This window comes from Lepidochelys kempii, chromosome 3, assembly GCF_965140265.1.
Source record: "Lepidochelys kempii isolate rLepKem1 chromosome 3, rLepKem1.hap2, whole genome shotgun sequence".
NCBI classification, from domain to species: domain Eukaryota; kingdom Metazoa; phylum Chordata; order Testudines; family Cheloniidae; genus Lepidochelys; species Lepidochelys kempii.
The window spans coordinates 204,106,863-204,177,801 of NC_133258.1; the positions used below are offsets into that span (position 1 = coordinate 204,106,863).

General features: G+C 46.6%; 2 protein-coding genes across 7 annotated transcripts; one reads left to right on the forward strand and one right to left on the reverse strand.

The window, feature by feature from the left end:
• Positions 1-6,249: 6,249 nt before the first annotated feature.
• On the reverse strand, positions 6,250-44,206 carry SNX5 (sorting nexin 5). Of its 3 annotated transcripts, XM_073339728.1 has the most exons (14): positions 23,092-23,159; positions 22,891-22,995; positions 20,944-21,035; positions 20,146-20,256; positions 19,352-19,473; positions 18,689-18,812; positions 17,032-17,127; positions 14,566-14,671; positions 14,402-14,477; positions 12,434-12,473; positions 12,267-12,353; positions 9,970-10,129; positions 7,937-8,022; positions 6,837-7,637 (listed from the first exon to the last, which is right to left on the reverse strand). In XM_073339728.1, exons 3-14 carry the CDS (start codon positions 21,016-21,018, stop codon positions 7,557-7,559), a joined length of 1,164 nt encoding a protein of 387 aa, XP_073195829.1. In that variant the 5' UTR covers positions 21,019-21,035; positions 22,891-22,995; positions 23,092-23,159; the 3' UTR covers positions 6,837-7,556. The 3 variants fall into 3 exon arrangements, with proteins under 3 accessions (XP_073195828.1, XP_073195829.1, XP_073195827.1); XM_073339727.1 differs by lacking the exons at positions 6,837-7,637; positions 20,944-21,035; positions 23,092-23,159 and adding exons at positions 6,250-6,830; positions 44,049-44,204; XM_073339726.1 differs by lacking the exons at positions 20,944-21,035; positions 23,092-23,159 and adding an exon at positions 44,049-44,206.
• A 309-nt stretch (positions 44,207-44,515) lies between these two features.
• On the forward strand, positions 44,516-55,560 carry MGME1 (mitochondrial genome maintenance exonuclease 1). 4 transcript variants are annotated; one of them, XM_073339729.1, is made up of 5 exons: positions 44,516-45,701; positions 47,812-48,943; positions 50,380-50,602; positions 51,225-51,357; positions 52,705-55,560. In XM_073339729.1, exons 2-5 carry the CDS (start codon positions 48,403-48,405, stop codon positions 52,846-52,848), a joined length of 1,041 nt encoding a protein of 346 aa, XP_073195830.1. In that variant the 5' UTR covers positions 44,516-45,701; positions 47,812-48,402; the 3' UTR covers positions 52,849-55,560. The 4 variants fall into 4 exon arrangements, with proteins under 4 accessions (XP_073195830.1, XP_073195832.1, XP_073195831.1 ...); XM_073339731.1 differs by having other exon boundaries at positions 48,336-48,943; XM_073339730.1 differs by having other exon boundaries at positions 44,516-44,623.
• The last annotated feature ends 15,379 nt before the right edge of the window (positions 55,561-70,939 follow it).

The following is a 70,939-nucleotide window of genomic DNA, read 5'->3' on the forward strand; positions in this document are numbered from 1 at the left end:
GCCTGAGGAGCTGGGGCAAGCTCGACCCACAGATCCAGGAACGTGGCCTTACATATCAAAAAGTTGTACAGCTGATCCTTCCACAATCTGACCCCCCCCCCTTTCTCCCCCACACCCTGATGCTCATTTCACAGGCCCAAAACTGCCACGTTGGGGCATGCAGCTGATGAGTGAATGCCTACAGCATTATCCCCTCCTTAGTGGGATCATTTTCACTGCTGCACACGCATCAGCCCTAGTGACAGGTGTAGTTCCCCAAACACAAAAGAACCATCCACCTCGTCTCAAAAACCAGACCAGAGAGCTCGGCTGATCTGGTCAGCGTCTCTGCCAGCAAGATAGTGGAGAGGTTGAAAGCCAGCACGAGGAAGAGTGAGTTACAGGGCAGCACTGTTGGAATTTTTTAAAAGGATGCAAAAAAAAAACAAAAACAACAATTCTGGGCTGGAACAGAGGGAATTATGGGAACTTGACCCCAAACTCCCACAATTTCCTGAGGAGCACTGGCTCCTGCCCCCCAGTGCACTGCAAAAACAATTCGCAGGAGGCAGCACACTAGACAGTGTCATGGGAGAAACTGGGACATTTCCCCACAGTGCCAGACATCTTTTGCAAATTCAACCAGTCACTGAGGCTGTGCAGCACCGGCAAAGGCAGCCAAATACGGATGTGCTCTAGTGACACAGCAGGGTGAGCAGCTGTAGGCCGGCAGAAATTACACCAGTGCAACTTCCTGGCATAGATGTGGCATTAGATTCTGCAGATAAGCCCCACTGAACAGCGTAGAACTGGATGAGTCAGGATAGCAAACACGCCCCCTAAGTTAGTTTTCCTCCTCCAGGACAACTGCCCATATTCCTACACCGAGCTCAAAAGGAGGAGAGAGAAGTGACTGGAGCTACAAGCCACGCACCGCAGCAAAAGTCTCTACTGCATGTGATCTCAGGCCCCGATCTGCTAACACCAATGCAAAGGCTCAGCTCTATGCACATGTGTAAAGGCAAGCTAGTGGATAAGCACAACCAGAACAGAAACTCCTGAGCAGGATCATACCTGAAAGCTGGTTCTGCTGTTGCTTCTCCGTGTGACCCCCATGAGTCATGGAGGTGGTTTTTAAAACCCTCTTTATTTTAACATACATCACCTCCTCCTGTCCTACCTTATCACCTCTATTTTGGTCCATTTGTTCTGCCAAAGGCTTAGGCAAGGTCCAGCTCCAAGGAAAATCAAATCAAAGCAAACATTAGCCAATTAGAAAACATTGCCTCACTGTCTTGTGTCATCTTATCATGACTGCCCACAAGATTTATGGATGGCTGGGTTGTGTGGGCAGCAGCTTGTTGTTTGGTGCCAACACATTTCTCTAACCTACTGCATGAACGCAGAAATGGCAGCTTAACAGATGTGCCATTTAAACAGCTGGATTGTACAGCAACTCACTGATACTTATAGTCATGCTGTAAATCCATGCCACATATTGTTAGGTACCAGCTGTAGAAGGCTGTCCAAGCCTGCCACCCACAGGATTGAAAGGAGGCCGGAGGGGGAGAGAACTAGGATGACCAGATTGCAAATATAAAAACTGGGACAGGAGATGGGGGCGGGGGGGCCTACAAAAGTAAAAGCCCCAAAATCAGGACTGTCCCTATAAAAGCAGGACATCTGGTCACCCTAGGGGGAACCCACAACCAGTTGTATTCCCACAGTCCATCAGGAAATCCATTATACCTAGGGCCCTTTCAGAGGTCAAAGCCCGATTGTGATCAAGTTAAAGCAGGACCACCTCCCCAGTGACATTGATGTGCGTTTTATACGGATGTAGCTATTACTGTGCAGGCAGAGGAGTAACTATACCAGCATAATGTACCTTTTATACGGCTAGAACCACACCCACCAGAGGGTTACCACCAGTATTATTTCCATTAAACACCCCCACCACACACACACACCCCAACCTCTTTAACTGAAACAGCTACATCAGCACAATGTAAGTGCAGATCAGCCATTTAAATTACAGCATCACAATGACTGATCAATGAGGTTTTAAGTGGGAATCGGTCATTAAAGTCGCATGCGTAAGCTGGGTTTGAAGCATGTGTAACCTTTCCAATGCTAGCTTTAGAGAGAAAATTCAAACCCCAGGAAATGCAGAGTTATGGTCACATTTCTCACACAAGGCACTTACACGCTGTTAACTTTAACACTGCCCCAGTTTGGAACAATGCAGCATTCCCTGAAAAAAGATCAAGCAAATACACCAGAGAGGATGTCCCTCAGGGTGCTTCCAAAAGAAAACTCACAAAGTTGTGTTATGCTGGATTGCCAACCGCCAGCGTTCAAAAGTGACAAGACTGGCTTAAAACCTCCCCAAGAGATTTAAAAAAAAAAAAAAAAGTGTATATTTTAGGTTTTGGTTTAATTCGCTTTCTGTATTTTTAGCCTTTTCAATGCACTTGGACAAAAGTTTGAAGATGTGACCCAACCAGGAGAGAGCTAGAAACTTCCATTAAAAAAAAATGGGGTGGGGGGAGAGGAAGAAGAGGGGAAGGATAAGATTTTTCTCCCCCACTCACCTGATTCCAGAAGCTGGGGCTTTACGAAACACCAAATATTGCAAGAGACAACAACGCTGCTTAGGCAAGGTCCTTTCCCAAAATGTTAAGACACTAGATCTCCGCTAGGGGAATCAATTGTATGTTGGAAAGTGACAAGGAAAAGAACAGAATTAAGGAACTGCATTCACCCACCATATATTTCAAGTGGCCCAGATAATAAAGCCTTAACGTGAATCACAGTAGTTGTCAGGGTGACAGTCTCCCAGGGTTACAGAACCAACCCACTAAAATTCATGGTAATATGATTATTTTAACTTTAGGAATAGACAGAAGTCAGGTTTATAGTGGACACTCAGTTACAATCTTAACTATGGTGGAGCAGCTGCCCCTCCGTAGCGTCACTATGGCCATCAGGTCAGTAGCCACCAGGCTCAGCCAGGAGCATCCAATGGGTATTTGCTGGAGAACTAGTGTCCTTCACTGGCTTGAAAGCTGGTCAGCTCCCTCCCTATAGGTACATACAGTATATGGAGTGAGGTTCTGGGAGCACAGAGCATCTGCCGGCTACCGCACACGCACCTCTCAAGATGCAGCTGCTCTCAGGAAAAAAAAAAAAAAAAATACAATAGCATCCTCTGCTGGCTGCTATTACTCTCTGCAGAGTCACTGAATATACTGTACTCACTTCTTCCAGCCAAACTGCTGGCCACCAGACCTCTGAAGGTGGACAGAGGCAGCTCAGGGTAGACCAACAGCCTGATCTGCAACAGACCACTTCCCTTGAGGACTGTGGGGCAGTAGGCAAGTCATCTGGCAGCCCAGCACCCATTCAGACCAGGAAGGGCCCCACTCAAGTCCAGGAACTATTGCTTGCAGGTTTTGAGAAGGGAGGGATATTATTTCAGAAAATAAGGTGGTTACAGAAAGACAACATGGCCAGCCAATAGCCACTTTTCCTGGTAATTCTGTTTTTCCACTGGCCCCACAATTCAGCTGGTGACAGAAGTGTTTCAAGGCACCTTTGTCAGGCTCGTATTTCACTGGCTCTAGGCTGTCAGCTGGTGGGACACATGGGTTTTCAAACAGATCACTGATAGCCACTAGCACAAGGGAGAAAGCAGTATAGACTGCTACAAAATTCTGCCACCCAAAGCCCCATTGTCAATTCTGACAGTCATGCCCCCCTGTTGCAAGAGGTGGCCCAGATGAACTACTTGTGGGCTGGGAGCTTGGAAAGCTGTTGCAAACCATATAAATCTTCAAAGCAAGGGGTCCCTGCTTTAGACGATGTGCGGCCAAGACAGGCCATGACCTTTAGGCTTTGTCCAAGGCCAGGTGTACACTTACAAGCTTACAGCTGCACCACTGTAAGATTGCTCATATAGCTTCATTATGCCGACGGAAGAGCTCTCCCGGACAATAAAACCAGCTCAACGAACAGCAGCAGTCATGTCAGTGGGAGAGTCTCTCCTGCCAATGTAGCACTGTGCACAGGAGCACTTATGCCGGCAAAATTTATTTTGCCCTGGGGGGGGGGGGGTGTTTCTTTCACACCCCTGAGCGACAAGAGTTTTGCCTACGTAAATGCTACTGTAGACATAGGCCTAAGTCACAATGGAGCATGAAATAGACCCAAACTTGAGACAGGAAACCCCATCCCAAATCTAACTGATGGGAAAGAGCATTGGACAGCTGTAGCTTTTACCATAGGAAGAAGCTGAGGACAGAGACCCTATATGGTTTAGGCTGATCAGTGATCTGGGCAGAAGAAACAGACAGGATCCTGTAACCAAACTGTACTCACGCCAGAGCCTGAGAGAAATGCTCATCACCATGGTGATGCAACTGCAACGGTGTTTACTATTTTGACATGAACCAACTGGGTAAAACCCACCAGATCTAGACAATTACTGACACCACTGATTCACTTAGACCTACAGTTTTAAGTATTAGTTCTTGCTAAAGATTATCCCACCTCTTTCCTGGGTAAGCAAAGAGGCCAGTGTAGTGTTTTCTTAAACCCACAGCAGGAACCCACGCAGGAGAGGGCTGGAGAAAGGTTTAGACCAAACCACTACTGTAAAGCAGAGATACACTGGGGGTAGTGCTATTGGCCCTCTTCCCAGGAAACCTCTTGGACAAGGTCAGAAGCAAGCAACTTCAGCTCTTACCAGAGCCAGACACTAGCCAATTAAACAGGTGGCAAAACATCTGCAGCTAGATGAACTGTGGCTACAGGAAGTGTAGTGGATACGCCTTAGTGTTTTACTGATGACAGGTGTGTAATGAAACCCTGAGTTTATAAGAAGTGTAAAGCAGGCTTTGAGAGACTACTCAGCCTCTACATTCATAAGCCAGCACCAACCAGGCAAGTCTATTTTCCTTCTTTAAAAAGAAGGTGTACACAGATGTATACTTTGCCCATTTTAGGACTTGGCTTATCCTTTCCTATACCCCGCTCCCAGCAGTGCTACACCTACTTAACCCATCCTGTCAGGCTGCAAACTCTTCAGGGCAGAACCCTGTCTTAAGGCAGCACCTGGAAGAAGGCCACAGTCCTGCTATAGGACAAGCAACAGAGCAGATCCATTGGACTGCCTGTTGGGTTAGATTCCACCCATCTTGGAAAGGTGAAAGGACTAATGCTGGACGGAGGCAGGGACACAAGAACAGGATGTAGCAACTGAGCAGGGGGAGGAGGAGTGTGGCTAGTTATATGGTTACCAAACTGCTTTTTAGACAGGGCCACACTTTTACTGCCCAGCTAAAATGATCCTGCTTAGGTCATTGGTGACTGATTAATTTAAAGCTACTGGATTAGAACTCTTGAGACCTGGGTTCTCTTGCCCACTGTCCTCCAACAGGCAAGTGGCAGAGATGGGAAGGCGTATCATAGCTCCATGCCTTAGTTTCCCCATCTGTAAAATGGGGACAGTGATATTGCTCTTTTGTAAAGAGCACTTTGAGCACTCTGATGAAAAGCACTACACAAGCACAAAGTATACGGTGAAATAATGAAATTCAGCTGTTTACAGAAGGCTGTCCCACGAGAGATCAGCTCACCTATGCTTGCATTAACAATACCCAGTCCACCTGCCATCCTGAGCATACCAAGATGTTAAGGAATACTTGTGGCACCTTAGAGGCTAACAAATTTGAGCATAAGCGTAGCTCACAAAAGCTTATGCTCAAATAAATTTGTTAGTCTCTACGGTGCCACAAGTACTCCTTTTCTTTTTGCGGATACAGACTAACATGGCTGCTACTCTGAAACCTACCAAGATGTTGTATTTCTTTATGACAGCCAACCTGAGCTCAGCTACCTGTTAGAGGAAAGGAAAGTGCCAGGATGCAAAGTATAGCAAGAAAGCAGATCTTCAAGGCAGGAGGTCAAGTCTACCAGCCATTTTTAGTTCAAGAGTCTCAAAAAAACCCCTCAGGTTTCCTATTGGATTGCATTGTGCAACCTTTTTTAAAAATCTTAGTTTGTAAGAAGGTAATCAGACCATAAGCAGCTGTACCAATTTCAGTCTTGTTGTTGCCTTCTAATTGCAACAATCTCAGGTTAGAATGATATTCAGTGTATAACAGCTTTTCATGATATGAAAACAATTTTCCCCTAAACTACTTGGGGGTTTAAATCCCATATACAAATGGTCTATTATACAAGGCCATTTAGTTTATAGAAACACACTTCACAATATTAGACATCTTTATTTTTGTTGAGTGTACAAATACTGAATGTAGTTATAGAAATCCAAAATACACTGTAGTAGAAATCTATGAAGTGGAATGTATTTTACCTTATAAAATTGCTTAAGAATGTACATAAGACCCTCCCAAATATGAACTTCGACATGGTTTAGGCTAGAGACAGATTGCAATACCACCTTGATTTCATTCACGTGTCACTCTTGGAAAGAATTGCCCCTTTTTATCATTAGAAAACTGGTCAACATTCTGGAATCTAGTACTTGTACTTTTTGCTTACCTTGAGATATTAACTCTCAACAAGAAATTAGCTACATCCAAGTAATTCATATGCAATTCAGATTTCATTTCTACCCTGGAAGCCAATACATTGGCATCAACATGGTTAAGTATTAGTCAAACAAAATGTTTGAAACAGTGTATTTATATATTTTAACCTAATGAAGTCAAGCTAAATATAAATTTTCCCATGGCTGTTGAGTGCAACTGATGCTGTTTTCACATTAAGGCGCTTTAGTTGTTCTTGAACAAGTCAATGCAGCTTTGCAGGAGAGACACACTGTTCTGGAAGGGAAGACAGTTAATTCTGAGTGAGAAGCATGGGATCAAAAACAGGCACCAAATCAATTCTCACTCCAGAAACAAGTGAACTTAGCAGTTTTGATGTTCTCAGAAATGGAAAAGCTGAATTTTCTGTACTCTGTCTGAAAGCTACATTTAGTATCATCACTACAAAGACCACTAGAAGGATGCTAAAGTTGCACAGACAAGCAATCAAGTTAGGAAGTACCAAAAGTAAGGTTGCTTGTGCAATGTTAATTCTGCCCCTTGAAGTGTGCATATATAGTCCTTAATTATGAGATCACATACTATCCTCCTCCACCCACAGGGCCCATCTCATTCAGTGCTCACTATAAAACAAGTATTTCCAAGATCTTCTGTGCAACTTGTGAGAGGAGGTACCATCCCCATTTTACAGCTGGGGAATGGAGGGGCAGGGAGATTCAAGGCCAGGATTTGCAAGTGTCCACTAACTGTGGGTGCCTGAATGATTAATGCCCTACATGAGATACCCGCAGTCTGATTATTCAGAGGTACTGAGCATTTGCAGCTCCCATGGACTATTTGGAGGTCTGAGTGCTGAGGTGTCTCAAGTTGGGCTCTCAGAAGACGAGGAACACAGTGGCCACCTCTGAATTTAAGTGATTGTGCAGCAGCACAGAGTCTGTGGAAGAGACCCAGGAGAACCGGGTCCTATCTTCTTCCTGTAGCATTCTCTACACCTTTCAATTACTCCAGCAAATGAGGCAGGGGTCCTTCAAGCAGCCTCATTATCCGCACTGGGTATTCAATACCTGAGCATCCTCCATCCTGCACACAGAATAAGGCAGAGGCCTGTTGCATACTAACTTTTTCAATCATGTAATTAAAGACTAACATACACACAGGGGCCAAACCAATCTGGCTTTTCCTAGTTTTAGGACTTGACTCAAACTGAATTTTTCAAAAGGTTTAAAAATGTAATTTTAGCTTTTCAAAGGAAAGAACAATCCTCTAATGTGCAACCAGAGTAAAAAAATTTCATCAGGGAAAAGGTTTGGCAGTTTACGTGGCCCCAGACGTGGCATTACAGCCATGCACTTTCTACATTAGGGAAAGAGCGCGCTTACCTTTGCATGCTTGATTTCCAGCTCAGCCATTTCAATTAGATTTTTACGAAAGGCTGCTATTCTCTTCCGCTTGAAGCTGATCAGTTCTACAAACACAGGAGGGTGGGAATATATGCAAATTAAATTCTGGAGAAGCAGGGAACATAAGGACCTGCCCTGTACTCCCCACCCTCACTGCACACGGTATCAGTCTGCCAAACTCAGGGTTTTTATTGGCCAAGTTTACTTTCTTATGGTTGCAAGTCAAGCCATCCTAGTGTGATTCAGACTACAAGCAGCATTCAGCACTCAGAACAAGTTTGATACCCCTGCCTAGCTCCTCCTCTGAAGGATAGTGTGCCCAGGGAATTGAAGTTCTGGAGAGTAGACCCAAGGAATAGCCCTACAGCCTCGTTTCCTCCTAGAAGGAGAGTATAAAAGCAATAGAGTGGCACCTGTACAACAGCCCAGGGAGACTGACTCTAGGATTGTACCACAGGAAAAAGGGAACTACCCCCATTTAAACCCTGCTTAACGTGGGGCTGACTCCACATGTAAGGAATCAGCAGAGGGAAAGTGTCGCTTACTTGATCTAGGAAGGTACTTGGAATGGCTGGCAGACAATGGGTCACACCTCCTCTCTGCATGGAGGTAGGTCAGGCAAGAGGGACTACCCATTGCTGGACTGCTAGACATTCTAAAAGCACAAGAGAACCCACCACAAAGCATGGGCCCCCCCCCAAACACAGCACCCACTAGACAGCGCTTCGTTCACCTCATCTGCTTACGTATTTGCATCCCTTCCCTCATCCCTTGCGTGCTTAGCCCTAGATTAAGCTGTCTGGAGTAGGAACCTAACATCTTTGCAGAATCCCTAGCATACACAAAAGATTGGGGAAATAAATGAAAGGATTAAGTTAGAGAGACATTGACTAGATACTCTAGATAGTCCAGCAGAAAGGGGAGTCAACTGGTTTCTGCTTTAAGAAAAGCACACTACTCTAGACTTATGTACATACTCCTAAATAGCAGTGGTTGAATGCAATGTGCAGTAGGTTATTAGAGTAGCCAGAGTTTTAGTCATTCATGCTGCAGTACTACAGGAACTTTTATGCAAAGTTAGTACTTTGCAAAGTGCTTAGAGATCCTTAACTGATTTTTATGAAAGTCAAGGCTTTTTTCTGTCAGACTCTTCAGAAGAGTTACTCCAGATGTGACATTTCAGTCCTGTACTCCTGAGGTGGCATGTGCAGTTCTCTGACTGTATTATTTGGCCACAAGAGAAGCTGCAGTCATGTACATTTACATTCTGGCCAACAGCATGTGCATTCCCAGATCACTCCTGCCCTTGTGCAAAAGGTATACCGATGGTCCTGTGAGGGTATAGCTGACCTGTAAGCTCTGCCCTAGAATGCCCCTCCTAGCCAGAAGAGCAGCCTTGGGAGCAGGGATTGTTGGGACCAAGACCACTTTCCTCTTGCATGTTTTACTAGCGTGCTTGGACTCGGATCAGAAAAGTTTCACCTTGTTTTCCATTAGATACCTCTCACACCAGACGGCTATGACTCAAATAATGCTCTAAATGGACCACTGATCTACACCCATTCGGGCATCTTGACTTCACATAGCTGAAGGGATTTAGTTCCAAAGTTACCCTTGGGGGAGGGAGATAGCAAGAACAAAAAGCTTCAACCCAAAAGGAAAACAGGACCATAAAAGCAGCATAAGAATAGGCCCGTTCTTTCTTCAGTATTACAATGATCTGCTGAGTTTGAAGAACACCAGATGACTGAACATTTAATTGAGGTCACCAATTATTAAAAAGGAATATTTCGGGATGCTGAGACTTGTCCATGTGATGTAAAACTAGTTCACTTGACTATCTTACTCAGAAAGCCTGCTAGTCTAGAGAGAAGAGTTAGGAGAAATGGGACTTCTGAGTGAGCTGTGGACCACAGTGCTCTGTGGAGTTACTATGGAGAAATTCCCTCTAAGAGGCCTTGGAAGGATGCAGAGGATCAATGGAATTTAGTGCGTGGTAATGATGTTTGCACCTTCCTTTGCAGACTCTGAAAGCTTCTCAAACTTCTGACAGCAGTCTTGCTGATGTGCTTCTGCCAGTCTGACATCTTTACTTTTCAATCTAGCTTTGTCCAGGGCTTTGTTTGAATTTTCATAGTCTGCAAGACTCCGGGTACGTCTGTATAGGAGATCCTTTTAAAATAAATAAATAAATAAATAAAGAGTAGTCAGATGTTACTCTTATTTATATATCAACAGCATCTAGAGAAATTGGTTCTGGATTCTGTGCTTTGGTTACAGAGTAAGACAAGCAATAAGCCTCACACAAACTGTACTTATAAGCCAGCAGAGCACTTATCCTACCTCTTTTTCTTCAAAGCACATAAAAGACTGAAAGTAGCTTTGCAGTTCAAGAGCAGCTATTTATGGATGCCTACAATAGATGCTCCAGGAGAGTCACTTTACACTTATTTTAAAATGTTAAGCTACTGTCCCTCTCTCCTTCATCCTAACCAATTTTATCCACATCTTAAGAACCTTGGGGTTGCCTTTCCTTCCTTACAAGCATCCATATCTTGGATAGAATTCTGCTCAAGGAGGATTAGGCAGGACTTTCTGAAGCCATTAATGTCACTCCTTAAGCACCTAGAGATACACTAGCACTGTATTTAAACTAATCTAGAAATACTTTACAGAACAGAACACTATTTTGTACAACAGAATTGTTATAAGGCAACAACAATGCCCTGTAAAATTACAAAGGATACTGAGGCCACTGAGTGGCTAGAGTGTTTGAATTGCACTTCTCTGAATGAGCCAATGGAGTAACATTCATTATACTCCACACACACCATGGTACAAGCCTGACGCAAACCACCAGCTATACTAGGGTTTCTATCTTCTCCAGCCCAGTGTGGCACCCTCTTTCATAAAATCACCTGTATGATCAGAATGGAACACTGACCAGCAATAAAGTTTGCTCTCGAAGGTACATGGAAGGTCCCACCATAAACCTGATCTAATGGAATCTGGACTCTACACCAAATCCATGACAAAGCAATGAGAAGTGGTAGGAGGCAGGTGCCATTTTTAATCTTAAACATGAAGGGTGTGGTTTTTGAAAGAACTCAGTGCTGAGTTAGTCTCTCCCCATTGAACTCTGTGGGTTTACCATTACTTGAATGGGAGCAGGATTAGGACTACACTTAAGCACTTCTGAAAGTCCCACTCTAGAGCTTTATGGAAGTGGTGACAGCTCATGGTAGGTCTACACAGCAAAGAAACCCATGGCTGGCACAGGCCAGCCAATTCAGGCTCACAGGGCTCTTTTATTGCTGTGTAGGTTTCCAGCCCAAGTCTGGAAGTCAAGTTCTAGGACCCTCCCATCACAAAGGGTCCTAAAGCTTGGGCTCCAGCCCAAGCCTGGAAATCTACACAGCAATGAAAGAGCCCTGCAGCCTGAGCCCTGCATGCCTGAGTCAGCTAGCACAGGCCAGACAGAGGTTTTTCTTTGCTGTGTAGACATACCCTCAGGGGACTTAGAGCATAAAAACAGTCATACTGAGTCAGACTAATGGTCCGTCGAGCCCAGTATCCTGTCTTCTGACAGTGGCCAATGCCAAATGCTTCCAAGGGAATGGATGGCAATTGAATGATCCATCCTGTCATCCAGTCCCACCATGTGTCAGTCAAAAGCTTAGGGGAAGATTGTAACAGCCTTTTGTCATGAAAGCACACTGAATATCCAACCTGAGATTGTTGCAATTAAAGGCAAAAAACAAGACTCAAGTTGGTACAGCTGCTTATGGTCTGATCATCTTACAAACTAAGATTTAAAAAAAAATGTTGCAAAACACAATCCAAAAGGAAACCTGAAGGATTTTTTTTTTGGAGACAAACTAAAATGGCTGGTAGACTTGACCTCCTACCTTGAAGATCTGTTCTCTTACATTAAGTGGTTAAAAAAAAGGGAGAGTTTTGACTTCTTGAGAGTCTCCCCATCTGACTGCAATTGCTAAATTATGTAAGCGGTCAGCTAGCAGCCCCTTGGTTTTGGAGGGAGGAGTGGCGGCTTGTCAAGGGTCCCCTCACTTTGCTCTGAACTTCCCTACTCCATTCCTCTGGATTAAAGCCCAGAAAACATGCACAGCATGTCTATTTTTCCAGGCACAAGGGTGGGGACATGGGAGAGAGACTCAGGCTGTATTCCTTGTTGTGGGGTTTTTTTGGAAAAATGTATGCACAAGCTCATGTGCTAAATAGCAAGTTAATAATTAAGTTACTAAGCTCAGTGAATAATACAGGACAAGCTTTAGCAGAAGTGGCTCACCTTTGCTGCTTCTATGTTGAGCATATAGTATCTTAACAGTTCAGACAGCTTTAAGTCTTCGTCTGATGACACACGACTCTCTACCTTCTACAGAAGAAAGGAGTAGATAGGAATGATGTAACAAGAGACAACAAAACCTAGATTTACAGCTCTTCAAAGAAGCTTACCCTCAGTTTTTCAAAGAGCTCAGCAACTTTCAACAAGTACCTAAACAGAAAAGAAAAAAGCACAAAGGACAAAATCATTTTATTTATACTTCATGGAAATCTGTAATGTAGCACTTAAGAACACAAGATTAGTTACCATTAGAGCAGAAACCTACACAAGTTTGTATACTGGTATAGGTGCAGGTTTAGACAAGTCCTTATTTGAAAGAGGAAATTCAAGTACAGGTAAGAAAATGCATCAGGACTGAAAATGAAGACAGTGTGATAATATGGCAAGGAGCTTTTAGCTTTAACCTACTTATGAGAATCTACCCAACTTGTAAGCTTTGTTCCAATGGGCTTGTCTTTATGCTCTAGAGCCACAAAGAAGAGTTTAACAATGCTTACAGGACACCACTTTGACGTGGATATTTTGCATTGCGCCACACTTACTTACGCAAGTCCTTCAGGCCTCGTAAACATAACTGTTCTCTCCCAGTAAAAGCTGGCCTGATAAATTAACAAATCGCTGACTTGCATTGAGAAAACAGCCTCGGTATAGACATTATAAGTCAGTCAGTGTTTGTCCAAACCCACAAACGCCCAATGAATGGTATCTGTGTATTCTGGGAAGATACTGATAGCTATCCCAGGCACCTTAACAGCATATAGGAAGTCTCACATTGTGGCTGCTCCTCTAGATGTCTTAAGGGCAATGTACTCTAGTGCAATGTACTCAGGAGCTAGGAAGAAGGAAGACTGGCCAACCTGTTTACATGTAGTCGGGGTCCCTTCTACACTAAAAATTCTGACATCACCAGAAGACAGTCATGTGTCAGACTACAGGCTCCAGGCAAAGGACATACATAGTGAGTTGCCACCATGAGTATTGGCCATGTGTGGACACATGCCACATTTACAGGCAAGCTTGTCAGGCACAGGGTACAAACTTAGTTATGTTAGACAGGGCTTCTATAACATTTTGTATAATACATACAAAAGGGGAAATGACTGCGTAGGAAGGAGTACTGCAGAAAGGGATCTGGGGGTCATAGTGGATCACAAGGTATGAGTCAACACTGTTGAAAAGAAAAAACCCACCACACACACAAACATCATTCTGGCATGTATTAGCAGGAGTACTGTAAGCAAGACAAGTAATTCTTCCGCTCTACTCTGCTGATTAGGCTGCAACTGGAGTATTGTGTCCAGTTCTGGGCACTGCATTTCAGGAAAGATGTAGACAAATTGGAGAAAGTCCAGAAAAGAGGAACAAAAACGATTAAAGGTCTAGAAAACATGACCGATGAGGGAAGACTGAAAAAACTGGATTTGTTTAATCTGGAGAAGAGAAGACAGGGGACAGTTTTCGAGTACATAAAAAGTTGTTACAAGGAGGAGGGAGAAAAATTGTTCTTAACATCCAAGGATAGGACAAGAAGCAATGGGCTTAAATTGCAGCAAGGGTGGTGTAGGTTGGACATTAGGAAAAAAAACTTCTTGTCAGAGTAGTTAAGCACTGGAATAGATTGCCTAGGGAGGTGGTAGAATCGCCATCATTGGGGATTTTTAAGAGCAGGTTGGACAAACACCTATCGGGGATGGTCTAGATAATACTTAGTCCTGCCTTGAGTGCAGGGGACTGGCCTAGATGACCTCTCGAAGTCCCTTCCAGTTCTATGATTCTAGAAGACTAAAACTTGGTAAGACATCCTATGCACCAAGAGTCCAAATCTGCTGGATTCAACTAGGATTCTATTTAAAAACATTAAGTGGAACTGGATATGCAGCTAAAAAAAAAAAAAAGTTAAGTGTGCCATATTGATAGCACCATTAAAAAAACAGAAATAAAAACACTAGAGATATTAATTACCAAGGAGGGGACCTCAGACAAAGCCAGGATTCAGTTTATTGTGTAACAATTACAATTAGAGTGCTGCACGCAGAAGTCCAAGATCAGGTATTCACGGAATTAGTGGGTTTGCTTACTTTTTAGTGACTGTGGGCTCTTCTAAAGCCAGGCTGTTCAAGCAAGCTGAAGTGTGGATATAGTCATCTGCAACATCTGCAGGAACAAGGACAATGCTTTCAGTTTTGTCTCTAGTGACATACACGGAGATTACCTAGAAAAGGTTTGTATAAATAAAGTTCACTTTTATGGGATCTTGTCATCTTATCTGCTTTTGTGCATGCATCCTTGATTCTGTTGTAGTAGTTTACAAGAAAAATCTTCTCTTGCTCAAAGAAGTCATCCACCTCCTGAAAAGAGAATATGATCTGTTAGACCAATGGCACGGCTAGAGCAGGAGCATCTCCTTCATTTACCAATGAGTTTGGTAAGAGACTTTAAACCTTAGCCCCTATGTAGTGAATCTTGTCATTAAGTGTGGCTACACATTTCTAGCCTCCCCTTCATAGTATACACAATGAAACAGCCAAAGCTACTTAAAAAAAGAAGTTTCCTTTTTATGCAGAAGTGATGAGGGACCCCCCTCTCCATTGTTTGCTCTCCCCCACCCTCACTCACTGGGCTGGGGTTCATGAGGGGGTGCAGGCTCTGGGCTGGGGGGTTTGCAGTGTGGGAGGGGGCTCTGGGCTGGGCGTGTTGGTGCAGGAGGGGGTGCAGGCTCTGGGAGGGGGCACAGGGCTGGGGTGCTACTCCCCCTGGGTGGCACTTTGGGTCGCTCCCTGCCTACCTCACGCTGCTCCTGGAAGGGGCTAAAGGCCCCTGGCCCTGCCACTTTCTGCAGACACCTCCCCCAGAGCTCCCATTGGCTGGGAATGGGAAAAGTTTGCCAATGGGAGCTGCAGGAGCGGCACTTGCAGGCAGGAGCAGCATGTGGAGACCCCTGCTTCCCTACCTCACCCACCAGGGCCTGTGCTGGCTGCTTCTAGGAGCAGCATGGGGCCACGGCAGGCAGGGAGTCTGCCTTAGCAGCAGCCCCACTGCACTGCCATGGCCAGAGCTCATGATCAACTGGGAGAGTCCCCAGGATTGACCAGTTGATTGCAATCAATGGATTGGTGACCACTGTTCTAATGGAATGCAGCTATCATGAGAGGTTGTGTTGTGGCGTGGCAGGGCAAGGCTGTCCTTCAGGTACCAGCCATCATCCCCATGTAGAGTTTTGCAAACAAAGACTGGAAACTAATTTACCCATGGAAGACCAGGTCAACTTTGTTTAGTCAGAAGCAGTGAGTCCAGGAGAACAGATTTCAGATCATCTTAATCAGAAAGAGCAGAGCAGATCCCTTCAGTGGAGCTTATTACAGTGAGCAAGAGGGGAGCACTTCCAAAGAACTTGCTAAACAGCACCATGGTGTCCTTCCCAGGACACATCTTCAGCTGGCAGTTCTTTATGCTGGTTCAAATCTCAGCCAAATCCCTGGATAGCTGGGAGGTGCTACGTGTTTGTGATATAAAGAGGATCCAACTGGTGCCCTCCATCTTGCTGCCATTGTAGGCCACTATTTATTATCTGTGTGTGTGTGTGTGTGTGTGTGTGTGTGATGCAACTGCTCAGAGTCAGCACTTGGAGAGGAGCAGGTGACCACCACAAGTCTGGCTGCACACACAGGAGAATCAGTGAAGCTATCCCAATATCCCACTAACCCTTGCTGTGTTTGAGGTGGGATATTATGATTCCATGGCAGTCTATATTTAATGTTGTGGAGAAGTCCAGCAATTTGAGTGCTGCCGAATGGCCTTTGGACAAGGCCAAAAGGAGGAGGAAAACCAGTGCCACCAACATCATTTGTTCCTGGTCTGAGACCAGACTGGTGATGAGATTATCTGGTATACTGGTAGTAGTTTATGGCAAATTGAAGGCAGCCCTTGGAAAATTCTTTACTAGCTTTCTCTGGAGTTTAGATACTGGGCTGTAACTAGAGAGACTGAGTTGAGTTACAGTGTAATACTTGCTGGTGTTCCTAAATCTGGGGAAAGAGGAGATTACCCTTCTCAAAGTACTAGCACTTCCTACAGCATGAATGGGTTGAATCAGAGAGGAAAGGAGTTCATAACAGTGCACAGTCCCTGGTACCACAACAGGCTGTCTTGTATGTTTTGCTGAAACGATTTCCAACAGCCCTTCAGTGGGGTGTACTGGTTTCTGGAGCTGATTGGAGGTATTCCAGTACTATTAGATATGCAGAAGTTTCAGCAGACCACCACCACATTTCTGCCCAAGAGTTAACTACTCACAGAGCAGTTTCTTTAGCAGGGTATTACTAGGTGACTCTTCACTGTGTACTGAAAACTTTAGATATTTTGAGGGGGAAAAACAAAAACAAAAACCCTGACTCCTTAGATGCCCAGTTGCAGTATTTATATCCTTGGAGCCCAGGGATTTGTTGCTTTCATCCCCACCTTGCCAGTCACGTACTTCCTCTATGCAGGCAGGTTTTACCTATTCAGACACAATCAAGGGCTCTCAACTCTGCAACGGATTGGCTTAACTGATCCTTCAGACTGGATAGCAAATACGAGGTAGGTAAGTTATTGAGTATACTCTTGACAAAGTAGGTTTCTCCTAGCACCAGGAATAAAGCAATCCTACATAGTAGAAAGCAAGAGTGAAAAGGTATCAGATGGTTGTTGGAAGGGGAGCAAATCTTACCTTCACACCAGAGAAGAGGACTTCATCAGCACTCTTCACCATACTTTTTAAAAAGCCACCAAACATTTCTTTTGTATTTTTTCTCCGAACGCTTAGCTAAAACACAAAACACGATAAGAGATTGTTTTAGGGGAGTAATAAGTAGTTCATTGACAAGCTTCAAGTTCAATATTGTATTGCTGTGGTCACTGCACCATACGAAGTGATGTTTGTACTGCACTAAGTTCTAAGTATATTTTAAAGTGATTGAATTGCAAGTTTCCTCTAGAATTTCTGTTTTCAAGTTGTAGCACCAGAGAGGTCTTCTTGTAATGGAGACTATTGCTAGAAACATGGGAGTTAAATTGGTCTTTGTGCTGAATTCGTTTATGAACAAGGTGTTATAACAGTCTTTTCCATAGCTGCAGGTGCATTCAAAATGCACCTTACTTCAATAGCTTGTATTTAAATTCCTCCAAATAAAGAGGGAATATACAAAGCAGAGATGCTGTGTAATGGGCATGTTACACAGGAGCCCCTACAGCTGGAGAAAGACATAGGGTTTGAGGTGCACAGGCTTTTCTGAAGCTGAATTTTATCAGGGTAGATAAAAATATTTTTTTAAATTTAAAGTGCATTTTTCTTTAAAAATAATCCTATTTAAAATTAGTTCTGAATTATGATAACCTATGTTAAGACCTGTAATTACTGTAATGCTTAAAACCAAGAATATTTGAGAAGTATGTTTGCTGCTGAAGTCTCAAAGGAAGTCACTGGCTAAGCACCTGGAATCAAAGTTTGTTAAAGGGCTAAACCAGCTTAACAGTAGCCTCTCCTACAGGTGCAAGAGATTATTTTCTTCATTTTTGTGTATTCAACCAGTTTGATTCAATTACTAGTTTATTCAAAGTGTAGAATACAAGTGGGGGTTGAAAGCTTGTTCCTCCACCTCCCAATCTATAAAAAAACCACACCTGAGTATGGGAACAAGATCTACAAGTTCTAAAATCTTTAAGGACATGACAACCAGAAAGTCAAGTCAATTCCTTAACTACAGGGAATGCTTGCTTGAATAAGTTTATCAAAATGTTCTTAAATTTAAGACTTGCTTACTTCTTACCTATTCAGAACATTTAAGGCTTTTATTTAAAGCTTTAAATGCTGTTTATGCATTTTAAATCAAATTCCAAATTTCCATCTAAATGTAGTTTGACACAAATCATGATCTAGTGCATCCTCCCAACTAGCAAAAAGTAGTACCAAATTATACCACCCATAAGAATCAGCCTCTTTTGGAAGATAACTGAAAGATACACACGCAAAACAAGATTTAAATCAATGTTTCCCATTTGCTGATTTAAGTCCTGATTTAAAGTCAGTGTTTAAGTCAATCAAGCCTGGTTTGTATGTCACAGCTTATATTTTGAGGCAATGAGATTTCTGTAATGAATACTGACAAAAAAAGCTTTGAGTGAAATGGATTTTGGCCCTATGCTATTCTTGAGAAGTTGGTTGAGCAATCCTACATGGATAACAGTATAAACACTATGTAGGATTGTGTGTTTAAATGATCACTTGTGTTACAACTACAGCAAATTCTAAATGAGTTCATAGGAACTGACTGCATTCTTAACATCCTGTCCCAGAAGTGCAGAGGAAATGGAGGAAGATTCCTTACATCCTGGTCATACTCTAGGAAAACTTGGAAGTTGCGATCTTTGTTGAGCACAGGATGAGAAGAAAGTCGCTGAAGGAAAACTTCATGTGATGACACGGTCTTCTTAAAGACAGCAAGGTATTCACTGGAAGACCAAGGAGGGGAATCAAATCTCAAAGTTAAGCACCGAAGACAATGTGTAGTCTTTACTGTCTACTTCACTGCATAAAGTGTTGCTCTGACAAAAATAATTTTATTTAATGCTTCATGTTTTGGCCTAGTGCTTCTGAACAAGCATTCCTGTCTCCACCTGGCCGTTTCCAGTATATTTTAGAATTCACACAGTGATGGCCAAAAGACATTTTATGAAGGTTAGACATACAAGCTGGGTGGTATAATCTTTTTATTGGACCATTTTCTGTTAGTGAGAGACAAGCTTTCGAGTTACACAGAGCTCTTCTTCAGGGCTGGGAAAGGTACTAAGGTTGTTATGCATTTATATGGTTTATCTAACCAAGTCCAAGACTTTCTAGAAACACAGAGACATGGATTAAAGGCGTTACGGTGAAATTGCACCAACCCTATTTAAAATAAGGTTCTGGCTTGAGGTGTTACTATGAAAGTAGATCCTCCATCAAGATGCAGAACTGACTTTGGTTTATATACACAACTACACATACTTACGCTTCTAGTTCTTGCTTCATTTTTGCAAATTCCTCTTTTGTCATAGAGACTTCTCCTTCCCCAAGTTTCTGCATCTTCTCTCTGGGACCATCAAAGTCAGGCTTTGAAGGTGCTGGAGGTATCTAGTCAATATAAAATAGACTGTATTAGTTGCAAGTGCCTATCACTCTTGAGTGAAAGTTCCTGGAGTCTCCATAGCTACCTTGTAAACTAATGTACTGCTGCTCTTTTTACCCAGGTTGTGTGTAGTGCAGTTTGTGGATGCAATGGGGCTCATCCAGAGTGCTCACAAATCCTGTGTCACAGGATGGGGAGACATGGGCCTGTATTTCTGTATTGCCTCTTGGCCCGTTTACCCCATCATCTGCAGGACTCCTGGAGAAGCTGTACTAATGGAGGTTCTCCACCAGCTGCTACCCTCGGACTCTACACTGCGGTGTCACGTTCTCAAAAGTCCTCGAAGCAGGGCAACCAATGGCTCTCTAGAAGGGTTTCTACAGGGTAAGGAATGATACCAACATGGGACAAATACACTCTGCAGTACCTGCAGGATTCCCATATTGTGAGCTTACAAGAGTGGAGGGCAGGGTATGGCCCCATGTTTTCAGACAGTTCAGGGAAGATAAAAGCAAAGCTATGTTACAACCACATTGAATCTGCATAGTTAAGATCCAAGACAGAAAATGCTAGCGGTATTTACTTTAGCAGGGTTAGCAGCCTTACTAATTTCCTTTTAGGTGCACCACATTAGATTTTCCCATTATAAAATTCAATCCTAAACAAAAACCACTTACAATAAATCCTGCATACTCTTCAGTTTCAGCAAGTGTATCATGTAGCCACACAAAGTCTTCATGCTGCCTCGTAACTGAAAACTCTGGGCTTTGAAAAGTTGGCAGTGTAGTCTGGAAGACAAGAGATTCAGAAGTCCTAGTGTTTCAAAAGCTAGTGCTTTTAGAAGCAGTTTTATTCATTAGTTTCCATAGCAAGCCCTTTTGACTAGTAAACGCCACACCTAATTGCCTTTTCTAGTGTTGGCTAGCACTCAGTTAAGGTGAGCCTTCTTTGTATCTCCCCCTTAGCAGTGACAGGATCATTGTAGGAACAGGATATTCGAGTGTCCCATACCACTTTAGAGGACCAGAATTAATGATACCTAGTTCTTACATAGTGCTTTCAGCAGAGATTGAAAACTTTACAAAAATGAGGCAGCTATTATCCCCATTTTACAGATAAAAAACAGAGGCATGGGGAGGTTAATTTCCATCCACTACTGCTTAGCAAAGCTAAGAGTGGCAGTATTGATCTGTCTGAAGACAGAAGACCACAACCACCACCACCCTGCATCAGTTACTTGGTTTCCATTTCGACAGTTCTCTTCCCCTTCCTAAGGTGTAAAAAGTATAAATAGGCAGGACAAAAGAGAATTTGAAGAGCAATTAGCAAAAGAGGCACATTAAAAAAACCCAGCAAAAAAATTTAAGTACATCAGAAGCAGGAAGCCTGCCAAACAATCAGTGGGCCCACTGGACAATCGAGGCGCTAAAGGAAAATAAGGCCACTGTAAAGAAGTTAAGTGAATTTTGACTCACTTGTCTCTGCAGAGGATGTGAGGGAGATTCCCACACCTGAGCCATTCTTTTTACATGACAAATGTGAGGAACCATCTAAGATTCAGGTGTCACTAGAGATGGTTTTGGATAAATTAAACAGTAATAAGTCACCAGGACCAGATGGGATTCACCCAAAAGTTCTGAAGAAACTCAAATATGAAATTATAGAACTAACAACTGTGGTATATAACCTATTGATTAAATAAGCTTCTGTAACAGATGACTGGAGGATAGTCACACACTTTTTTTTTTTAAAATATAAAGGCTCCAGAGGCAATCCTGGCAGTTACAGCCAGTAAGCATAAATTTCAGTACCAGGCAAACTGGTTGAATAGTAAAGAAGAATCAGACACACATGAACACAACTTGAGAGAGTCAACATGGCTTTTGTAAAGGGAAATGCCCCACCAATCTACTAGAATTCCAGGGGGGGGGGGGAGAAGGAGAGGAGAGGAGAGTAACCAAACATGTGGACAAGGGGGATCCAGTAGATGCAATGTACTTGGACTTTCAGAAAGCCTTTGACAAGGTTCCAAACCAAAGACTCTTAAGCAAAGTAAGCAGTTATGGAATAAGAGGGGAAGGTCTTCTCATGGATCAGTAACAGGTTGAAAGATAGGAAACAATGGGTAGGAATAAATGGTCAGATTTCAGTACAGAGATGGGTAAATAGCTGGATCCCCATGGATCTGTACTGGGACCAATGTTATTTACAGTATTCATAAATGATCTGAAAACAGTAGGAAACAATGCAATGGCAAAAATTTACAGATGACAACTACTCAAGATAGTTAAGTCCACAGCAGACTGCAAAGAGTTAAAGGAATCTCAAACCTGTAACTAGGCAACAAAATTGAAGAAATTCAATGTTAATAAATGCAAAGTAATGCACATTGGAGAACATAATCCCAACTATACATACACAATGATGGGGTCTAAATTATCTGTTTCCACTCAGAAAAGGACCTTGGAGTCATTGTAGATAGTTCTCTACAAACATCTGCTCAGCGTGCGGCAGCAGTCAAAAGAACTAACAGAATGATAGGAACCATAAGGAAAGGGACAGATAATGATCAGAAAAATTATAATGCCACTGTATAAACCCATGGCATGCCCAAATACTGCATGCAGTTCTGGTTGCCCGATTTCCAAAGAGATGTATTAGAATTGGAAGAGGTACAGAGAAGGGCAATAAAAATGATTAAGGATATAGAAAAGCCTCCATACAAGGAAAGAGTAATAAAACTGGGACTTTTCAGTTCGGAAAAGAGATGACTAAGGGGAGACAGGATAGAGGTCTACAAAATCATGACTGGTGTGGAGAAAGTAAATAAGTGTTATTTACCCCTTCACGTAAGAGGTCACCTAATGAAATTAATAGGCAGCACATTTAAAAAACAAACAAAAGGAAGTGCTCCTTCACATAATGCACAGTCAACCTGGAGAACTAGTTTCCAGGGGATGTTGTGAAGGCCAAAAGTATAACCAGGTCCAAAAAAGACTTAGATAAGTTCATAAAGGATAGGTCCATCAATGGCTATTCACCAAGATGGTCAGGGATGCAGCCCCATGCTCTGACTGCCCCTAAGTCTCTGACTGCCAGAAGCTGGGAGTGGACAACAGGGCATGGATCACGCAATTGCCTTGTTCTGTTTGTTCACTCTGAAGCACCTGGCACTGGCCACCACTGAAAGATAGTCCATCCAGCACAGTATCCTATTTGGTCTGATCCAGTATGGCTGTTATGTTTAAGCCCTGCAGTTTGGGGTTTTTTTTGTTTTTTTTTTAAACGAAAGCCTAAGATCTAGGAGTTAATGGTGTAGACCCATTTGACAACAGTATAAGGGTCCTACTTGCCTCATTCAAGTGGATTTTAAGACTGCATGTGTGTACATTAACCACTTTCCCCTTTCACCATGAACTTACCTTAGTATGTACAGTGAACTTTACTTTGTCTTTTTCACTCAGGGCATCTGGGATGTCAATTTGGAGGGAAGGATCAATATTTAGATCCACAGACACAGCCCTCACCTGAAACACAAGTCAAAGTCAGAAGTCAAGATTAATCTTGTCTTGCCAGTAATCTAAAATTGATAAAGACAGTGCACAACCAGAAATTCTTAATACCTTGAAAATGTCTCAAGATTTGAATCTGATGTGTCATGGTCATATTTAACTGTATGCTTTAGCTGAAGGGATGCAAAAGAACCACAAGTCTTCCCCCACTCTAAACACATAGGAAGAAGCTTTTGAACTTGGAGTTAAGTTTAAACAGACATAATCAGTAGCCTTTTGAAGAGTCCTTTAAGGTACCTGTAAAGGGTTTTCAGAAGCCTGGTTTCTGCCTTGTATCTATAAAATAAAAAGCTGTTTTCAAGTTTTCCCGGCTTGTTTATCAGGAACAAAGTCTGTTCTTCCTAGATTTTGTTGGGGGTCTTGGGGCAGGGACAGAGGCACACACCAGCACCATAGATGTTTGTTAAGGTCTTGCACTTTTAAAGTCAGGGGAGTTGAAGCTTAGAGACATTGTTTCTTTCAATATTCAACCACCAGTAAGTTTTTGTAACTACATCTTTAAAAGATCAAGTAATTAGAAGCACCTTCCACCATTGCTCGGTTTCTAGTCTTAGGATGTCAATTTACTAGTTTTCTGGTCACTGTAGAGTCTGCAAACACAGACAAGACTTTAAATCAAAAACAAGCTGAAAAAACTGAACATCAAGGGTCTTTGCAAGTTATCAGCATGTAAATTAAGGCACAACCCCAGTTGTACTTTTAGAGCTCACTTTTTAAAAAAATGGGGTAGTTTAATTATTAAATTGGACTTTGGAAGACTGGGAGATCCAAAGTTAAGGTTCTATTTAAAATGCAGATGTTTGGGGGTATAGAAGTCAGATAACTAACTCTGCCCCATACTAGGACACTTCCCCATCTTTCCAACCTGCAGTCCTTTTGGTCATGACTTTTCCTTAAAATTTCAGTTTAGAGTCTTCAGCTCATTTGTGAGCATCCTTCATTTGGATAACACAAACTACCTGTACCATTTACCATAAAGTACAATAAGTATGGAGTACAGAAGTCAGTTTCTTCTTCCTGCCACCCTTCTCATACCACAAAAGCACCCCCTTCAGCTGCTCAGCTTCACACTTCCCATCCATTGAGCCATTTCCCCCACTGCTTACTCAAACAAGTCCTTCTCCAACCCCAGCTCCAAATAAAAAAAATAAAAAAAATTAAGAGATTTAAGTCTGGTAACTAACCCGATATGTGCTTCCCACCATTCTGCTTGTATCTTTTCGCCTGCCCTTTTCAGAGGTTTTTTTTGCCTTTCTGAGGCTATGTCTACACTGGCAATTGAACAACAAGCTTGTCTCTCAGATGTCCCGTCCCCCCCCCCGAAAGACAAAAGTTTTGCCACAACAAGCACCAGTGTGAACAGCGTGTTGTCAGCAGAAGCACTCTCCTGCCAACAACGCAAATGCCGCTCGCTGGGGGGCAGTGGAAGTTTGTCAGCACAAGAGTCAAACAAACAGCCGCTATGCAGCATGACTTCGTGGCACAGCTGTAGCAACACAGCCATGTCTACACGACACAGCTAAATTGTAAAGCAGGGAATACACCTTCAGTGTGGTCACAGCATTGAGCACACTGCCCATCCCACCATTCAAATCCTAATTAGCACTTAACTGCACCACTGCAAAATATGGTTCCAGTCTCTACATGAAAAGTAGAGTTCATATGTAATTCTACAGCCACCACCTTTCAAGTCAGAGGCAGTGGGCTCTGCTCTAGGATGAGATTGAAGTTTATAGGCCAAGCTGTATGGAAATATGGAGAGCCAATTATACAAGTCTTTCCAAAAAGACTTTGACCCCCCACTTCCATAAATATTGTACATGAGGACTGGGATGCAACTGATTTCAGGTAGTTTTGTTTTGGCAACAACTTCCCTTAGTTCTGCAGAGATTAGTGTCTCCATGAAGATGAGAGTTTTAAGTCTTAAAACAAGATTCATACACAAATTTAAAGGTGCATCAATTTGATCATTAGAGCCAGGAACAGGTGGCCAGCCAAGAGATGCAGGAAGTATTATAGCACCTCAATTTAAGCTTGCTTTCAGAACACCCTGCACAGAGCTCCCAGATTCAGCTAGTTCCATCATGTTTTAGATAGCAGGCTGATGAAATGTGCTTTGGGTGCTAAAGGTAACAGAGAGGAACGGGCTGTTTGGGCCCCTCTGCTTCTTCACAACTTAAGAAAACCTTCATATTATTTGAATTGCCCTCCCCCTCACTGTTACAAATTCAGACCTTGCTGTCTTCCAGGGTAGACAATTGCTAACTGGAAGTCTGGCAGGTTTCTATCACCGCAAGTACCATTGGAGTGGAAACAAGGGGTGAGGATGTGATTTTATAGTCCTAGAACTGGTTACATCTATTTAACTGACCATTTGGAGGAATGATCTATTAGATTCAACCACCCCCAAATCCTTTAATTAAGGGCTAAGAGTGCTCCAAAAATATTTGGAGTCAGAGCATCAACAGAACAGGAGAGGACAAACTTCACCCTCCAGATGTTTTACAAAAAAGCCACAAATTGTAGTTAAGTCAAGACTCAGGCCTGTACCATACACCCTGCAGCAGCAAAGGAAGAAGTAAAGCTAGTTTTTCCTCCTCCTTTCCAGGACACTTTCCCATTTCCATGTAACGTTTCAGCACCAAGCACCATTTTAGTTGTGGCATGTGCCAATTTGCTAAGCCGCTGAATCGCCAACTCAGCTGGTAAAGCAGTGGGCTGTACATCCTGGATTCCTATGGTCCTAATCTCAGACATTCTTTGAAAGGACAAAGCCCAAGCTTTCCCACTCAAAAAACAGATTAATCTTCAGAACTTCTCCCCACACTGCACACCAAGAAGCAACAGAAAGAGGCCAGATTAGTTTGCAGAGACTGGAACAACTCAGTATTCTTCCCTCCCTGTCCAGAGAGCTCCCCCTCCCCCCCACACACACTTTAAGGCTTCCTCAGGCGTGAGGTTCTGTGTTTCTATTTTTTTAAAGAGACACATACAAAAGCAAGTTTCCTTCTGCTTAGCCTAGGTTGTTGGGTTTTTTTTTTGGGTCAACTTAGGCTCAGCAAGCAGATCGTGGAAATACTCTATGCCAGGACAAACAGGAATAGCACATTCCTGCAGTAGCTTTTTGCTGGGATCAGAGGTTACAGATGCCTATACATTGAGGCGAAAGTTCCTGCAGGCAAGTCAGACAAATGTTATTAGCCAGCTGTAGTAATCATTTGTAGTTCAGTAACATCTCAGGGCCTCAGCCTAACCAAATTTGGGCCCCTGCTGTGGTACAGACTATCACTGAGAGTCCCTGGCCTCAGAGTTTACAATCTAATTAGATATAACAGAAGTATTCCCACTTGTAGACCTTGGAAAACTGTCCCAGAGAGGTTAAGTGACTTACCCAAGGTCACACCACAGGAAGTTTGTGGCAGAGCTGGAACTTTAACCCAGCTACTTAGCCACAAGATTATCCTTTAAAAAGTAGGATTCTGAATAGATCATCCCCAGGAAAGAACGCAACACTCAAACACTGTAGCAGTTTTGTAGCAGATGCTCTTCCAGATGTTCTTGACTTTTACCCACAATGCACTAGAGAGTTGAAGAGGGGACTTGACAGTGTCCTGTCAGATCTACTGACCGAACACCCAAAATCCAGATGCTGTGAGCAGGGGAGACCACAGGTCATCACTTACTCCAGCCCCTACTCAGCCAGAGTCTCCTCCTACCTTCATTGGGCAGCTGCAGCTCCAGCTCCCAGCCCCATCTCTGTAGGGAAGTCCCTCCTGACCTGTGTGGGGAGGAGGGGAGAGAAAGCAGCAAACCACAGTGGGGAGGGGTGTAAGAGGAGTGGATGGGGCCTCAGGGAGAGAAGCAGGGCAGGGGAGGTTCCAGCACTCCTGCTGGAACATCTGGGTTTTTAAATATTACCAAATTGGTAAACCCTAGCACTTTCCCTGCCTCTCATTTTGTAGAATAGCAAGGAAGGAGTATTAGTCACCGTGCCTTACCATGTCCTTTTAGAAATGGAAGGATAAAAAGGTTATCAGCCATTATGCAGCAAAACACCCAAGGGCTCAGTGCCCCATAAAGCCAACCCATATGGAAGCCAGACCATTTCACTTCTGCAATAGGTCAGAAGACAGTTTATTTTAAAGCCAGACAAATAAATTTGTTTTTCCCTGAACGCATTTGCTGCCTGTAGGACACGAAGGAGTTGTAGGAGATGTTTTAAGGTCCCCATTCTTATTTTTTCAGGCTAATCTGTTGAGTGCCTGGCTCCAAGCCATTTATAGGTACAGTCTACATAAGATGTAGTACTCTAAGAATGGTTTGGTTCCCCCTAGTAGCACCCTGCTACTGTCAAGTGCTCCAACACATGATCTAGATCAGTGGTTCTCAAACTTTTGTACTGGTGACCCTTTTCACATAGCACGCCTCCGGATGCAACCCCCCACCCTTATAAATTAAAAGCACTTTATATATTTAACACCACTATAAATGCTGGAGGCAAAGTGGAGTTTGGGGTGGAGGCTGACAGCTCGTGGCCCCCCATGTAATAACCTCGTGACCCCCTGAGGGGTCCCGACCCCCAGTTTGAGAACCCCGGTCTAGATACTGTTTGGCTTAAATTTGCCTTCGCCAACTGAGTACCAGGAGTCTGAACTGTTGTATTGTCAACATAGGATGACTACTTGCCCTAATGTCCCAGAGTGCACTAGTGGTCTTCTCAAATCTTCCAAAATTGACAGTTTCTAAGAGCTGCTTTGAACCAGAGGAAACTGCAACTGAAATAGTTTGAGAGCACCACTGTTGACATAGGGGTAAGTCGATGGTTCAGAACACAAATCTGCATATCAAGTGTGGACACAAAAAACTGTTCTGGTTCAAACTGGAGCAGCCGAAGCCTCTAACAATGAGAGGTTTTGACAAAGATCTGCCTAAGTAGTTCCTGTCAGGCATGGTCAGTTTAACGAAGTCGGACCACAGCACAGCTGTCAATCTTGTTAACTGAACCAGGGCTCAGTGCAGTTCTTCTGCATATGGAGAGAAGGACAAGCTGTTCTACATTAGCTAAACAATGCGAGTTAAACAGGATTAACAGTTTCATTTCAGGTTTCAGAGTAACAGCTGTGTTAGTCTGTATTCGCAAAAGAAAAGGAGTACTTGTGCACCTTAAATCAGAACATTAAATGCTCAGATAAATTGGTTAGTCTCTAAAGTGCCACAAGTACTCCTTTTCTAGTTTCATTTCAGTTACTAGCAAGGTATTTTAGGAGCGGACTTCATGGTGCATACTGCGATTTTTAAGAGCTTACTCTTTTTGACATTCCTTATCTCCGCTGTCCAAACAGGATTGACAGGCAAAACAATACAAACTGCTGAGTCTGTGAAGAGTGTGATAAGCCAAAGGAAGCAACTTCCTTTCAGCTAGTTTTCAAGGAAAGTGTTGCACAACCTAGCCAGTCCTACAGTTGTGAGCTGTCATTTTAGATTTTGTAGGGAAAAAAGTTGCAGTGCCAAGAGGAGATCACAAATAGCCTTTGCATTAGTTGGTGACTAGAGAACATTTGCAACATATGACTCACTGTTGCACTTCTCTTCTTGGTTGCTGTAGTGCAGGGGTCCAAAAGAGGCTGTGGAAAAAGGGTAATGAATCCAAGTGATCGGTCACTTTAGCATCTTGACTAAAGCCTATGTTTCAAACTTTTGCTGATGGTTCATTCCAAATAAAAAGCTAGTTTAGTGTCACTAGGATAAGTGATTTTAACTTAACAAGTTTCTCTATAGTATAGAGACTGAAGTAAGCTTTACAGAAAGAAAAGTTTAGCAGATGTTATCTACAGCTGGCTCATTCCACTGGGCAGGGACACATTCCAGGTGCATGCAATCCTGTGCTAATGAGCCACATGCAGTGATGAGCTGCCAAAATCTTAACCAGTTCCCTCCTCACCCCACAAGGGGGTCATTGCCCACCCCGGGCCCCTGGGACTCCTGCCCCATCCAACCCCCCTGTGTTTCTTGACACACACCCCCAGGACCCCTGCCCCATTCCCCCACCTCCCCTCTCCCCAGAACCGGGCAGGAGGGTCTCATGGGCCACTGTAGTGGATACCCACCCACCCTTAAGAGCCAGAGGGACCTGCTGGGGGGTGAGGTGGGGAGTCCCGGCAGTGCTTACCTGGGGCAGCTCCCAGGAAGCACCCAGCAGGTCCCTCTGGCTCCTAGGGGCGGGGGAAGCATAGCTGCAGTGGGGGGAGCGGCCGCTCCCCCCACTGATCACATTGAAAGTGGCGCCTTAGGTGCAGACTCCGTGTGTGCTCAGGGGCTGGAGCACCCATGGGGAAAATTTGGTGGGCGCACAGCACCCACAGGCAGCTCCCCGCCCGGCCCCAGCCTACCTCCACTCCGGCCTCCGCCCCTGAATGCGCTGCCCTGCTCTGCTTCTCCACACCCCCACCCTGGCTTCCCGCGATTCAGCCGTTTGGTGAGAAGTCTGGGAGGGCTAAGAAGCAGGCAGCGGCTTCCACCCTTGGCCTGAGCTGGTGGAGGTGAGCTGGGGTGGGGAGTGGTTCCCCTGTGTGCCCCCCACCCCGAGTTACCTGCTGCAGCATGGGCAGCCCTCCTTCCCCCCGCCCCCCAAGCTCACCTCCACGTGCCTGAGTTTGAAGCCACTGCCTGCTTCTCAGCCCACCCCGGCTTCCCATGCAAACAGCTGATTTGCAGCGGGGGGGGGGGCGCAGAGAAGCAGAACGGGGCAGTGAGTTTGGGGAGGGGCTGGAGGCAGAGCAGAAGTGAGCTGGGGCCAGGCATGGGGCGGGGAGCTGCCAATGGGTGCTCTGCACCCACCAGATTTTCCCCTTGGATGCTCCAGGGCCAGAGCACCCACAGAGTTGGCGCCTAAGGCGCCACTTTTGGCCGGTTAAATTTAGAAGCCCTTTTAGAACCAGTTGTCCCTTGTGGAACAACCGGTTCTAAAAGGGCTTCTAAATTTAACAACTGGTTCTAGCGAACCGGTGTGAACCAGCTCTGGCTCACCACTGGCCACATGCCTTGATCTCTGAACCAGATATGCTCACAGTGCTACTGGCAACTTAAAGAGTCTGCACTAGACTTTTGTAGGTTTCCCTCCCACCCCTGTGTTGGCACAGCTAGCTGCAGCAGCACTAATGCAGACTGGAGCTTACTAGGATGTCTGAAATACAGTTGCTACTGCTGGTCACACCCTTGTAGCGCCCAGGCACAGAAAGGCTTACACGCATTTTCCTAGCATAGACAGGGCTATGGAGGGGAGGTGACTGGACAAGGATCTGCATGTGAAAATACAGGCAGACTTTATTTCAGCGAGCAACAGGAGGCTGAGATTCAGCCTGGGGGCAAGGAATAGTATGAAGGTTGTTTTACTCTGGGGTTCTAGAGACAGCTAGTTATTTTCTCCTTCAAAAAAAAAAAAAAAAGGGATGTGAAGACACCCATGCACGTTTTGAAGTCAGCCTGGGGTTGCACGCTCGACCTCTGTACCGTAATCAAATCCCATGGAGTTCCTTCCTGTAGTTGTGCAACTGGCTGCTCCTAGCCTGTCAGCCCTTTACGTAGCTTATGTCTGAAGAAAAGCTACCACCCCACCCAGGTTGGTGGAACAGATTTTTCCTTCCGAAGTAAAAAGAATTCAAATACATGTGATTTGAGCTGGAGTCTAATTAAGCTGGCCCTCTTTGCCCTTAAAGCCCCAGTTAACAATGCAGAATGGGGAGCCTTTAACTTTGTATTAGTCTTAACGGAGGAGGAAGTTGCTATTCAATTGCTGAGACCAAGTCTGAACTTCCATTCAAAGCCTTCTTCTCTTCCTTCCTGCCCCAACTTGTGACTGGAGTAATCAATGCATTTGTAAAAATGGGTATTGTGATTCCCCCATAAATCTGATCAAACTTTTGGGTTTGTTTGTTTTTTTTTGTTAAAAAGCAACTAGTATCTTCCCCACCGCCACAAGAGCAGACCTCTCAAGCAGCCAAGGCCCACATGTGGATCATGATGTGTGAAACACTCATAATAGGGACAAAAATAAATACAGCAAATTTTAAATCTTGTGTTTGTTCAGGCCTAGTACAGCTGGGCCTTGGTCTATCACTGGGTGCTCTTCCTGGCCTCTACTGCAATACTAATAAAATGCTGTGGGATTCCTTCCTTTAGTACAATGGCTCTTATAGAATTATGGAATTGAGGTTATTTCTGACAGTCAGCTTAAGAGTAGGAGATAGCACATGTAGGTAGGTAACTTTGGAACTAAACTGAGGGACACTCATCTTGGACATCCCACTGTCTTTCAGCCCACAACCTCCCAGCTGTGGGGGGCTTTGTGGACACAATGTCGGTCAGCACAGCCAACTTCCTAGAAACCAGAAACTTCATCCTTATGGACTGGAGCACAGAGAAGAGGAAGGGATCATACTAGATCAGTGGCTCTCAACCTTTCCAAACTACTGTACCCCTTTCAGGAGTCTCCTTTGTCTTGTTTACCCCCAAATTTCACCTCACTTAACTACTTGTTTACAAAATCAGACATAAAAATACAAGTGTCAGCCACTATTACTGAAATATTGCTTTCTCTCATTTATACCATATTATAAAATAAATCAACTGGGATATAAATATTGTACTTACATTTCAGGATTTAGTACACAGAGCAGTATAAACAAGTCACTGTGTGAAATTTTAGTTTGTACGGACTTTGCCAGTGCTGTTTCTATAGCCTCTTGTAAAACTGGGCAAATATCTAGAGAAGTTGATGTACCCCTTCAAAAAACCCTGCATATCCTCAGGGGTACGGTGGAGAACCACTGGATAAACCAGTTTCATTATCCTGGGAAGGGTCCATTGGAAATCAGAGAAGGGGGGAGCAAGGGTTGAGACTATGCAGTCTGTTTTATATACCTCCCCCCATTACTACAGTATCTAAGCACATCACAATCTTTAAAGCATTGCTCCTCACAACACTGCTGAGTTAAGAAGCGCTATTATCCCCATTTCACATGTGGGGAACTGAGGCACAGGCACATGAAGGGCTAGATTGACAAAGAAATGGAGGCTTGGTGATGCTCAGCATCACCACACTTCACTTTTAGATGCTTAGAAAAATCATTGAGACTCACAAAGCCTGAGTTTGGCACCTAGGATCCCTTCACAAGGGATGGGGAGAGACAGGCACTTCAGAATGGGGTTCACAAAAGCCAGCATGCTAGGTGACTTGCTGCCTAAACTAGCCAATAGGACTCACCCCTTTCCCTGGGATATCCGAAGCCCCCCAGCCATCCTCCCCCTCACAGCGTTCAGCACCTAAATCCAGGCTGCAGAGAGAGACACCTCCCACTGCTTGGACTTCTCAGCTGCCAATCCTCTCCTTGTGTTAAATAGCTATACCATTTTTTCGAGAAGTTCTCTTTTTTGGGGGGGGCGGGGGGGTGGAGGGAGAAGGAAGACCTCCCTCATCAACTTCTAGCCCAGTGATTGGGGTACTCAGCTGGAGCAGAGACACCACCAGTTCTGGTCTCCCCCTCTTGCGGGGGGAGACAGAATTTTAAAAAGGGCTTTGCCACCTCTCAGGTGAGTGCTCTAAGCAGTAGGCTAGGAGATATTCTGATGTGGGGATCCCTCAGTCTCTCCTGTTGAAGCTATTCTTGTCGATAAATAATGAATCATTGGGCCAGAGAGAAAAAGACACCCAAGCAGGAGAATAACTCTGTACCTAGTGGTTAGAGCCCATTCCTGAAAGGTGGGAGCCCTAGGATCCAGTCCCTCTGCTCCATTGGCTACTTTTAATCACTTTCTCCGCTTGAAGCTGTTCTACTGCGGAGCTTCCCGAGTCACCCACAGCCAAACATCCCAAACCAAGTGACTCAGGCACTCATCTGAGTAGTGGCAGATCCCTGTTCAAATTTCTTCTCGCCCTCAGGTGGGTGACTTGAATCAGTGGTCTCCACATACCAGGTAAAGACCCTGACCACTGGGCTAAAAGTTATCAGGTCCTAATCCTCCTCCTGCACCTGCTTTGTGTAAGCTCACCTATAGTGGCCCAATTCAGTAAGCCACCTCTAAGCCAATGGCCCAGATCAGGCCCTGCAGGCAAGTTAAGTGGAGAACACCTAGGTTTCCCCAGTTCGTGCATTATGGTGGGGCTTAGGCATCAGCGTGCACCCAGAGACAGAAACAGGCAGACTGGGAACCTTTATGCAAAAATTTAAGCACAGAAGGAGTTCAGGCACCTACATGGCTCAGCAACAGCTCAGTGGGAGTTTTGTGAATCCCAGTGGGGCTGGATTCTAGGATTTAGATGCCTGAAGTGACAGCTTGGTGCTTAAGTCCTTTTGTGAATCTAGCCCTAAGTGAGTTGCTAACAGTCAAAGTCTGTGGCAAAGCAAGGAAATGAACCCAGGCCTCCTGTGGCCCAGACTAGCACCCTAACCACTGGGCCATGCTCTCTTAGATGAGAGGCATTCAAGGGGAACAGTCTCTCTTGCCTTCCTAAAGCATCTAGACCCACGTGATTAGAGAATCTGTTGTGTTTGGGACTGTTCCATGTGTGAGGCCTCTCACAGGTGGAACCTCATCATTTCTGCCCTCCAGCAATGAACCATGGGAGCAGGGGTGGAGAAGAGAAAGGAACCTCTTCTGCACCCACTACCCAGAAACAGATGGTGGGAGGGCCTCCTCCACCCAGTGACCCCCTCTCTAGGGAGGGTGGTCGAGAGAGCTGGGAGATATTACTTCTTCACCCATGCAGTGGCACTTTAGGCAGCTGAGTGGGTGGTGGAAGGTGCTGGGGACAGCTCAGCAGGAAAAGTTGCCCAAGGTAGTTGACTAGTTGCAGGAGAAGCATCTTTGTGTGGCCCTGCGTGGGAAATGCCAAAGGCAACGGGCTGGGAGGATGGAAGGGATTAGTGCTAGTAGGGGCCCATGCTCACCTCCCCTTGCTACTGGTGCTCTTGTTTCCTCCTCATCTTCAGCATGCTGCAATCTAGTAGAGGGAACGGCAGGTGGGGAGGCAGACGCCACCTGTCACCCTGCAGAGTGCCCTCTAGCAAGAGGGGCAGAGTTAAGGTTGCTTAGATGCCTTGATTATGAATTTCTACGCTTTCAAATGTTTGGATATTTTGAACAACTGAATTTCTTTGATTTAATGATTGTTTTGATACAGAGTGTTTGTAAATTTACCTAGAAGTAGTGATATGTTCCCTCAGCTCTGACTCCAGCTTATGCTCATTTGTCTGGAAATGAAGTTAAAAAAAAAAGACAACTGGTACCATCTAGAGCAAGTGAGACTCCCAAAGTCAAATGCATTTGCCTACCATAGCTGCAAATTCAGTCTTTAAGCACCACATGACAAAGTCAAGTGCTTTCAGCAATCCACGTCTTATAGCTATTGTGCAAGTCCCTGAATTATGTTACTGATTTTATATAGTACTACTTATTTGTAACATTTTCCTAATATTAAGGATGCCAAACAATTAGATGTTATCATTTAAGTTACTGCAATAGATGATCCCATTGTTTAAATAATGGCTTGATAAGCCAAAGTTTCAAATAACCACATCAATAAACTTGCTTTGCAGAGCTTAGATACAGCATGTGGACACTAGCAGTAAGAATATACTGCAAATACTTGTCTCATCAATTTTAAGCATGTGCAAGAGCTCCTGATTAGGAAATTTAGTTATTAGCTAGGACACTGGAACAAGAGGCAATCACTACTAAAAGTGTAAACAAGGGGTGTCATTTTATGAAGTGACTTTGCTTTTAACCAGTTATCTTTAAAGCCACCCTTCTTTTCACGCAAAGCAACATCACCTAATTTCAACAAAATATATGTTAGCAGCTAGATCTTAGAGATTGTAGCCAAGAAACAAATATGGAAGAAGTGTTATGAGCAACCTTCCACAGCTGTATTTCTATTGGACACACTACAGCGCTATGTTCTAGAGTTCTTAAAATATCGAGAAAAAAATCTCAGTTCCATTTAATGTCTTTAGATGGAGGTTTTCCTGAATCTAGTCAGGAAAACTTACTTTGAAATATTCTAGAAGGACATCACTAGCAGTAATCTTAAACATTAAGAGACCTGCAGATACTATTATAAATAATTAAAAATCAGGGCAATGCTGCATGCTTCAAACATCATGCACCTAATTTGATTTCCTTTTTGTTTCAGTAAAACATGTACTCAAGCCTTCATTTACTAGAATATATACAGTACAAAGAAATAGAAGGTTATGCAATATTGTAAATAGTTGTGCAACCGGAATAAAATCAAGACACGCAATAGTTCCAAAAGCAGCAGTTGCTTAGCCACATCAGTCCTGAAATTTTAATATGTTTTATAAGCAGTCTATTAAGCGAGGCATTTAACCAGAAAAACAGGACCATGCACTACATATGTGCAATGCATATTAGTGCAGATATTAAGGTATTAATAGCAACATTTCCCCCCATCATGGATTTTAGCTGGGGAAGCTTAGAGTTGAAATTACATTAAATTTGTACTTTAAGCAAAGAAACTGAGGGCATGTCTACACAGGGATAAAAGACCCACAGCACAGCCATGGCTGGCCCACATCAACTGACTCTGGGTCGTGGGGCCAAAAATTGCTGTGTAGACAGTCGGGCTTGGTCTGGGAACCCAAAGCTCTGGGACCTTCCATCCTCACAGGGTCCCAGAGCTCAGGCTCCAGCCTGAGCCCAATGTCCACACAGCAATTTTTCAGCCCTGGAGCTGGAGCCCTGTGAGCCTGAGTCAGCTGACCTGGGCCAGCCATGGGTTTATCCCTGTGCAGACGTACCCAGGGAGCAAGATGACATTGGCCCCTGTTTAGTGTTACTATTTTAGCCTTATTTGTTAAGCACCTGAGTGAGGTGGCTGGACTGAAGGGCAAACTACTGATCCAGATTGTTCAAGAGAAGTCAGGAGGGCTGTGCCCACATAGTTCTGAAGATATCCCACAATTGTAATTCCACTGATGCTGGCACTAGTGGAAGTAGCGTTACTGATGGGCTTCCAGTGTTTCAGGTTGAACATGACGACAGAACATGATGGCAGCATGCTGGCAGCCAATCTATACTAGTGCTCCCAGCCAGTGAGATTAAGCTGGGTGGATAAAAAGCAATTTTAAAAAAAGGGGGTGGGGGGCCTATTTAAATTGGGTTTTTTGATAACATGCTTTGAGGGAAAAATAAAACGCTTTAGATAAGTTTAAGATACATTATAGCTCAAAGTTATCTCATCATGGAATAGAGATTATAAATTCTACAGTATGAAAATATATTAGTGTAATTTAAGAAAAGTTTTGTAAATGAGTTCCAATAGTTCATGGATTAGGGACCCAATTTTATGGGGTTCCACAGGCTTCTGTATAGATTTAGGTTAACCTTTCTATCTACCCAGTGCTCAGTCTAAAAGAAACCACCAGAGATGCACCAGTTTTGCAGTTCTCAAACTGTGGATTTGTGTCTCCAGAGGTAACATGCTTGTTAACAGCAAAAATGTTTTAAAATAAATATGTAAAGGTGAGAAACAACAGACCTCAACTCTATTGTCCCTCTGCAAATTTGTGTACACAGTCAATCCCTTACCTCTCTCTAAAAGTGCAAAGTTTCAAAAAGTCCAATGAATAGAAGATTGTTGGGGGCAGAATAGTTCTGGACAAGGAGAAGGAGTCTGGAGATAAATATGAAGCGAGGGACATGCGTCTGTTTTCTTACAATATGTTTGCTATTGAAGAAAAAAATCCAGAATACTTGATGTTGTTTTAGTTAAATAAAATAATTTAAATGTCTCATGATGTTCTCCTAATACAGCATGGCAAGAAAATCCTCCAAATATTAATGATTAACCTATCGAATTGGAGATAGTTCACCTTCCCAATGACTTCATAAATATCTGCTTCAATTACCTTGGTAAATGAAATAACTAAACAATCATTCATTTTCTGATATAGCGGTAAAACTAATCTGAAAAGTGCTCAAAATAAATCATTGTTTAAAAATGTATAGTGTGCACCTTCTAAAAATGAAACCTACATCTGAGTTGTGAAGAATATGTATTAAGGTTATAACAACAAGAATACACTTTTCTATAGAAAACCCATGATTAAACTGAGTCTTCCTGACTAGTTATTTAAATCAAACCCACCCCGAGATGAAGTAAAACTCACAGCCCTTCCATGTACAGAACTGATTTAACAGCAACAGAACAGGACCCAGTCTCATTTCACAGCAGCTCAGGAGGAGGTTTGAGACTCTCCATCCTGTCATCAGCACCGAGATTTGAGGGTATAGCAGCATTGAATCCTTGGCTTACAGCACATGGGCAGATCTGCATGCAGGACAGAACCATTAAGTACTAAGGGTATTCACTACAGTAAATGTCCAACCAGACATGCCACAGAGGTTATGGATCTGCTCCAGCTATGCTAGGAGTTGTGCAATAAATGCAACAATCCCTAAACCCTGCCGATGTTTGCAGAGATGCTGTGTGGATGGTGCACCGTCATCATTTGGACCCATTTGTGTTTCAGTGGTGCAGTTCTCCAACTCAGAGAATGGGTCGGAAACTGCCCACAATCCGCGATGACAGCCAGCCTCTTTAGACAGGTTTCAGAGTAACAGCCGTGTTAGTCTGTATTCGCAAAAAGAAAAGGAGTACTTGTGGCACCTTAGAGACTAACCAATTTATTTGAGCATAAGCTTTTGTGAGCTACAGCTCACTTCATCGGATGCATACTGTGGAAACTGCAGAAGACATTATATACACAGAGACCATGAAACAATACCTCCTCCCACCCCACTGTCCTGCTGGTAATAGCTTATCTAAAGTGATCATCAGGTTGGGCCATTTCCAGCACAAATCCAGGTTTTCTCACGGAAATGGCCCAACTTGATTATCATGCACATTGTGTAAAGAGTTGTCACTTTGGATGGGCTATCACCAGCAGGAGAGTGAATTTGTGTGGGGGGGTGGAGGGTGAGAAAACCTGGATTTGTGCTGGAAATGGCCCAACCTGATGATCACTTTAGATAAGCTATTACCAGCAGGACAGTGGGGTGGGAGGAGGTATTGTTTCATATTCTCTGTGTGTATATAAAGTCTGCTGCAGTTTCCACGGTATGCATCCGATGAAGTGAGCTGTAGCTCACGAAAGCTCATGCTCAAATAAATTGGTTAGTCTCTAAGGTGCCACAAGTACTCCTCCTCCTCAGGCAGAATCAATTCAAGCACTATTACAGTCAAACTCAGGTCCTAGGGTTTGGGCCTTATAACAACTGTTCCATACAATGAAGCTCCCTTCCACTGCACATGAAAATGTGATGCAGCTAGCATCAAGCAGAGAGAAAGCTGCGAGTATGGCTTACCTGTCCTCCCCTTCCTCTCAGCAACATAGGTCCCAGTAGCCTCATCTACCAGCAGTGCTCTCTACAGGTGGAGCAGAATTTAAGAAAACTCATTTCCCCCAGAAGAGTCCTAGCAGCAGCAACCAGGAGAAGGAAGCAACTCTTTAGTCTCCAGGAGCAGCAATGTTAGTTCTCCTAGCAGGAGCCATCATCGTACTATCTGAGCACCAAGTCACTTTCCCTCTGACGCTTGCCACTCACATCCTCCACCAGGATCAACCCAGGGCATCAGGGGACTGGAATCAATCCACTTGTCCTAGAAAGATTAACTTCTTCACCTACGGGCACCTAGGGCATTAAAGTGAACCCAAAAGGACAAAGCCTGCTAATACCTATGATCATCACACTTACACCACCACACTACTGTTCAAGTACAAGCCCCATAATTTAAGCCAGCAGTTGTCAATCAGAGGTCTGGGACCCCCCGTGGGGCTGCAAGCAGGTTTCAGGGGGTTTGCCAAGCAGGGCTGACAGACTCACTAAAGCCCAGAGCAGAAAGCTGAAGCCCCAGGCCCTGAGCCCCACCAGATGTGATGGAAGCTAAAGCCTGAGCAGCTTAGCTTTGCTAAGCCACCTGTGGCATGGGGCCCCAGGCAATTGCTACCTTCCAACACCAGCCCTGGCTTTTATATGCAGAAAAACAGGTGTGTCACAGGTGGTGCATGGAGTTTTTAATAGCATGTTGGGGGGGAACCTCAAAAAAAAATGGTTGAGAACCCCTGATCTAAACAATACAGTAACTGGTTGGGTAGCATGCTTTGCCTTCTGTTTAGGGCTTATTTTGAAGTGCAATGTACTAGTAGGACTGATTGAACACCAGAATATAGTCAGTTTCACTGGCACTTGCTAAATATATTCATGTTCCAATATTTGACCAGCTATAGAGCTGTTTGAGTTCTGTAGGACAGTATTTATCAGATAAATCTGTAAGTACTGGTGAAGTTTGTCAAGTAAGTGACTTGACTGAATAGTTACTTTTAAAGTATTGTATCCATTCCTTTCCTGGCTTCACATCACTTTTCCTTCCTCTAATAGATCATGCTGTTCTTTGCATTCCATTTCCTGTTCTCTTGATTCTACTCCTCCCCACCCCACACATAGACCTCCTCCTTTCCGTGTGTTCCGTTTTCTACTTTTGCTGCTCCTTTCCTCTGCTTTGAAAAGTGTGCTGCGAGAGTGGGCAAATGTATGCCTATCCCACACAGGCCCATCCTCACATGGGTCTTGGAAATTGTTAGCCACTTGATACTGCAGGGACTAGCCACTGGACCAATGCAAAGTTGGGCAGAAGCAGGCACTGTCTGGAAAAAGCCAGCTTTCTCTCAGCTACTGAAAAAAGGAGAGAGTTAGAATTCCTACCAGTGTGTTGCACCTGGACCCTGCCTAGGGATTGGTATATCAGCCTCTTGCCACTAGGTGTGGCATGTTTGAAGCCAACCCAACTCCTGGGGAAAGGAACACACTTTTCTCCCATTCCCCAACCACCACCCCCTTCCAGATCTTCCTGATTGCTATGAAGGTTGGTAGTGCTGTCCACTACTCTACCACTCCCTCAGCTTTCTAGCTTTTGCAGGGGGAGTATCTCCAGTACCTTATCCCTCACCCACATCTGTTTTGGGATCTTCTTCCCCAGTAAATAATTCCACTACCTGCCGAGACTGTTTAGGTTAGCTTAACTATGTCACCCAGGGGTGTGGATTTTTCACACCCGTTAGCAACTTAACTGAGTCAACTTAAATTTTAGTTTAGGCCTGGCCTTAAGTCACTCTGGGGAAATTACTCCATCCTCAGCCTCCTTGAAACCAGAAGTCTAAAGAAAGAGGCAGGTTTGATTTCCCTGCTGGATGACAGACTTGTAAGTTGCCAGGGAGGGCACCTGCTCCAACTCTGTACCATTTTGCTATCTCTAGACACCTTCTAGATTTTTAATAACTTTAAGCAGCTTGCCACTTAAGTTTGTTTTAAATCAGTTAAGTAAACTCCTAATGGTCATCTCTACCCTTTCCCTTTGCTTTCCCCAAGCTAGACCAGCACACCACTCCTCCCAGTCCTTTCCCACCTCCAACCTATCCTACTCACACCCTGACCACCTTCCATCACAGTGTAAAAGCACATGGTCTCAGCTCCCAACAAGAAGCTTAGCTTATGAAGCAGAGGTCAGACACCCATCCTGCTTGATAGTTAGGGCCCAAAGACATTCAAGAACAAGCAGAATCTAAGCTTTTGTTTAAAGTACTTACCTAATCCTTGAGCCACAATTGGAAGGTTACACAAGCATAATCAGCACAGTTGCCTCCCTGACCCTGTAAACAGCTTGAAACAATGATTGAAATGCTGCTTCCCACTAAGTGCACTGGGATGTTAATGCCACTTTAATGTCAGCATAACCATTCAATTACAGGTTTCAACAGAGTTGGGGAAGAGACCAGAAGTGAAATCCACAAAGAAAGAAACAGAGAGAAGACAAAGGGAGTAGGAACATCTGTGGTCCTAAAAGGGAGCCAATTTTCTGACTACATGATGCTACTTCTAGATGAAATATTGATATAATAAGCAGTGAAAAGTTTAGTTACTACACTGAGACCATGCTCTGTCTAACCTTGATGTTCATGCAAGTCTCTCAAAGACCCCAGGGGAAACTTCATCACAGATTGAAGGCTGGGCAGTATTGTAATTTTAAGTTTATTCCTGGCCCAGAGCCCATAAGAACTCTGTCCTCCCCACAACCCAGTTGAAAGGGGCTTTGTCTACACTGATTCAGAGAAGGCCTTCTGGTCATTAAGACAATTCCATTGAGCTAATAGCTGAAGAAAACACGGTTTTTGTCCATGCCAATAATCTCAGTGTACTGCAAGAGAGCTTCTGAGAAGTTAAATAACTTCTGCTTTCCTCCACATGTTCTAAACAGAAGGTGTCATTTTAGAACAGAAGTACACAAGGGAAGCCAAGTGAGACTTCATGGTTGCTGTGAAGTGTATTACAAAAATACGTGCAGGTTCTAGTTTTCCTCATTTTTACTGGAGAATTTAAATTTAAGGTGCCCCTTAAAAGCCACTCTTCTAGAGGAAAGTTTCCAAGACTCCAACAGGAGAGACTGCCTCAGACATTTATAACTCTCCCCCCTCATCTTTCCCCTGCCAAACTAGTGATGGTGGTCTGATCTAAGGGCAACCACTACATTGTTCAGTGTGCAGGAGAAGTATAGCAAGCATGGCAATTTTAAAAGGCAATGCTCCTATTAAAAGCCATCACAGACACAAAAGTTTACGTTTTGTAACGCCAGCCAAGGGGCTTAATCAATGCTGGGGCAGTTTACTGCTATAAATGGATATTCACACAGCTTGGCTAATATCTTGGAAAAATGGCTAACACTAACTAGTGCTAGCTAAAGAAAGTGTAAAGTGGGCTCTGAGTCATGGTGGGGTGTGCCAGATAAGTATAACTCAATAGGTTTCGGTTTTAAATTAATTTGAATTGGCACAACACTGTTAGAAGTCTGCATGTCACAGCAGATACCACACTAAGCTAGTGTCAGTCATTTCTATGATGGTGAGCATTCTGTTCTCCCACAAGAGCGCTAACATGCCAAGTCCCTTAGGGCTCACTGCTCCAAGATGCAAGGTACAACCATTAAAAGAAAACTATCAACATGGACTGTGATTAAGGACATGCAGCCTGTGTTTCATCTAGAAATCATGGCTGTCTCACAGGTAATAGCATGACTCTGGGAGACTGGATCATGAAAGATCAGCTGTCTGAAACTGACTCCAGGAAAGACTGAAGCAATGCTAACTGGAAGAGGTAATCTTGTTTGAGCACCAGCAGTTGATATGCATTACCTGAACTTTCATTTGTTCAGTACTTCCATGAAATATTCAATATAGTTTATTTTGACATTTTGTTCCATTTTAAGGCTACTGCTATTTCTACCTTTTGTTTCTCTTCCTTCCCCATCCTCCTTTTTGTTTCACCACCCTTTTTCCTAAGTTTGTGCATCACCTCCTTCCTCCCCTCTATTTTATTCCCTGCAACTCACATTTTCCCCAACCCTCTTGCAAGCTTCACTAAGACTCCATCCCTCAATCAGTCTGTTAAAATGATCAGCAGTTAAGCAGTGCTGACATAAGCTTTAGAGTTCAAATTCAAAGAGTTTACCCCCCTCCATCATTACTTTAGCTGCCTGCAGACTCAGGAAGACAACAGCACATCATGACAGGTTTCAGAGTAGCAACCGTGTTAGTCTGTATTCGCAAAAAGAAAAGGAGTACTTGTGGCACCTTAGAGACTAACCAATTTATTTGAGCATAAGCTTTTGTGAGCTACAGCTCACTTCATTGGATGCATTCAGTGGAAAATACAGTGGGGAGATTTATATACATAGAACATGAAACAATGGGTGTTACCATACACACTGTAAAGAGAAAAAAGAAAAGGAGTACTTGTGGCACCCTAGAGACCAACAAATCCACTCGAGCATAAGCTTTCGTGAGCTACAGCTGCATCCAATGAAGTGAGCTGTAGCTCACTAAAGCCCACACTCAAACAAACTTGCTACTCTCTCAGGTGCCACAAGTACTCCTTTTCTCTTTGCGAATACAGACCAACATGGCTGCTACTCTGAAAACAGTAAAGACAGTGATCACTTAAGGTGAGCTATTACCAGCAGGAGAGTGGGGGGGGGAGCTTTTTATAGTGATAATCAAGGTGGGCCATTTCCAGCAGCTGACAATAAGGTCTGAGGAACGGGGGGGGGGGGGGGGTGTCACATCTGGAAAGTTCTCTTTGCAACCATGGAGGCTAGACAGACCAAGTCAGCCATATAAGTAGACAGAGACCAGATCCTGCCCACAGGTCAGGTATTTGGCTTAAGGCAATCTGTTTTCGTGCCCTTACACACTCCCTTAGTACTTCACTGGAGCTGTGGGTATTAAGCTGATGTTGCCTTTTCCTCCCTACTGTATCAACACACAATCCTAGAGTACAGGGAGCATTTTGTTTAAGGCATTTGGGGTTTCAGCTTTCAAAGACACTGAAGTCACTCAGGAGGAGAGCTATTCTGCGTTGCCTCCACAGGTCTCACGTGGCTAGGGTCAGTAGTCACGGTGCCCTGGGGAGGGGCCACGGTGTGTTAGCTACAGCACCAGCCCTGCCCCCGTGGTACAGGCACAGTCAAGACACACACACAGGGGAATTCAAAGCAGGGGGCAGGCAGCAGAGCAGGGAGCGAAGACGGGGACAGGGCAAAGTGCGCAGCACAAGGGGGAGGCAGGTTACAGACCTATCCCCGGGCAGAGCCCAGCCAGGGGCTCCAGGACGGGCAGCCAGCCCCACCGGTGGGGGGGGGGGTCATCCGCCCCCCAGCAGGGGTGGCTCAGCCAGCAGCCCCTTGGCAAGGAATAGGGATGTTCGGGGGTCACAGCCCCACTGGGAGGAGGATCCAGCCCGGGGAAGGGGCGAAGCGGCCCCAAGGGAGAGGGAGCGGGGGGGGGTCTCAGTCCCCGGTAGGGAAGCAGCCCCCAGAGCGGGGGGGGCTAAGCCACCAGGGCGCCCCACAGCGACACGAGCCGAGCCCCGCCCCATACCTTCCTCTTCTCCTCCACCTCCTCGGGCAGCGCAGCCATAACGCCCGCCGCTGCTCACCCACAGCCGCCCCCTTCCCTCAGGGCCCGCGGCGGCTCATATAGGCTCAGGCCACCTGACCCACGCGAGCGGGGCCGGGCGCCGCCTCCTCAGCGCCTCCCCCACCTTCCCAGCAGCACGCGCGCGGCCCACCATAGAGACCTAAACGTGTTTCCCAGAAGGGGGAGCACGCGCCCGGCTTGGGGAGGCCATTTTGGCTCCGGGCGGGAAAGCCCGGCTAGGCATGTACGCTCGGCGACCCTGCCCTTAGTTGGGAAGTGGGCGTCACCCGTCTCCGTCACGTGTTCACACCCCCCCTCTCCTATCACAACTGTAACCTTCCGCTGACGTAAATCTCAACCGCCGAGCTCCGCGCCGAGGAGGGAGGCGAAATGCATTGTGGGTGTTGTAGTTCTTCGGATCAAAGCTCTGTACAGCCGATAGGCTGAGGGAAGGAGGGAGAGAACAACAAATCCCGAGAGGCGGCGCGCTGTTCTGGCGGGAAGGTAGCGGCGGGCCGGGCGCTGAGTGAGCGGAGGTAACGGTGTTAACGGTTGGAGGGAGAGCGTTCGGCTGGGGAGCGGGGCAAGGGCCCCGAGTCTGGCGAGAGAGACGGGTTCGGCTGGGCTGAGCCGTGTCCCCCTCTGGCCGGGCCCCCGGTGGGGCAACAGCCTCCCGCTGCCGCCGGCTGGGGGAGCTGCCCCAGCCGCGTGGAGACAGAGTTCTCCTCAGGGAAGGAGGCACTGTACTAACAGCATCCAGCCCTCTTCACCCCGGACCTCCCAGCGCTTGGCAAAGGAGGACAGCGCCGTCATCCCACACTTTATAGATGGGGAAACTGAGGCACGGAGCCAGGACAGTGACTTGGCCATGGGCACCCCGCAGCCCAGTGACTGGGCTGGGAACAGAACCGAGATCTCCCGCCTCCCAGTTTGCCGTTGTAGTCACCAGGCTAGGCTGCCTCACTGCAACACACATCCCCAGAGAGACCTTTTAACTTTCTCTGTTAAAGTCAACATCCAGGAAGGGGGACTCTCACCTCAATGCAGTGAAAACTGGCAACACGTGTTGCCTAGTGGTTAGAGCACTCGACTGCTCAGGGATCTTGGGCAAATAATTTTGCCTTTTGTGCCTCAGTTTTCCCCATTTGTGAAACGGGGGTAATGTTACTGACATTCTTTATAAAGGGCTTTGAGCGCTATGGATGAAAAGTACAATATCAGAACTAGATACTATTGTTATAAATAAGTTAAGTAATGCTCATTGCAGTTACCACTGAGGTGGCATTAGTGGCTTTTATTTGCCACCCAGTAGGCAGCAGTCTTCTTGGCATACGTGCAACTCTAAGGCACGTGACCAGGATTTATCACTGAATTTGAAGGAGTAGGACTAGATTTTTTTTTTAATTGTCTCTCTGTACAGCGAGTGTAGGCAGAGTTTAATTTTCCTTTGTAAGTGATCATGGGTTCTTTACATACAAACATCATGTGATTCAGGGCATAGAGCTTAGTATTCTCCTTCATAAAAACTCAAAAATGTCCTTTAGTTTGTATTCGTCATAAGACTTTCTTCTGTATGTCGGCATGAGAGGTCAATGGGCACGTGCATGCTAGCAGGTAGGTTATAAATTTCCTCCAATCCCTAAAATTGGTAGTGTGAGCAAGGGAGAATGGATTATCACCCTACCCAGATTTTTGTAATGAAACAATGCTTCCCTGAAATAACTTGCTTCTGGTAACAACGGCTGACCTTTAGATATCAATTTGCTATGCTCACCACTTCACATCATTTCATACACAAGATAGTATATTTTGACAGTCTTTAGAATTTATATCTCTTTCATAATTTACAAACATCACTTCTTATTCTTTGTCTAGCAAGTAGCAAATTATGACCGGTAACTGACCTAAATCAGAGACTGGAAATAATTCTATTAAAAATGAAGAGTGGTCACAGGATTAAAAAATAGTACCTATTGGCAAGAACAGATTGTTTTAATTAATTCTCTATTCAGTTAAGCTTCTGTTCAGTGATAGCAAACATGAAATATAAGGCTCACAAGAAACCCAAGGTGGACTGATTTTATAATTGTGACTGAGAAGAACTGAAACAGATGTGTATTTAATGCAAACTACAGTACTTCTTTACACTACCAGAAAGAATAAATGTATTACTAAAAAGAAGGGATCCAGCCCCTACTGTAGGAAGAGCAAAACTGGAGAAAAACATCCTGCCACCAAATAAAAATAAGAAGTAATACAAAAATTGATATTGTTCAGGTTTTACTCAAAGCTTGTGCAATTAATTTCAATGAGATTGAACTGGACAGAATTTAGCCCATTACATAAAATCAATCTACATGGTTACTACTCATGATCTAATTTTGGCAATAGTTGCACACCTTGTCTTAGTAAGAAAATGATTGGAATGGATTGGATTGCCCTTCCCTACTACACCTGACTGCTCTATTCTTGTGTGCAGGCAGGAAACTAAACTTGACAAGAGTCTGAATGTCAGGATGCTCAGAGCAAGATTCATGTCAATTTCCCATTGTTGCACACTGGAAAAGAGCTATCAGATATAAGAGGACATGGCAAACATAACAGGACACAACACAATCCTAATTTTTTTTTTAAGTAGATCAAGATTTTGACTTATCCCTTTAAGCTTGGATACTGTCATCTCTGCTATACAAATGTAATAAATTGGGAAATTGTATACTTTGGTATTCAAAATGTCTTGGTAGGAAAGGTTTCCTTTTTAAAAGTACTTTGTTTTTATTCTAAACCAGAAAAAATGATAATAGCTATATTGACCAGGAAGTTATGGTTTCTTTTTCATTTCCACTACATTCCTTATGGTTAACTTATATTATACAAACCAGTCCAAACAATTCTGGGATGGAACAGCTTGTATTGTGATTTTTCTTGTTTTTGTTTTTTTTTTCCTCTCTTTCTCTTTTATAGTCCACGACGTAATCCTAAAATTACTAGCAATTCCCTTGATGAATTGCTAGTAAGGGAAGCACCTTAACTGGGACTGCATAAAGTCCTTTGTCACTAGGATTGCTCCATCTACTAAGCTGTAAGCGCTTTTGGGCACAGATCTTGCAAGTTGTTCTGTGAGCCCCATTGACTTCATCGGGACTCCGTATGAGCACAGGGATGTCCCTGTCTAGACTAATTTATAAGATCAAGACCTTTGTATTTTTTTTCCTAGTACTCCTACTGTTTGAACAGCGTGTGGAGTGTTTGAGAAATGCAGTGAATGAAATGAAAAATACTGAAGTGTTTCAAGAACAAAGCAGTCGTGTTAGCTTGTAATACATATTGCCTGCATGTTTTATGCAAAACATGGAATGAAGTAACTTTGATTGCTAAGTGGATAGCTCTCAGTAGAGGAAACTTAAGCCCTAATAGTGCAAAGACTTGTGCCTATGTTTAATTTTAAGCATACTAGGAAACAGTTATTTCAGTGCAACTACTCAGGGTCAGAACCAAAAATTGCAACTACAACATACTTTTCAGAGCCAGACTATAAGATAGACTATCTTGGTCTGCAGCTTCTATTAAAGAAATATCCTAAAATGTCTTAGCTTAAAAATAGGACTTGTTTTATTCTCAGTTAGAAAAAAGATCTAAATTTTTAATTTAAAATATATATTTTCCAAAACAGCTTAAACTGGTATTTGAAGATTGCGAATATTTTTTATTTCCCTTCTCTCAGGCTTCTCCAAGTCTCAGCTCTCCAGATTCTAGGCTGTACATAAAACTGCTGGCTGCTTTCTCACACGTACCAAGAACAAACAGATCCCCACCATTCCCAAAGAGCTCATCTTCCCTCTCTAGTCAGTTAATTCTGCTCCAGGGACTTGCTTCTGTCTAGCCCATGTAGCTTGTTTCTTTCTCCCTGCATGTAGTACCATCTTCTCTGTACCCTCCTACAGTTTTGCTACTGTAAGAGGCAGAGCCTTCTGCACTGCAGCTTCTCCCACTTGCAACAGCCTTCTCTCCACCTCATTTCAAATCAGAAAATAATTTTTCCTCTTGTCTATACCTCTTATTTTATCTTTCCATTTGCTATTATTTCTCACTGTTACTGTATTGTTTAACTCAAAGTGGTTGAAGTTCAGTTGGTATGAAAGGCACTAATGAATACTGTGCAGCTTTAGTATCCTCAAGCTATCATCTCCCTTTACAAATTAAAGAGTTGCAGTAACTCTTCAAATCATGGAAATTCTTTTTCTACAGTGGGAAATTATGGAAGGTTATGAATGCTCCTAACGGAAGAAAGAAAACTCTGTTTAACCATCTATAAATGCTGCTTCAGGGAATGAAATCCCTCAAGCTATTAACCAGAAAATCTGGGAGACTAAAAATGCTGTTCACAGAACATTTTTGCAAAAATCAAGTCCCGTGTGTGTGCCTGTGTATCTCCTCCTACCTTTGTAGCAAGAAGAAAAAAGAGAATGGTTATGAACAAGTTGACCAAGAAAGATACATGAACTTGGTCCGTTCTGTCACATCTTCCAAAGCCAGCCCTCAGACACCGGAAACATTGTTTGAAGAAGATAATCTGATATATGGACCAGTGAGTAAATTTAAGCCTCCAGTTAAGGATGTTGAAGCAAAAATTCCAAAAAACTGGGTCCCTCTGATAAACTCCAATAAGAGAGCTTTGCCTTCAAACAGTGACGGAAAGCACCTGCTGAAAATCAGTTTACAAAGGCACAAGGTGCCCAGTGTGACGAGTGTTCTTCAGCAAACCATGCCTTTGGACCAGGCATTCTACCTGAAGAGGTGGAAGCAGCGGATGATTCTGGAACTTGGAAAGGATGGTTTTGCAGAATATACTAAAAGTAAGTCTAACCAAAGTGCTTCTGAAAATAATGGGCCGTGCTCAATAACATAGCTGCCGGATCTGGCCCTAGAAGACACACACTTTGCATATCCATATAGCAGCGTCCATTTCAGAATCCCAAAGCACTTCACAAGAATGCCTGGTATTAGTGGACCACATTTTGAGGCCTTCCCTGATTGCTTATTTAGGGACACTCCCATTGACTACAAGAACCACAGGGGTTGGACCAATAACCTAATAGTACTTAGTGGTAAAATGGGATTCGAATTTAGGAGTTCCTTGCTCCAACTCCCATTATTTTGGTAGTACTTGCTAGAATCTGCAACAGGTTGATACTTCCCACCTGATTTATGGAGTTTGAGTAGCACTTCTACAGATAGAATGATATATATATTTTTTTTAATGTTTGGGAATAAAGTGGCTCACTGCACTATATAACTGATTGTCTGAGGATCATAGGACACCCAGAATTTTTGAATAACTGGACATGACCGTTCTGGAGACTTTGATATTTGCATTCAGGGACCCAGACATGGAGTGCAAACTTCAAAGCCTGCTGGCCAGTTATCTGATTTTAGACCACTGTCTGTCTCAACAGGTCTGAGGCTCTAAGAGTCTTTGGTCCTGCTGTGTGCTCCAAACCAACCAACATTTGGGCAGCCACACAGCTTGCTTGATATACTGAAGTCCTTAACTTTATATGTGAATTCCAAGTTTTTCTGTGAAGTCCTAGTGCATATCAGGTCTTTAATTCATAAAGACTGTTAACTGATTTTCCCCATGGTCAGTGGGGCTAAGGCACCCTAGTCCTGCTGAAATGCCCAATCTTGGGGGTGCTGGCTAGCTCTTGTTATACCTAGAGCTTGGTTAATACTTTGAAACTTCTTACATAAATTTTTGCTCAACTGAAAAGCTGAATTTGCTGTATTCACACTGCGTCTGTGTTCTTGAATATTTTCATGAACAAACATATTAGCAAGAATGTTCTACAGAAACAGCACATTTTAAGCAGCTATCATTCCTAACTCAAACCTTATCCTAAGAGTTGTGTTCTGTCAGGTAGCAGATGCATCCAGTTAAAACTAACCATCACAGCTTTGATATCAAATACGATGAACTGCTCAAAAGCATTCTACAGGCCAACACTGATTCATAGAAATTGTATGGCAAATATGTTTGACTAAAGAATAAATCTGACTACATCGTCAATTGCTCCAGGACAATTCATGAACACAGGCTAATTTAGATTAATACCTTAAATAATTCCATTATTTGTTCCCTTCCTATACCCTTGAAGCTGTTTCAGCACCAAAATGGGGCTGATTTTAGAGTCTCAACTATATAGTAGTTTTAAAAATACATATTTATCCCATATATGAGCATTGCTTATTAAGAAAGGGGTTTTAAAGGTCTTTTTTCTGTCATCTTTCATAGACATCTTCTTTCAAGGAAAACTATTCCATGCAGCTTTGGAATCTGTCTTTTTATCTGAAGAGGTCCCGTTGAAGGAGCAGGAAAAAGATACCACGGTCTCTGGCTACTTAGCCAGTGTGCAGCATGTCCTGAGAGACATCAGTGGAGTAAAAGCTCTTGAAAGTGCAGTTCATCATGAGACTCTTCACTATTCAGGGCTTGTAGATTGTGTGGCTGAGTATCGGTGAGATGCTGGTTCTCCTGTTATATCGCACTGTGTTTTATATGACTTTGGTGACCAAACAGCTGGCTTGTGGGCCAGATCTGACCTATTTGATGTTATGTGGCTAAGATGGTAGGACACGTCGCATATGAGCTGGGAGGTTGAGTGGTCTGGGGGAGGAAGCCAGAGAGACTGCAAAGCTGAAGAAGCATCAAAGCAGCAGCACCAGGGATGGAACATGGGAGGTCAGGCAGGTTCAGGATGAGAAATAGGGATTGGAGGAGAGGAACAGGGGAGATCACACAGATTGCCCTGCTAACAGCAGTGCTGCTATTCTTTTAGCAAGCCATCTCTGCACAGCAATGGAGTGGCACGTTAGCACGAAAGGGCTAAGTGAACCAAAGTGGTGTCATTTAGAACTGCCATTGGTATTTGTACTACTTAGTCCCTGGATCTAATCCAGCCTGTGCAGAAGGAGTTCATAACTCAGGCTGGCACCAGCAACGTGATAATAACAAATGACACCTCATCAGCAGGAAACAGGAGAAATAGAGTAAAGTGTTTGACTTACGAGTCTGACATCACGTTTTTTTCATTAGCACATAGTTTAACTAAAATACTCCTCTTTTGCTTGGTTTTACAGAGGCCAGTTATGTGTGATTGACTGGAAGACTTCAGAGAAATCAAAGCCGTATCTCCGGAACACATTTGACAACCCACTACAGGTTGCAGCATATACCGGAGCCATAAACCATGATGCTAATTATGACTTCCAGGTCAGTAGGCCTACTACCTGCTGAGACAAGCAGCAGTGCTCACATCAACTTCATTTTCCCCACTCACGTCCTCTAGTCACCCCCATCCAATATAGAACTGCAGCTAGCATTTACACACTTGCACCTGTCCCAGCCTAAGTTAATTCCATCATCATTGCTGCTCCTGCTGCCTCCCTTGGTCAGCAGTATGTTGTCAGTGTACTCAAGGAACTTTTCACTCATCAGGCCCTTAGCAAATGGCACAACTATTGAGAAGTGCTGAGCTCCCAAATCTCCAACTGAACTCAGTGGGAACTACAGGTGCACAGCCCTACGGAAAGTCAAACCCTAACGCAGCAAGCCAGTTTACAGTGAGAACATAGCACGTGGCAACACACAGTGGGGGAGAAGAACCATCCAGCTCCATGCTGCTTTGCGTGAGCATGGCACGTGAAAGGGGAGGAGAGGAATCAAACTTGAGAGCAGGCAGACAAGGAAATGAGCTAGCAACAAGCACCCCTCATTGCCTCCTAGAAGAGTGCCTTACTCCACTGGCAATTGAATGGATGTGGTTAAATGCCCTCCTTAAACCATCCGGGAACATTACTCCATTCCTTGGCGGTGAAGGGAAGTGGTGCCCATTACTCAACAGCTGAGGAAGGGACGTGTGTTTATAGACTCCAAAGAGGGTCAGCTTGGGCTGAAGGATGGCAGTTCCTGATTTGGAGAGGGAAGATTAAAGCAGGAGAAAATGACAGGATACCCAAGGCCCTGTCAAGGACTTTTTAGGAAAGGAAAGAAACAGATCAGTTAAGCTGAGGACTTGTATAATGCTATGGCAGGATCATTTCTCTGAGAAATATAGGAAGTAGCTACATGGTTCTGTTCCCTCTCTTTTTTTTTTTTTTAAATGGCTCTGTTAGGCCAATGATATCACTTTATTCTTCACTGTTAACTTTTTATGTTGTTTTATTTGACAAGTCTGATAGTTAGTGGAACATGCAGAAGGAACCATTTCCTTACAGCCTGATTTGCTGAATGGCATGGGCCTGAATCTATACTGGCACAAGCAAAAATCTACTCAAAGTCCATGGGAATTTTGTCAGTGTCCAGAACACAGGATTAGACCCTTAAAGCCTGATATGTAGGATTGCTGAGCACATACAACTCCAAGTCATTGGACACTTCCATACCTTGGAAAACTGGGCTCCTAGTGCTTTATTGTGAATAACATTGCTTATTAAAGTTAGTGGTTTTTATTTTAGCTTTACATTGATCTACGTGGTGAAAGTGCAGTTTAATCTTGGGAATAGTCTACTGAACCTGCCTGTTGATATTGAACAACTGATGTTATGCTTTTCATTGCAGGTTAATTGTGGACTTATTGTGGTTTCTTATAAAGATGGTTCCCCTGCACATCCACATTTCATGGACTCAGATCTGTGCTCTCAGTATTGGAACAAATGGCTCCTGCGCCTTGAAGAATACACAGAGAAGGAAAAAAAACAATAATTCAATTGAGACAAGTTAGAGGGGTATGATCTGAGCACAGAAGTGAAGCAGGAAGTCCTGAGTTTTAATATAGTCTCCAATACTGACCCTCTTTGACCTTGGGCAAATCACTTAATATCTCTGCCTCAGTGTCCATTTGCAAATTGGGTCTAATACTTGCCTACTTCACAGGGGTACAAAGAGGATTTAATGGGACAACTTAAATTGGGCTGATATTTACATTTTGCAGCAAGCTTTTATAAAACCTGAAATCAATAGAAATGTTCTGACAATTAAAGAAAAAAATCCAGTTAAAAGTTTATGTAAGCAAGCTATCACACTCTTGCAGTGTTTGAAACCTAACCCTTGCTGAACTGAGAACATGAAAGTGAAATTGACTCTGAACCAAAGCAAAACTTGCATTGTCAGAGCTGAGTGAAATGCAAACAATAAAAGCATAGGTAGTGACAAGTAGACTTAATTTTAAACATTTCAGCTCTTGTTAATCTCTCATCTGTTTACAACGTATGATTTTTATGTTGACAGTGTCCCTTTGAAGGCAGAAAAACTACAAGTGCTAAGAATTCTAATTAAACCTTCATTAAGCAATCACTCAGGATGTTAAGACAAGTTGGTTGCTTTAGCAGACATGCTCCACAAAAGAGGAGCAGAAATATAATTTGCATAGCTGAAGACTACCCCTAAGAACCATATAAAACAAGAGGTTGCTCTAACAAGAGGGAGCTCTCCTACAGACTTCTCTGCCTTCGTACAAAGCTGCGTCTCTCACATAGAGCAAAGTGAGAATGAAACTGAGGCTTTGTATCTTAGCCCCCAATTGAGCAATGAGTCCCAAGCAAAAACTCTTGTGCCAACACTGCCCCACTGATTTCACTGGGGTGTTCCATAAACGAAGGGGGCTCACCCATGCAGAGCTAATTGCAGGATCAGAACCTGGGGTGGGGGGGAGAGATGTATAGTGATGCCTGAATATTTTTCAGAAACCTTAGTCTGTGGTTTTGAAATTTAAGAACTGATGATTTAAGAACTGAAAGCTGATGCTAGTTCTAAAATAAATAAGTAAAAACGGCAACCATATCCCTCACGGACTAGAAAGGTATCTTGCTTTCTGTTAATACGTTAAGTCGACTAAATAAGTTTATTGATTAATAATTAGTCCTAAAATACAGGAGTCACTTTTGAGACTCATTTCATAAAAACGAGTTTGTAAGAAGGGAGAGTAACAAGATAGTGTTGTAAATGTTGAATAAAAACTATGGGGTAGTTCTTAGATGGTGTTGCTTTGTGTATGTGTCAACTTTTCTCATTTGTTTCATTCCTTTGAATCATACACTTGAGCTTTTCTTGTCATCACTCAGAATTACGTATTTAAGTACAGCTAATCCATAATTTTAAGGACTACCAACCGGACAGTACCCGAAAAGGACTGAACAGGTTTGCTTTTGAACAGAAAAAGGGCCATGCTGGGTCAGACTCATAGTCCATGTAGCCCAACAGTTCTCAAACAGTGGGTTGGGACCCCAAAATGGGTCACGACCCTTTTTTAATGGGGTTGCCAGGGCTGGCATTCGCCTTGCTGGGGCTTGGTGCTGAAGCTGAAACCCAACACCCAGGGCCAAAGCCCAAGGTCTTCAGGTTATAGGCTCCCTGCCTGAGACTGAAGCCCTTGGGATCTGGATTTGGCCCCCCCACCCAGGGTGGTGGGGCTTGGGTGAGCCTAGGCTTCTGTCTCCCCTCTAGGGTTGTGTAGTAAATTTTGTTGTCAGAAGGGGGTCACAGTACAATGAAGTTTGAGAACCCCTGAGGTAGTCCAATATCCTGTCTTCCAGCACTGACCAATGCCAGACACTTCAGAGCAAATTAACAGGACAATTATCAAGTGATCCATCCCCTTATTTTGTAACGCGTTACTGATCCATGAGAGGACCTTCCTTCTTATCCTATGACTGCTTACTTTGCTTAAGAGATTTTGGTGTGGGATCTTGTCAAAGGTGTTCTGAAAGTTCTAGTACCCAATGTCAACAAGAGTGATCTGGTTGACACCCTTAAAGAATTCTAATAGATTGGTGAGGCATGATTTCCCTTACAAAAGCCATGTTCATCTAGCTGTCTGATAATTCTGTTCTTCACTATAGCTTCAACCACTGTGCCTAATACGGGCTGTTAAGACTAACTTCAGTAAGTGCCAAGATCACGTCCAGAGCCTTTTTTTAAAATCAGTGTTACATTACCTGTCCTCCAGGCATCTGGTATAGAGACTGATTTAAACAAGAGGTTTCATACCATAGCTGCTTGTTTTTCAGTTTCATATTTGAGTTCCTTCAGAACTTTTGGGTGAATCCCATCTGGTCCTGGTGACTTACTACTGCTTAATTTATCCATTTGTTCCAAAACCACCTTTAATGATACCTCAATCTGGGACAGTTGATAGGAGCTGGAACTACGGGTGCTACCACACCCCCTCCCTTGAAGTGGTTTCCATCATATACAGGGTTTACAGTTTGATTCAACAGCTCTCAGCACCCCCACTATGAAAACTGTTCCAGCACCCCTGGGCCCCTTCCTCAGATTTGTCACCTAAAAAGAATGGCTCAAGTGTGGGAATCTCCCTTGCATCCTCTGCGGTGAAGACCGATCCAAAGAATTCATTTAGTTGGTGTTCAACAGCATTGTCTCCTTTGAGTGCTCCTTTAGCACTTTGATTGTCCAGTAGCTCCCCTGACTGTTTGGCAGTCTTCCTGCTTCTGATGTACTTTCATAAATGTTTTGCTGTTTTTATGTCTTGCTCGTTGCTCTTCAAATTCTTTTTTGTCCTGACTTTTATACTTGACTTGCCAGAGTTTGTTTCTTTCTAGTTTCCTCAATAGGACTTCACTTCCAGTTTGAAAAGGATGCCTTTTTGCCTCTAACCACCTGTTTTACTCTGCTGTATAGCCATTCTGGCATATTTTTGGACCTCTTACTGTTCGTTTTTTTTAGGGGTGGGAGGGAGGATATATTTAATTTGGGCCTCTATTATGGTGTGTCCATGCAGGCGTTTCACACTTGGCACTGTTCCTTTTAATTTATGCTTAATTAGCTTCCTTGTTTTTGTGTAATTCTCCTTTTTAAAGTTAAATGCTACTGAGGTTGGTTTCTTTGGTATTCCCTCCCCCCTTACAAGGATGTTAAATTGAATTGCATTATGGGCACGATCAGCAAGTGGTTCAGCTATATTCACCTCTTGGCCCAAATCCTTAGAGCCCTGTGCGGATACAAAATTTCTGTCTACATGTGATCCGTAAACATGGTCCGTGGGTATAAATCAGATGGCTGCAGATTTGCAGGGCTCTAATCTAAAATTTGGATCCGCATCCATCCGCAGTCTGCCAACATGGTCTACAGCTATCCGCATCCACAGCTATAAAGCGGCTATCCACATATTGGCGGGGCGCTACAGATCCTGTGCTCCACAAAATCAGGAATTGCCTCTCCCCTAGTGGGTTCCATAACTAGCTGCTCCAAGAAGCAGTCATTTAAATGCTGCACAGAAATTTTCTCTCTGCTTCCTCTCCTGCGGTGACATGTAACAGTCAATAAGGGGATAGTTGAAATCCCTCTTTATTACTGGGTTTTCCGTTTTCTGTAGCTTCTCTAATCGCCTTGAGCATTTAACTGTCACCATCCTGCTGAAATGGGTCAGTAGTATATTCATAGTGCTGTAGTCTATTATTGAAGCGTGGACTTTCTATCCACAGAGATTTGTTTATTCAAGCAAGTTGGATAAGCTTCTAGCTGTAAATAGAAAGCTAGACTTGAATTTGCAGCTCGTGCAGAGCACACAGCAGTGTGGAAAACAATACAGTGAAACTCCATATCCGTTATTATGGCACTTCCTTGTTCACATCTTGCCTGTGAATTGTGTGTTTACATAAGAGCTAATTAGATTCATAACTAAAAGGATGACTGTGACACAGATGCGCATTTGTGGTTCACTACTTTGTGTCTGCAGCTCTTCTCAGGCCTGACATACTCACTGCACCTAACACTTGTCATGAGCTATATCTAAATGAAAAAAGAAAAGGAGTACTTTTGTCACCTTAGTCTCTAAGGTGCCACAAGTATTTCTTTTCCTTTTGTGGATACAGACTAACACGGCTGCTACTCTGAAATATATTTAAATGGTATCTCATAAGATATTAGTAAACTAATAACTCACTGATAGTTAACGTTCTTGCATGATACGTGTACTGGGTGTGTACAAAGAATTATGAATATGTGCTAGAATTATTTCTTAAAATGTGTTTGGCAAACAGTACATAAACCCAATCTGTCCTAGACAAAGGAATGTGTATTTGCTTGTCAGGCAGAGACAACAAAGATCTAATTACATAAAAGGTAACAAAGCTGTCAAGCAGGGGCAAAGATAGCTTGACATCTGCATCCCAGCAAGAAAGAGAAACCTTATCTGGACTATAAAGACAGGGGATCTAAACCTCAAATGAGAAGTAATTCAAACAACTGATTGTATACATTACTGTATTATAAAAGTGTATCCACTCAGCATGATGTGACCACAAACAATAGAGGCCCTTTTTACATACAGATCAGCAGGGGAATGGGAAGTCCACAGAACGGGAAGAACTCCATGAGGTCAGCCTGAGACGGGGGACAAAACAATAAGTTTGGGAAGATGTATGGAGAAGCCATCTTGGCACCTATCACTGGACAGACACAAGGGAACAGAGCTCTGGCAAGTGAAGAAAGGAGTTCCTTCGACCAAGGGGCTCAAAGTCTCTGCGACTAGAAGATGGGGAAGAACCTTGAACAAAGACTGTAGCTTGTTAAGTTAGGTCTTAGCCATTAGAATGTGTATTTTTACATTTGTTTGCAACCCTTTCTAACTTCCTTGCTTCTACTTGGTGTCACAACCTATGTTGTGTTATTTTGTTTTATTTTCACAACACACCAACTCTGAGCTGTGCTTGAAGGGAAGGGAGCATTTGCCCCAGCCCCAATAAGCTGTAATGTGCTTTTGTCTCTTTAAAAGAGACAACAAATGTTATTGGCACTCTGCATGTTCTACGGAAGGGCTGCGACTCTTCAGGGCTGACAACACGGGAAATTCAGGACTGGCAGCGTGTTGGGATCATCTTGCCAGGCATAACCAGAGTGGGTCCAGGGGTAACAAGCAGGCTGCTGGAATCAGAAATGCTGAATTAGAGCTAACCCACAGACACTCAGACCAGGCTTGTATGCTGCCTGGGAGCATCTAGACAAGAGCAGAGCCTTTTGAGGGTTACAGGACAGGCAATGATACGACCCCTCTGGACTGCACTCAGAATGTGACCTTAACATTCCGGCCAGGCCTAAAAGCTATATTTAGATAGCTGAGCCGATGACTAGTCAGGGCTGCCACAGTTATGCTACCTGTTATGCAGGGATGTCCCACAAGTCAGAATTGCAGTGTTTAGGTGGGTGGTTTCAAGCGCTTTACTTGATGGGCAATATTTTGTGGAAGGGTGAACCTGTATATAGCAAAGGGATGGCAACAACCGAAGAACATCTAAACTAGGAAATGAGAGGAAAGCCCCAGGCGTAAAGCTGCAGTCAGGTATGATCATCTATGTTGCAGATGCCTCAAAAGTCAGGAGAATGGCTACTAGGAAAGAGAGCGCCGAGCGTTCTAACGACAGCTGCACAAGGTTAGAATGCTGAAATTGTTTAATATAGGATATGACACAGCCGCTAGATGTCTGCGTGCAGTATGGAGTTCCACTCTGGAGGTGGCCCAGAGGACACAAAGCTGGAACAAGGGCTGTGGGAACCCTGTTTGCATCTGGCTACAGTTGATTTCTTTTATTTACTAAAACACCTTCTGTTTAAAGAGGAGAGGCAGAATCACCTCTCAACTGATAAACTAAACCGTAATAAGTCAACAGGACTGGATGGTATTCACCCAAGAGTTCTGAAGGAACTCAAATATGAAATTGCAGGACTACTAACTGTAGTCTGTAACCTATCATTTAAATGAGCTTCTGTACCAAATGACTGGAGGATTTTTGTGGGGCCAATTTTTAAAAAGGGCTCCAGAGATTGATTCTGGCAATTACAGGCTGGTAAACCTGACTTCCATACCGGGCAAATTGGATGAACAGGGATGGTGTCCCTAGCCTCTGTTTGCCAGAAGCTGGGAATGGGCGACGGGATGGATCACTTGATGATTACCTGTTCTGTTCATTCCCTCTGGGACCCCTGGCATTGGCCACTGCCGGAAAACAGGATACTGGGATAGCTGAACCTTTTGTCTGACCCAGTATGGCCGTTCTTAAGACAGTTTCTAACGCCATATTTAGCGTCTGATGCTGCACCACTGAAGTCAAAAGACGCATGAAGAGCACTACACCAAAGTGGTCAGTAGGGTGGCAGGAAAGGTTATTCAGGACTTTTCCAGGTCTAGTCACTTAGACCTGGTCTACTCAGGCTTTTTTTATTTTATTTTGTAAACACCACAACTATACTGGTCACTTTTTTCATTAGTAAAATGCTTATACCAAAACAACCCTAGCATGGATGTGGTTATACTAGTTGTGACAAAGTTCCTGTTCTACCTTGGTGGGTCTTGCACTTATTGGCGGATTTGCTCGCCTTGGAGCTTCATGGCAGCCCTCAGCTTGGCCGTTTTTCTGAACCCACAGTCCAGGTCGACTCCTCCTGTGTCTGACCAGGAGTTGGGAGGATTTGGGGGGAACCCGGGCCCGTCCTCTACTCCGGGTTCCAGCCCAGGGCCCTGTGGAATGCAGCTGTCTAGAGTGTCTCCTGGAACAGCTGTGCGACAGCTACAACTCCCTGGGCTACTTCCCCATGGCCTCCTCCCAACACCTTCTTTATCCTCGCCATAGGACCTTCCTCCTGGTGTCTGATAATGCTTGTACACCTCAGTCCTCCAACAGTCCACGTTCTCGCTCCTCACACGCACACCACAAACTGAAGTGAGTTCCTTTTTAAAACTCAGGTGCCCTGATTAGCCGGCCTTAATTGATTCTAGCAGCTTCTTGATTGGCTGCAGGTGTTCTAATCAGCCTGTCTTAATTGTCTCCAGAAGGTTCCTGATTGTTCTGGAACATTCCCTGTTACCTTACCCAGGAAAAAGGGACCTACTTAGCCTGCTCTTCTGCTGCTGTCCTCTGGCCTGGGTTTTCCTTGCTTTTTGCCCCTGCTTTCGGCTTCCCCCCCGACCGGGCCAGATGCTTTCCCTCTTTCTTTTCGTTGTTTTTTTTTCTTTCTCTGCTGTTGCTAGAGTACTCGCCGGCTGCCGGCCGGCTGTTAGCACCCCACCTGCCCGCCCTCGGACGCTGCTGCCGCTCCAGCTGAAACTCCCCCCCCCCCCAACCGAGAGGGGGGGGGGCCTGCAGGCCCGCTTCCCCAGAGAGGGGGAGTGGAAGGACCCAGCCCCCGGACCCAGCCCCCAGACCCAGCCGCTTGCTGTTTGTCTGCGGACCCAGCCCCCAGACCCAGCCCCTTGCTGTTTGTCTGCGGACCCATCTCCGGTCAAGAGGACTCTTATCACATGCTCCGGCATTTCTGAAATGCAAAAAAGAAAGCCCGAAACAGACAGAAAAACAGCCGTCCACCGGAGGAACACCGCCCGGGGAATCTACAAATCGCCGTGGAGGGGGCCTAAGACTGAGTAACTTTCTAACTGTGTTCTCGTGTGAGGGGAGGCCTTGACTATGTCTTAACTGTATTTGTAGGGACACAGGGGGTGTGGCACGGAGCTGCCCCCCGATCCATCTGTGTGCTCCCAACCCCCACACTATGATCTTTACCCCCCACTCCACCATCTTTGCTGGCTGTCCAACATCTGCCTCTGGACCCAGCTGCTCGCCCTGACTCCACCGCATGGGCCAAAAGCACCAGCCAACCAAATAGGACTCTCTGGACAAGCGTACGGTGGTTAATGTGCCCCCCCCCGAATTGTCCACCCCACAGCTTGTCCCTTTCTACCTGACCCAACTCCTGTTAATCACCTGCCACCGCCCCCGCTGGGGCATTGGCAATGGAGGGCACTGAGGTGACCTCCGCTGCTGCCATGCCCATCGCCTCTCCAGACTCTAGGGAAATCCCCCCAGCCGGCGGGAAAGGCCAGGGCAAGAAGAAGGGGATTGGCCCCGCTAAAACCACCAGGCCCTCCATGGCAGGGGCCACCCCCACTGCTGCGGCCCCACCACCGACCACGGCGTCCTGCCCCGCTGCCCCCTCACCAGCCCTGCGGATGTCCCTCCCTCAGCCCCCAGGATGTATGCCCGGGCGGCAGCAGCCCCCCGCCTGCCGCCTCGTCATCTCTCCTGCCCACCACCTCCGCCATCATCAATAGCAGCCAGAGCCCCTTTCCCACCATGACAAAGAAGCACAGTGTCTGATACCTCCTGGTGCCCGCCTCGCCCACGTGGAGACCTACATGCGGGCGTTGGCGAGGGTGTGGGGCCCTCGGCCATTGTGGCGGCCTCCAAAATGTACGGGAAGGTCGTTTTCTTCTTAGCATCGGAGGCTGCCGCCCAGGAAGCGGTGGAGAGGGGCCTGGCAGTGCGGGGGGGATGTTTGTCCCCCTAGAGCCGCTGGAGAACCTGGGCGTCTGCCTGGTCCTGACCTCTGTCCCTCCTTTTCCTCAATGCTGCCCTGCTACCCGCCCTTTCCACCCTGGGGAAACCTGTTTCTGTTATCAGCCCTCTCCCATGGGGCTGCAAGGACCCCACCCTCCGTCACATTTTTTCCTTCCGCCGCCAAGTGCAACTTTTACTGTCGTCAGCGGCGCGTGACGGAGTGGCACTCGAAGGGTCCTTCCTAGTCCCCCACCAGGGGGCCTGTTACCGGGTGTACTTTTCCATGGGGGAGGCCCGGTGCTACCTCTGCTGGGCGTCGGGGCATGTCCGGAGGGACTGCCCCTTAGCCTGGCAAAGAGGGGCACCTGGGATCCCCGAGACCCGGCAGGACATCGGCCCCGTCATTGCCGACACCCCTGGCCACCCGGTACCCGAACCTGCCCCCTCTCCTCTTCGGACCACCGCTATTCCCGCTCAGGCCCAAGGGGCACCTCCCCTACAATGTCCAGACAAGCGAGAGAGCCCCGCCCTCGCTGCTGACAATCTAGCGGAGCCTATGGAGGAGGGTGTGGCAGAGATACCAGCAGGCATAGGAGAGAGCCTGCCCCAGGGAGAATCCTCCCTCCCTATGTTGCCCCACCGTTCCCCCCTCAAGTTCCTGAGCCATCGCCTTTACCCCCTGACACGACCCCTGCTACCCAGCCCCCAGATGATGCCATGGAGGGCTGGGCCCTAGTCCAGGGGAAGCGAGGCAAGCGGAAGGCTCGAGCGCCGCCTCATCCACCCGAGGCGGAGGCCCCCCGGAAGACCAGGAAGGGGGGCACCAATGCCGAACCTTCCGCTTTGCCCACGAGTGCGTCCCATCCACCTGTGTCAGCCGGGAAAGACGTGGCAGCACCGGAGGGTAGTGTCTCCCCTCCACGGGAGACCCTCCGCTCCGAGACCCTTGAGGAAGCCCCTTCTGTCCTGATGCTACCTGAAGCCCCCGTGAACCCCGAGGTAACCGTCGTGGCGGGTGCTGGCGGGGAGAACCCCGGGGCGGTGGAAAGTGTCCTCTCCTCCATGTTCGAGGAGATCAAGGCCTTAGATCTGACCCCGGTCACCCAGGAGGAGGATGACCTTTTGCCAGCAAATCTTGATCTCCACCCCTCTTTTCCCCATGCTCCCTCCCCCAACTGCTGTTTCTGCTCCCACCTCCGAGGAGCCCCTGGACTTCTCCATCGACCCGGCCACTGATGGCACCTTGCTGACGACCACCGAGCCTGCTCAGGTGACAGCCGGCGCCACGCGGCCAGGGCATGAGTCGCCAGGGGCACCCCCTATTGGTGCAGAGCAATCGACTTCCTTCCCGGGCAGGGGCCCTACAGAAGATAATCCATCTCCTGATCCTGTGGCCGCTAAATCCACCACAGAGCGCGCGCCCAGTGTCACTGAGACCTCCCTCCCCACCCCCTTAACCCTTGAGACTGATTGGGAGGCGCCACCATCCAGCTGCCTGCCTCCCAAAACCCAGAACCTCGCCTCTGCCCCTGCCCCTGCCCCTACCCCTATCCAATTTACCTCCTGCAATATCATTGCTGACCTCGGGGCTGTCTCCTTCCCTTTCCCAACTGATGACCCCCAGGGAGCGGCCTTTATGTTTTCCTGCCCCGACCAATTAGGAGCTGCTATTTTCCCTCCACTGCCCCCTATCGCCCCAGAGCTTGAGGCGGGCCTAGAAGCTCCAGCCCATCAGGCACCCCGTCGGGGGTCTGCACCCTGCTTATCCATTTTAGTGGACCACAGGGCTGCACCAAGGGCTCCGCCGGGGAACAACGGGAAACCGTAACCCCACCCCCCCCATGAGCTGCGAGGAGAGCTGCGGAAGTTTTTAGAGGATGTCCGTGGCTCCCGCAACAAGGTACAACTTGCTCTCCAGCAATGGGGGGACTTTTCTCAAATCTTCCGGGCCACAAGGGCACTCATGGGGGAAGGTAAAGGGACAGGGAAGCAGGATGCCGCGGCCTACTGGCGGGTCCGCGTCTTCCGTGAACAATTACTCACCTACAGGATGGGTCACGGACTGCTGCGTGGCCCGCTGGGAGATGCGAGCGTCCCTGCCAGTGAGGACCCCCCCGACCCTCCCCATGACACCTCTCACCATCACAACGTTGAACACCCAGGGTTGTAGGTTGGCTCTCCTCAGGTCCCAGGTGCTCCCCTTCCTTCAGGAGGGAGGGTACTCTGTGGTTTTCCTGCAGGAGACCCATACGGACCCGACTGCTGAAGACAGTTGACGGCTGGAGTGGGGGGACAGGGTCTACTTTAGCCATGCCATGGTTTGACAGGCTGGAGTGGTGACCCTGTTCTCCCCTGACCTATGGCCTGAGGTGCTAGGGGTCGCTGAGGCCATGCCCGGTCGCCTGCTGCCTCTCCAGGCCTGTATGGAGGGGCTCGTGGTTAACCTCGTTAACGTCTATGCCCCGACATAGGGCCCGGAGCGGCTGCAATTCTACCAGCAGGCGTCCGCCTTCCTCTGCATCTTAGATTCTCACGAGTGCCTGGTCCTGGGAGGGAACTTTAATACCACCCTCGAGGAACAGGACCGCTCGGGGACCGAGCAGAGCCCGGCCACCACGGACACCCTCCAGGAGATAGTCCAACATCACTCCCTAGTGGACATCTGGCGCGACCACCACCCGGATGACACTTCCACGTTCACCTTTGTCCGGTGGAAGCCCATCGGTCGAGCCACTCCTGGTTGGACCGCATTTATTTATCACGCTTCCATCTCTCACGAGCCCACTCCTCCAGCATTCGGCTAGCCCCATTTTCTGACTATCATCTAGCCTCCGTGACAGCCTCCCTCTGTGCGGAGAGGCCAGGGCCGGCCTACTGGCATTTTAACAACAGCCTGTTGGAGGATGAGGCTTCATGACATCCTTCCGGGAATTCTGGCTGGCCTGGCGGGAGCAGTGGCGTGCCTTTCCCTCGGTGCGGCGCTGGTGGGATTTAGGGAAGGTACGCGCCAAGCTCTTCTGCCGCAACTACACTCGGGGCACCAGCCGACGGAGAAATGCGGCGATAGAGCAGTTGGAACGGGAGGTCTTAGAGCTAGAGAGGCGCCTGGCCGCCAGCCCCGGGGACCCGTCCCTCTGCGGAGCGTGCCGGGAGAAGCGGGAGGAACTTCGAGCCCTCGAGGACCACCGGGCCCGAGGTGCCTTTGTCCGGTCCCGCATCCGCCTCCTTCAGGAGATGGATCGCGGCTCCCGCTTCTTCTACGCCCTGGAGAAAACGAGGGGGGCCAAAAAACACGTCACCTGCCTTCTAGCGGAAGACGGTACCCCCCTCACGGATCCGGAGGAGATGTGTGGGAGGGCCCGTGACTTCTACGCAAACCTTTCTCCCCGGATCCGACCGATCCTGGCGCTTGCGGGGTGCTCTGGGAGGAACTCCCCACGGTCAGCGTGGGCGACCGAGACCGGCTAGAGCTGCCTCTCACCCTGGCCGAGTTCTCGGACGCCCTCCGTCGCATGCCCACCAATAAATCTCCGGGCATGGACGGGCTGACCGTGGAGTTTTACCGCGCGTTCTGGGACATCCTTGGCCCAGACCTAGTCACTGTCTGGGCTGAGTCCTTGCAGAGCGGGGCCCTCCCTCTCTCGTGCAGACGAGCGGTGCTCGCCTTGCTGCCGAAGAAGGGGGACCTCCGCGATTTACGAAACTGGCGTCCCCTCTCACTCCTTAGCACGGATTACAAAATCATAGCGAAAGCAATCTCGCTGCGGCTAGGGTCCGTGATGGCGGACGTGATTCACCCAGACCAGACCTATACTGTCCCGGGTCGCAGCATTTTTGACAACCTCTTTTTAGTCCGAGACCTTTTGGAACTCGGGCGGAGAGACGGTCTGTCGTTCGCCCTCCTGTCTCTCGATCAAGAGAAGGCGTTCGATAGGGTAGATCATGGGTACCTCCTGAGCACCCTGCGAGCGTTTGGATTCGGACCTCAGTTTGTGAGTTTTCTCCGGGTGCTGTACGCCTCCGCGGAGTGTCTGGTTAGGCTCAACTGGACCCTGACCGAACCGGTCAGCTTCGGGCGAGGGGTGCGGCAGGGGTGTCCCCTCTCAGGCCAGCTGTACGCTCTGGCGATCGAGCCTTTCCTCTGTCTCCTCCGCAGGAGGTTGACGGGGTTGGTGCTGCGGGAGCCGGAGCTGCGACTGGTCCTGTCGGCGTACGCCGATGACGTCCTCCTCGTGGTCCAGGACCCGGGCGACTTGGCGCGAGTGGAGGCATGCCAAGCCATCTTTTCGGCAGCCTCCTCCGCCCGAGTCAACTGGGTCAAGAGCTCTGGCTTGGCGGTGGGGGGCTGGCGGCAGGTAAGCCCCCTCCCACCCGCGCTTCAGACCATCCGGTGGAGTGCCGGCCCTCTGCTCTATCTCGGCGTTTACCTTTCTGCCACGCACCCTTCTCCGCCGGAGAACTGGCAAAATTTGGAAGGCGGCGTGATTGAGCGGATCAGGAAATGGACGAGGCTACTCCGATGTCTCTCCCTTCGGGGGAGAGCACTGGTGCTTAACCAACTAGTCCTGTCCACGCTCTGGTACCGGCTCAACACCCTAGCCCCGGCCCCGGGTTTCCTGTCCCACCTCCGGAGATTGATTCTGGAGTTCTTTTGGTCAGGATTGCACTGGGCCCCTGTTGGAGTTCTCCACTTGCCCCTGAAGGAAGGAGGGCAGGGCCTGCAGTGTCTGTACACTCAGGTCCGCGTTTTCCGCCTCCAGGCCCTGCAGAGGCTCCTTTATAGTGCAGGTAGTTCGACGTGGAGCATATTGGCGCATGCCTTTTTACGCCGCTTCCATGGGCTCCGATATGACCGACAGCTCTTTTATCTTTGTCCGAGAGGTTTTCCGCGAGACCTCTCTGGGCTACCGGATTTCTACCAGGACCTCCTCCGGGCCTGGAAACTGTTCTCAACGACCAGGTCCGTGGCGGCCATCGTGGGGGCAGATCTCCTCACGGAGCCCCTGCTACACAACCCCCAACTTTGTGTGCAGGCGGCGGAGTCCCGCACGGTGCGCCAGAGGTTGGTCCTGGCGGGAGTTACGAGGGTCGGGGACCTCCTGGACTACGACCGGGGGGACTGGCTGGATCCCCTGACGCTCGCTCGACGCATGGGGCTCTCCAGCCTTCGCACCCCCCGGCGCGTGCTTCAGGAGGTGGAGGCCGCTTTGACCCCCGCCGCTCGGGCTTATGTTAGCCGAGCCTTGTGCGAGGGCGCGCCCCGCCCATCCCTTACCCCAGGCCCGCCGGACCTTTCCATCGGGCCCCTACCCTGCCGATCCCAACACACCCCTCATCCTTTCACTGCGAGCCGGCTGCATGAACTGCAACCGGTCGGTTTTCAAGTTGCATCACGGAAATATTTATATACACTCACGCTCCATACCCTTCATGCCCGCACCCTGGTGTCCCGCCCCGATACAAAGTGGCGAGATCTCTTACCACCTTTGGAGGGCGAGCAACCTCGGTGGGCCAGCCTGTACTCCACCTTGGTCCCGAGGCCCGTCGGGGACATCAGTTGGCGGCTCCTTCACGGGGCTGTGAGCACGGGCGTGTTTTTGACACGTTTTACCTCCCTTCCGGAGACTTGCCCTTTTTGCAATGTGAGGGAAACCCTGGCGCACGTCTATTTAGAGTGTGCCAGATTGCAGCCTCTTTTTCGGCTCCTCACAAATATTCTTTTGCGCTTTTGGCTTCATTTCTCCCCCCACCTCTTTATCTATACACTCCCCATCCGTGGCCCCACCAAGTCGCGGGATCTCCTGGTTAGCCTCCTCCTAGCCTTGGCTAAAACAGCCATTTATAAGACCAGAGAGCGGAGGTTGGCTCATGAGGCGTCCTGCGATTGCGAGGCCGTTTTCCGGCTCTCAGTACATTCACGTATCCGGGCGGAGTTCCTCTGGGCAACGTCCACCGACTCCCTTGACACCTTCGAGGAGCGGTGGGCGCTGTCCGGGGTTCTCTGCTCGGTGACCCCGTCCGGTTCTCTCCGTCTGACCCTCTGATTGAGGGAAAGAGCGAGAGCCGCCAGTCACAGCCGTTAGTTGCTGTGAATACCATTATTATTGTTTTCTAGGAGGGGTCCTATAATACATGGGTGTACCCCCCCTCCCTCCCAACCACCCACCCCGCAGCCGTGCCCATTTTGTTGGGCACTCTCAGGAGAGGGAGGGTCGGTGACCCTGGGCGCGGCACTAGGTAACTCGAGAGGGTGGAAGACCACGAGTGTCGAGGAAGCCCCCCCGCTCTAGGCCACCAGGTAACTCAGGAGGGTGGAAGACCACGAGTGCCGAGGAAGCCCCCCCGCTCTGGGCCCGGGCTAACCTGAACACCTCTCCCTCCTGAAAGCTGTTGTGTTATATCTCTTGATTGCGTTGTTTTGTTACTAAGTTTTTCTTTCTCCCTTTGTATTCTCTGTAATTGTTACAAATAAATTTCCTTTCTGTTTTAAAAAAAAAAAAAAAAAAAAAAAAAAAAACATTCCCTGTTACCTTACCCAGGAAAAAGGGACCTACTTAGCCTGCTCTTCTGCTGCTGTCCTCTGGCCTGGGTTTTCCTTGCTTTTTGCCCCTGCTTTCGGCTTCCCCCCCGACCGGGCCAGATGCTTTCCCTCTTTCTTTTCGTTGTTTTTTTTTCTTTCTCTGCTGTTGCTAGAGTACTCGCCGGCTGCCGGCCGGCTGTTAGCACCCCACCTGCCCGCCCTCGGACGCTGCTGCCGCTCCAGCTGAAACTCCCCCCCCCCCCCAACCGAGAGGGGGGGGGGCCTGCAGGCCCGCTTCCCCAGAGAGGGGGAGTGGAAGGACCCAGCCCCCGGACCCAGCCCCCAGACCCAGCCGCTTGCTGTTTGTCTGCGGACCCAGCCCCCAGACCCAGCCCCTTGCTGTTTGTCTGCGGACCCATCTCCGGTCAAGAGGACTCTTATCACATGCTCCGGCATTTCTGAAATGCAAAAAAGAAAGCCCGAAACAGACAGAAAAACAGCCGTCCACCGGAGGAACACCGCCCGGGGAATCTACAAATCGCCGTGGAGGGGGCCTAAGACTGAGTAACTTTCTAACTGTGTTCTCGTGTGAGGGGAGGCCTTGACTATGTCTTAACTGTATTTGTAGGGACACAGGGGGTGTGGCACGGAGCTGCCCCCCGATCCATCTGTGTGCTCCCAACCCCCACACTATGATCTTTACCCCCCACTCCACCATCTTTGCTGGCTGTCCAACATCTGCCTCTGGACCCAGCTGCTCGCCCTGACTCCACCGCATGGGCCAAAAGCACCAGCCAACCAAATAGGACTCTCTGGACAAGCGTACGGTGGTTAATGTGCCCCCCCCCGAATTGTCCACCCCACAGCTTGTCCCTTTCTACCTGACCCAACTCCTGTTAATCACCTGCCACCGCCCCCGCTGGGGCATTGGCAATGGAGGGCACTGAGGTGACCTCCGCTGCTGCCATGCCCATCGCCTCTCCAGACTCTAGGGAAATCCCCCCAGCCGGCGGGAAAGGCCAGGGCAAGAAGAAGGGGATTGGCCCCGCTAAAACCACCAGGCCCTCCATGGCAGGGGCCACCCCCACTGCTGCGGCCCCACCACCGACCACGGCGTCCTGCCCCGCTGCCCCCTCACCAGCCCTGCGGATGTCCCTCCCTCAGCCCCCAGGATGTATGCCCGGGCGGCAGCAGCCCCCCGCCTGCCGCCTCGTCATCTCTCCTGCCCACCACCTCCGCCATCATCAATAGCAGCCAGAGCCCCTTTCCCACCATGACAAAGAAGCACAGTGTCTGATACCTCCTGGTGCCCGCCTCGCCCACGTGGAGACCTACATGCGGGCGTTGGCGAGGGTGTGGGGCCCTCGGCCATTGTGGCGGCCTCCAAAATGTACGGGAAGGTCGTTTTCTTCTTAGCATCGGAGGCTGCCGCCCAGGAAGCGGTGGAGAGGGGCCTGGCAGTGCGGGGGGGATGTTTGTCCCCCTAGAGCCGCTGGAGAACCTGGGCGTCTGCCTGGTCCTGACCTCTGTCCCTCCTTTTCCTCAATGCTGCCCTGCTACCCGCCCTTTCCACCCTGGGGAAACCTGTTTCTGTTATCAGCCCTCTCCCATGGGGCTGCAAGGACCCCACCCTCCGTCACATTTTTTCCTTCCGCCGCCAAGTGCAACTTTTACTGTCGTCAGCGGCGCGTGACGGAGTGGCACTCGAAGGGTCCTTCCTAGTCCCCCACCAGGGGGCCTGTTACCGGGTGTACTTTTCCATGGGGGAGGCCCGGTGCTACCTCTGCTGGGCGTCGGGGCATGTCCGGAGGGACTGCCCCTTAGCCTGGCAAAGAGGGGCACCTGGGATCCCCGAGACCCGGCAGGACATCGGCCCCGTCATTGCCGACACCCCTGGCCACCCGGTACCCGAACCTGCCCCCTCTCCTCTTCGGACCACCGCTATTCCCGCTCAGGCCCAAGGGGCACCTCCCCTACAATGTCCAGACAAGCGAGAGAGCCCCGCCCTCGCTGCTGACAATCTAGCGGAGCCTATGGAGGAGGGTGTGGCAGAGATACCAGCAGGCATAGGAGAGAGCCTGCCCCAGGGAGAATCCTCCCTCCCTATGTTGCCCCACCGTTCCCCCCTCAAGTTCCTGAGCCATCGCCTTTACCCCCTGACACGACCCCTGCTACCCAGCCCCCAGATGATGCCATGGAGGGCTGGGCCCTAGTCCAGGGGAAGCGAGGCAAGCGGAAGGCTCGAGCGCCGCCTCATCCACCCGAGGCGGAGGCCCCCCGGAAGACCAGGAAGGGGGGCACCAATGCCGAACCTTCCGCTTTGCCCACGAGTGCGTCCCATCCACCTGTGTCAGCCGGGAAAGACGTGGCAGCACCGGAGGGTAGTGTCTCCCCTCCACGGGAGACCCTCCGCTCCGAGACCCTTGAGGAAGCCCCTTCTGTCCTGATGCTACCTGAAGCCCCCGTGAACCCCGAGGTAACCGTCGTGGCGGGTGCTGGCGGGGAGAACCCCGGGGCGGTGGAAAGTGTCCTCTCCTCCATGTTCGAGGAGATCAAGGCCTTAGATCTGACCCCGGTCACCCAGGAGGAGGATGACCTTTTGCCAGCAAATCTTGATCTCCACCCCTCTTTTCCCCATGCTCCCTCCCCCAACTGCTGTTTCTGCTCCCACCTCCGAGGAGCCCCTGGACTTCTCCATCGACCCGGCCACTGATGGCACCTTGCTGACGACCACCGAGCCTGCTCAGGTGACAGCCGGCGCCACGCGGCCAGGGCATGAGTCGCCAGGGGCACCCCCTATTGGTGCAGAGCAATCGACTTCCTTCCCGGGCAGGGGCCCTACAGAAGATAATCCATCTCCTGATCCTGTGGCCGCTAAATCCACCACAGAGCGCGCGCCCAGTGTCACTGAGACCTCCCTCCCCACCCCCTTAACCCTTGAGACTGATTGGGAGGCGCCACCATCCAGCTGCCTGCCTCCCAAAACCCA

Bases quoted from the DNA above. Each gene is read 5' to 3' on its own strand.
- SNX5 (XM_073339726.1), bottom strand. From the start codon at position 44,087: ATGGCTGCGCTGCCCGAGGAGGTGGAGGAGAAGAGGAAG. The intron at 14,478-14,565 runs GTGAACTTTATT...TTGTTCCTGCAG, and splicing joins GATGACAAGATCCCATAAAA to ATGTTGCAGATGACTATATC. The intron at 8,023-9,969 runs GTGCAAACATCA...CTGTGTTTGTAG, and splicing joins TTCAGAGTCTGCAAAGGAAG to AACTGATCAGCTTCAAGCGG.
- MGME1 (XM_073339729.1), top strand. From the start codon at position 48,403: ATGCTGCTTCAGGGAATGAAATCCCTCAAGCTATTAACCAGAAAATCT. The intron at 48,944-50,379 runs GTAAGTCTAACC...CATCTTTCATAG, and splicing joins TTTTGCAGAATATACTAAAA to ACATCTTCTTTCAAGGAAAA. The intron at 50,603-51,224 runs GTGAGATGCTGG...TTGGTTTTACAG, and splicing joins GATTGTGTGGCTGAGTATCG to AGGCCAGTTATGTGTGATTG.